Source organism: Gossypium raimondii, chromosome 6 (assembly GCF_025698545.1).
Source record: "Gossypium raimondii isolate GPD5lz chromosome 6, ASM2569854v1, whole genome shotgun sequence".
Lineage (NCBI taxonomy): Eukaryota > Viridiplantae > Streptophyta > Magnoliopsida > Malvales > Malvaceae > Gossypium > Gossypium raimondii.
In genome coordinates, this window is record NC_068570.1 from 4,665,941 (window position 1) to 4,738,029 (window position 72,089).

The 72,089-nt window shown below is 35.5% G+C and overlaps 4 protein-coding genes across 7 annotated transcripts; 3 read left to right on the forward strand and 1 right to left on the reverse strand.

Annotated features, from left to right (window-relative positions):
- The first annotated feature begins 69 nt into the window (after nucleotides 1–69).
- Nucleotides 70–3,908, forward strand: LOC128041902 (uncharacterized). The gene is made up of 5 exons (XM_052632655.1): nucleotides 70–291; nucleotides 695–981; nucleotides 1,141–2,182; nucleotides 2,273–3,378; nucleotides 3,635–3,908. The coding sequence occupies exons 1-5, from the start codon at nucleotides 70–72 to the stop codon at nucleotides 3,906–3,908; spliced, it is 2,931 nt and encodes a 976-aa protein (XP_052488615.1).
- Nucleotides 3,909–18,316: 14,408 nt separating this feature from the next.
- LOC105772806 (membrane-anchored ubiquitin-fold protein 6) lies at nucleotides 18,317–20,625 on the forward strand. The gene is made up of 3 exons (XM_012594263.2): nucleotides 18,317–18,844; nucleotides 19,583–19,753; nucleotides 20,189–20,625. The coding sequence occupies exons 1-3, from the start codon at nucleotides 18,715–18,717 to the stop codon at nucleotides 20,242–20,244; spliced, it is 357 nt and encodes a 118-aa protein (XP_012449717.2). The 5' UTR covers nucleotides 18,317–18,714; the 3' UTR covers nucleotides 20,245–20,625.
- Nucleotides 20,626–20,809: 184 nt separating this feature from the next.
- Nucleotides 20,810–31,626, reverse strand: LOC105772805 (uncharacterized). 3 transcript variants are annotated; one of them, XM_012594261.2, is made up of 12 exons: nucleotides 31,357–31,626; nucleotides 30,805–30,893; nucleotides 30,207–30,351; nucleotides 28,825–29,025; nucleotides 28,499–28,621; nucleotides 28,241–28,278; nucleotides 28,035–28,164; nucleotides 22,880–27,328; nucleotides 22,144–22,296; nucleotides 21,860–21,961; nucleotides 21,643–21,782; nucleotides 20,810–21,449 (listed from the first exon to the last, which is right to left on the reverse strand). In XM_012594261.2, the coding sequence occupies exons 3-12, from the start codon at nucleotides 30,282–30,284 to the stop codon at nucleotides 21,170–21,172; spliced, it is 5,694 nt and encodes a 1,897-aa protein (XP_012449715.2). In that variant the 5' UTR covers nucleotides 30,285–30,351; nucleotides 30,805–30,893; nucleotides 31,357–31,626; the 3' UTR covers nucleotides 20,810–21,169. The 3 variants fall into 3 exon arrangements, with proteins under 3 accessions (XP_012449715.2, XP_012449716.2, XP_012449714.2); XM_012594262.2 differs by lacking the exon at nucleotides 30,805–30,893; XM_012594260.2 differs by lacking the exon at nucleotides 31,357–31,626 and having other exon boundaries at nucleotides 30,805–31,191.
- Nucleotides 31,627–55,732: 24,106 nt separating this feature from the next.
- LOC105773784 (tRNA (carboxymethyluridine(34)-5-O)-methyltransferase) lies at nucleotides 55,733–58,329 on the forward strand. Of its 2 annotated transcripts, none has more exons than XM_012595902.2 (3): nucleotides 55,733–55,894; nucleotides 56,077–57,187; nucleotides 57,823–58,329. In XM_012595902.2, the coding sequence occupies exons 2-3, from the start codon at nucleotides 56,109–56,111 to the stop codon at nucleotides 57,914–57,916; spliced, it is 1,173 nt and encodes a 390-aa protein (XP_012451356.1). In that variant the 5' UTR covers nucleotides 55,733–55,894; nucleotides 56,077–56,108; the 3' UTR covers nucleotides 57,917–58,329. The 2 variants fall into 2 exon arrangements, with proteins under 2 accessions (XP_012451356.1, XP_052488950.1); XM_052632990.1 differs by having other exon boundaries at nucleotides 55,737–55,894; nucleotides 56,034–57,187.
- Nucleotides 58,330–72,089: the final 13,760 nt, after the last annotated feature.

The following is a 72,089-nucleotide window of genomic DNA, read 5'->3' on the forward strand; positions in this document are numbered from 1 at the left end:
ATTATGGACCAAAGGTTGGAGAAGCTAGAGCGACTTCAAAAATAAATACAAGACCAGTTGCAGGCGCAAATGAAAGAGCAAATAGAAAAGATTCAGCGTGACATGGTGCAAAAGATGGAGGAGTCCCAAAATGATCTGGTGGCTAAGATGACGCAATTATTGAAGGGAGTAGATAAGGGTAAAGGTCCTGTGATTGTTAGTGAAGAAGAAAACAATGGTGAACCACTTTATCCTCCAGGTTTCACGCCTCGCATGCATAATCTGATCGAGTGCATCGCGGAGACCCTCTGTGTCGGTTAGGCCCCAGCAGTTCCAAGGCGATGCTTCAATCCCAATAAATTTTCAACCCGGAGCGGGCTTTAATCCCGGTGATAGCCCGAATAATATTGCTGTCCCAGATCTTGATGAGATGGTTGAAAAGGACAAGGCGAAGGAGGAATTTCCAAAACAATTTGAGGAGAAATAGAAATGGATAGAAGAGAAGTTTAGGGCAATAGAAAGCATCGAAATCTATCATGGAATAGATGCAAAGGATCTGAGCTTGGTTCCGGACTTGGTGCTCCTTTACAAATTTAAGATGCCGGAATTCGAGAAATACAACGGGACTAGTTGCCCAGGATCCCATATTACTATGTTTTGTAGAAGAATGACGGGGTATATTAATAATGATCAATTATTAATACATTGCTTTCAGGAAAGTCTTACGGGAGCGGCGTCAAAATGGTACAATCAGCTGAGCCGAGCTAAAATTGCTACTTGGAGGGATTTAGCACAGGCTTTCCTGAGACAATACAATCATGTCTCAGAAATGATGCCTGACAGGATAACTCTGCAAAATTTAGGGAAGAAATCGAACGAAAGCTTCAGACAATATGCGCAGAGGTGGCGAGAGGTGGCGGTTCAGGTGCAACCACCGCTTTTGGAAAAAGAGATGACGACGCTTTTTATTAATACTTTGAAAGCCCCGTTCATCACTCACATGTTGGGAAGCGCTTCCAAAAATTTCTCGGATATAATCATGAATGGTGAAATGATTGAGCATGCCATTAAAAATGGAAAAATAGATGGAGGAGAAAATAATAGGAGGGCACCCCCGAGGAAAAGAGAAAATGAAGTGAATAATGTGAATGCTTATGGTAGGTCAATTACCGTGAATCAACCAAAGAAAGTGGTTGCTAATCAACAGGGATCATCAAGACAAGAGTTGGGAGCTAGGCAAACTACTGAAAAGCCCCAATTCACGCCAATCCCGATGTCATACAAGGAGTTGTATCAGACTTTATTCGATGCACATGTTGTTGCTCCTCGTTACTTGAGTCCTCTACAACCCCCGTATCCAAAATGGTATGATACGAACGCGCAATGTGATTATCATGCGGGAATTTCTGGGCACTTGATAGAAAATTGTACTGCCTTCAAGAAGGTAGTAGAAGGACTTATCAAATTAGGTGTTGTCAAACTTGACGACTCACCTAACGCAAAGAATCCGTTACCTAATCACGCAGATAAGGGGGTGAATATGGTTAGCGAAGGTACGGGAGAAGAAGTCAAGACTGACATTGCTGAAGTAAAAACTCCATTGAAACGGGTCTGGAAAGAAATAGCAAAAAGAGGGTTGGTTATTTCAGATTCTGAGGAAGGGCATGAGATGGGAAATTATTGTGAATTTCACCATAAAACAGGGCATGAAATCCAAGAATGTGAAGGATTCAAGGCTTTGGTTCAAAGCATGATGGATAACAAGGAGATGAGGTTTTATGAAGATGCGAAAGAAATGAGGAGCATATGCGCGACAGAGTTGGGAACAAAGGCTCCAAAAATAAATCATCCTATGGTCATTATCTCACGCCCTAAGGGTAATGAGGTTAGGGCTCAGGTAACACCGAAAATTGTAATCCAGAAACCATCAAATTTCTCTTATAGGGATAACAAAATGGTGCCGTGGAATTACGGGTGTAATGTGACCATTTTGGGAAAAGAAGCAGAAAGAAATCAGGAAATAGGTTCTTACACGCGCAATGGAAAAAGACATGACGCTCAAGCAGAGTCGTCCAGGGAAGAGAATTGGAAGAAAGAACAGAGGAAAGGGAAAGCAGTAGAAGTTGAGCCATTGGTAAATGAACCAATAAAAGAAGAGGAGGCAAAGGAGTTTTTGAAGTTTCTGAAACACAGTGAATACAGTGTTGTGGAGCAACTGCACAAATAGCCAGCCCGCATTTCTATATTAGCTTTACTCCTAAACTCAGAAGTACATCGGAATGCACTTTTAAAGGTGCTAAACGAAACATATGTGGCTGACGATATTTCGGTAAACAAGCTGGATCGGTTGATCAACAATATTGGTGCTGACAATTTTATCTTCTTCAATGATGATGAAATACCATCCGGAGGAAGATGTTCTACTAAAGCCCTGCATGTTACTGTCCGATGCAAAGGGTACACACTCCCGGAGGCCTTGGTTGATAATGGATCTGCACTGAATGTATTGCCTTTGTCCACTCTTAGTCGATTACCAATAGACAGTTCGCACATGAAAGCATGCCAGAGCATAGTAAGGGCATTTGATGGAACAAAAAAGGAGGTTATGGGGAGAATTGAGGTACCATTAAGGATTGGCCCAGTCACTTATGAGGTGGATTTCTTGGTAATGGATATTAAACTTTCCTACAACTGTCTATTGGGGAGACCGTGGATACACTCAGCAGGGGCAGTACCTTCATCATTACATCAGAAGGTGAAGTTGGTATCGGAGGATCGGTTGGTAACAATAGATGCAGAGGAGGATATTATCGCAATGATGACTAGCGATGCACCTTATGTGGACATCAACGATGAGGCACTAGAATGTTCTTTTCGGTCGTTAGAATTTGTGAACGCGATGTTTATTGCGGAGGGAAATAGAATTCCAGTACCGAAAATATCCAGGACCACTGAGATGGGATTGCGATTGATGGTAGGAAGAGGAGCCTTACCCGGGAAAGGATTGGGAAAATATCTTCAGGGAAGGATTGAGGCACCAATGCCGAAGGAAAAGTTTGATAGATTTGGTTTAGGGTACAAGCCAGACATGAAGCAGAAGAAGAAAGAAGTAGAGAAGAGACAAGAGAAAAGAAGGGCGCGTTTGAATGGACATGAAGCTAAGTGTGAGCCTTTAACCTTTCCCCACATATCTACATCTTTTGTGTCGGGAGGATTTATTCATTCTGAATGTGGAGTGTCCGGTAGCGGCATGGGAGGAATGTTGGAAAATGTTTATACCAACGCCATAGAAGCAACGGAAAGGAGGGCCTTGTTGGAGATCTGCCCTTATGAGCCTAGAAGCAAGCTAAACAATTGGACTGCTGAAGAAATCCCTGTAGTCTTTAGGGCTTATTCAGAGTAATGCTCAAAACATTCCTGTTGTTTGTTGGCCTAGAAATGATATGAAATCTTTTGTGAAATAGGCATTGGGCCTAAATATCATTATTTTAATGAAATACGTGTCTACGTTCATCTCGATCAGTCACTTTTTTTCCTTTTATATTTTCCATTTGATTGATTGTCTTACAAATAATTCTTTCATTTGTAACTCTTTTGCACAAACATATTCATAAATTTATATATTCTTGGTATATTCTTTGATATGCCCTCATAGGTCTTCAGATATCAATGACATGAGTGACGCTGCCTCAAACGCGGAGCCTATTTTTGAGCAAGAAGTGTGTTTAGAGGGATCCCACGACTTTGAAAATGACGAAGATTATGATGCATCTCCGGACTTGTTAAGAATGGTGGAACAAGAGGATAAGCATATCCTACCTCATAGGGAATCATTAGAAATAGTGAGCCTAGATGATGGAAAGGAGGTGAAAATTGGAACTGAAATCACCGCAAAGACAAGGCAAGACCTCATTAATTTGCTCCGATAGTTCAAAGATGTTTTCGCGTGATCGTACCAAGATATGCTTGGGCTAAGTACTAACATTGTGGTGCATCGTCTGCCCATAAAGGAGGATTGTAAACCCGTTCAACAGAAGCTCAGGAGAATGAGACCTGACATTGTGTTGAAAATAAGAGAAGAAGTCAAAAGACAATTCGACGCTGGATTCTTACAAGAGGTCAAGTATTCGGATTAGGTAGCCAACATCGTCCCTGTTCCCAAAAAAGATGGAAAAGTACGAATATGTGTGGATTATAGGGATTTGAACAAGGCTAGTCCAAAGGACAACTTTCCACTGCCTCACATTGATACTTTGGTAGATAACACGGCGGGCTATTCATTGTTTTCTTTCATGGATGGTTTTTCTGGATACAATCAAATAAAGATGCATCCTGGAGACATGAGGAAAACCACATTCATTACCTTATGGGGAACATTCTGTTACAAGGTAATGCCCTTCGGATTGAAGAATGCGGGAGCAACATATCAAAGAGCTATGGTGACTTTGTTTCACGACATGATGCACAAGGAGATCGAAGTCTATGTTGACGATATGATCGCGAAGTCTAGAACGGAAGAAGAGCATGTTCAGGTCTTGAAAAGGTTATTTTTGAGATTAAAGAAATTTCAGCTCAAGCTTAACCCGGCCAAATGCACGTTTGGAGCCAGATCAGGGAAGTTATTAGGCTTCATAGTTAGCAAAAAGGGGATCAAGGTTGACCCAGACAAAGTAAAGGCAATACGAGATTTACCTCCCCCGCGCACTCAGAAGGAGGTTCGAGGTTTCCTAGGGAGGCTGAATTACATTGCTCGGTTCATCTCACAACTGACGGAGAAATGTGATCCAGTATTCTGGCTCTTAAAGAAACATAATCCGGGTGAATGGGATGAAGAGTGTCAGAGGGCTTTCGATAAGGTAAAGCAGTACTTGGCTAATACTCCAGTCTTATCACCTCCAAGTCCAGATAGGCCATTGATATTGTATCTAACAGTGTTGGAGAATTCCATGGGATGCGTATTGGGCCAACATGATGAGACGGGAAAGAAAGAAAGGGCAATATACTATCTCAGTAAGAAATTTACCGATTGCGAAATGAGGTACTCATCAATTGAGAAGTTGTGTTGTGCTCTAATCTGGGCAACCCGAAGACTGAGGCAGTATATGTTGTATCACACGACTTGGCTGATTTCAAAGTTAGATCCTTTAAAGTATATGATGGAATCGACTGCTTTGAACGGGAGAATGGCTAGATGGCAGATCTTGCTCTCAGAATTTGATATAGTATATGTCAGTCAGAAGGCCATAAAGGGAAGTGCAATAGCCGATTTCCTAGCTAGTAGAGCCTTGGAGGACTATGAATCTTTGAATTTCGATTTTCCAAACGAGGACTTGATGTATGTGGCGAATACTGAAGAAAATCCTCAAATGGATCACGTATGGAAGTTAAATTTTGATGGAGCTTCAAATGCTACGGGTAATGGAGTTGGGGCAGTTTTGGTATCCCCAAGTGGAGATCATTATCCTGTTGCTAGCAAGTTGGACTTCGATTGTACAAATAATATGGCAGAATATGAAGCATGTATTATGGGCATTCGTGCAGCCATTGAACGGAACATCAAAGTCTTTGAGAGTATCTGGGATTCAGCGTTGGTAATATACCAACTCAAAGGGGAGTGGGAGACTAGAGATCCTAAGCTAATCGGTTATAGAAAACTAGTTCTCGAATTGGCTGAGGAGTTTGACGATATCACCTTCTATTACCTCCCACGGGAGGAAAACCAAATGGCTGATGCATTAGCTACTCTAGCTTCGATGATTCAGGTGAATAGACTTGAGGCAATGAGGCTGTTCGGATGAGTATCTCGAGACCCCGCTAATTGCTGCAATATTGAGGAGGAGGGAAAAGATGATTGTCCTTGGTATCAGAGTATCCTACAATATGTGAAGAATCGGGAATACCCTGATCAAGCGACAGAGAATGACAAGAGAACTCTGAGAAAGATAGCCATTGAATATATCTTAGATGGAGAAGTGTTATATAAAAGAAGGAAGGATCAAGTACTGTTAAGATGTGTGGATGCTGTGGAAGCCAAGAAAATTTTGGAAGAAGTCCATGAGGGTATTTGTGGGACGCACGCCAGTGGTTTCACGATGGCCAGACAGATCATGAGATTTGGGTACTATTGGCCCACCATGGAAGGAGATTGTATTGATCATGCCAGGAAGTGCCACAAATGCCAAATTTACGGAGACAAAATACACGCGCCTCCTTCACCTCTTCACGTCATGACCTCTCCTTGGCCGTTTTCCATGTGGGGTATGGATGTTATTGGGCCAATATCACCAAAGGCTTCTAATGGGCATCGCTTCATCTTCGTAGTAATTGATTACTTTACCAAGTAGGTGGAAGCTGCTTCATATGCAAATGTCATGAAAGCATTAGTCAGCAAATTCTTGAAGAAGGAGATCATTTGTCGATATGGAATGCCTGAGAGGATCATATCCGACAATGCGATGAACTTGAATAATAGCACAATAGCTGAGGTTTGTAGCCAATTTAAAATTAAGCATCATAACTCATCGCCGTATCGTCCAAAAATGAATGGTGCAATAGAGGCGGCCAATAAAAACATTAAAAGGATTGTGGGGAAAATGACTGAAACCTACAAGGATTGGCATGAGAAATTATCATTTGCTCTCCTTGCCTATCGAACATCTGTTAGAACTTCTACTGGGGCAACGCCTTTTTCTCTGGTTTATGGAATGGAGGCAGTATTACCCATTGAAGTTGAAATCCCTTCTCTACGGGTGTTATCTGAGCTACAGTTGGATAAAGCCGAATGGATCCAATCTCGGTACGATCAGTTGAACCTAATAGAGGAAAAGAGGCTAAGAGCTATTCACCATGGGCAAATGTACCAGAAACGAATGATGCGGCCTATAATAAAAAGGTTCGCCCCCGAGAATTTCGTGAAGGGGACTTGGTACTAAAAAAGATTCTTCCTATGCAAAAAGATTTTAGAGGAAAATGGATGCCAAATTGGGAAGGCCCTTATGTTGTAAAGAAGGCCTTTTCTGGTGGAGCTTTGATCCTATGCGAGATGGATGGCAAAAGTTTACCAAATCCTGTAAACGCAGACTCCGTCAAGAAATACTTCACTTGAAAGAAAGGGGAACCAAAGTGAAAACCCGTGAAGGGCGCTTTGCTTCCTAAAAAAAAAACTTTGGAGAGGCCAAGGTGAAAACCCGTAAAGGGCACTTTGAGACCAAAGGGGGCTTGAGTCGAAAACCCGGAAAAGGCGACTCAAGTATTGGGCAGGATTGGAACATCAGGTTATTTGAGCGGATCAAATTTTGATCGGGGGCATATGATGATCTTGCTTTACTTGAACCAATAAGAAAGGATATGCAACGTCTTGGAACATTGACAGAGTATTGCAGATCTCCTGAACACATGTCAAACTCAGAAGGGTCTTCGGAAAGTTTGTACAGAGAAACTCAAGCTGCGATAACTGGGGCACCTAGTTCTTATGTGTATTCTTGAAAATACATTCTTTTATTTTCTTTCTTTCTTCTGTCTTCCTTTCTTTTTGTGAAAACGCACATTCTCAATCCACTTCTTTGTTACCTTTCTTTCGCCATCTTTGATGTTTTATTTGAGTTATGATCAGAACTAGCTTTATTCTTATCCATTGTTGTGATCTTTTTGCAAACATGTTGCATTGGAATAATGATTAACGAACTAATAAAACTTTTAGGAAAGAAGTTTTGCACATTACTCTGGAAAATTTCTAAATAATATAGGAACCTGAAACAGGACAATTGTTTAGAACACCAAATTTCAAGAGTTGGAAATTTGAGAAAGAAGAGTCTAAATTTAGACTTTTTCTTTGGATTTTTTTTGCCCAAACATGGACTGTACAAAACGACAAAATGTCGTGTTGGTGACAAAGCTTCAATGAACAAAAGAGCAACGATCATCGAGTGTTAAGAAGGTTTTTGGAAGAGAATTCCACAATCATGCATAAACATTTGGTGCGATACCTTGAGAATGGTGTAGAAGACCAATGAGATTCAGATCCTGTATCCCTAAATTACAGCAGGAGAAGATTGAGGAAAAGCCACATATTTCTACCCTTGGGTTGCAGTGATGCGCCCTAATGGATTTAACTTTGAGGTTTACAGTGGGGGGCAACTTGGCTAAATGTTTCTTCAGAAAAGCCAGTCAAGTGAGGAGGCGTTGTAGCGCGTCAGTTACAAAGCCTTAATAAACTTCAAGTAATGACAACCTAAGTGGGATCACTCTCAAAAAATAATAATAAAATCCTGCATTCTTGCAAACACCATTTACACGTGTCTAGTTAGGAGCATTTGATTCATTTTGATCATGCCATCCTAATCATTAGGCATAATTAGGCATTACACAGGGCATGTTCCCAGAGAACAGATCAGTGAAGATCGAAAAACAAAACCTTACCTTCATCGATTACAGTGGAGCTGGTTGAAGCCAGAGATCTTATCTCCCTGAGATTACAGCGGAGTAGATCGAAGACACTATCCTATCTCACTGAGTTTACAGCGGAGCGGATTAAAATAAAGGATCTCATCTCTCTGAAGTTACAGTGGAGTAGATCGCATCAGGTCTTATCTCCCTGAGGTTACAGTGGAGTAGACCGAAGAATTTCAGATCTTGTCTCCCTGAGATTACAGCGGAGTAGATCGAAGACACTATCCTATCTCCCCGAGTTTACAGTGGGGCGGATTAAAATAAGGGATCTCATCTCTCTGAAGTTACAGTGGAGTAGATCGCATCAGGTCTTATCTCCCTGAAGTCACAGTGGAGTAGACCAAAGATACAAGTATTATCTCATTGATGTTACGGTGGAGCAGACTAAAACCATAAACTTCATCCCCCTGAAGTTGCTGCAAAGAAGATTGAAGCTACAAATCGTATCTTTCTGAAGTGTAGTGGAGTGGATCGACGCAATAAAACATAGTGGACTGAAACAAAGCTACTTGAAGAAAGGCGTTAAGAGAAATCAAGACTCAACGAGACCGGGTAAATTTGGTCTTTCTTAGTCTTTGCTCTGTTCTCGTTACGCGACAACGAGCAAAGAGGGCATTGATGCAGACCAATTTTACCCACCCATTTCAGCAGACCCAAAACCCAACTACCCACCTAAACACTAGCCCAATACCCAAATAACATTACAGGCCCGGCAAACCCAAAATAATTAAACTAATCTACCAACCCAACTAGCAAAACCGAATAGCCCAAACCCGAACAGCCCAATACCCTTCAAATTAAACCAATGCCCAAGCCCGAAAACCAAAGTCAACTTAGGGTTTCAGTGTCTGAAACCCTAAGCGCCGCCTACTGCAGACCTTTGGTCTTCTGCCGCCACCACCACTGCGTCATTACACGCCCACGTCGTCCGTCAATCATCTACAGGAAACGTACACGCAAGCAGCAAAGAAACACAGCAAAAATAGCATAAAAAATAGAAGGAAATCGGCTATAAAAGGCCGGATTTTCCCATTGTATTTTTTTTGAACGAGATCAATACAGAAGCAAATAATAAAAACAAAAACAAAAAAGGTTGACTCCAAATTTTTTCTGTTCTTGCATTTTTGTTTATTTATTTATTTATTTATTTTTGTGTTTGTTTTCTACCTTTTCTGTTCTTGTATTTTTGTTTATTTTATTTTATTTTGTTGTTTGTTTTCTACTTTTTTTAACAAAACGGAAAAAGAAGGGAAATGAAGCATTTACCGGTCTCGAAAGCCGTCGCCGGAGACTTTCGGTGTTGGAATCGGACCGAAAAGGAAGTGAAAGATCCCTCCTTTCTTGGCTTTTTCGATCAAGAGAATAGGGCCTCTGATCTAGATCTAAAGTGGGGTCTAAAAGGCTGATCTTTGCCTAGATCCGACCACCGCCTGCGGCGGCGCGGCCGTTCGCCGGTGGTGAACATGGCCGGAGGAGGGGAAAGGTTTTAAAAAAAAAAGGAAGGGTTCTGTTTTTTTTGTTTTTAAAACAGTGACAGAAATGATTTTTTTTAAAAAAAATTTGGGTTTTAATAACCATTGCAAAACGGCGCCGTTTAAGCCCCATGAAATGGGCTATTTATGCAATAGGTCCCTCCGCTTTCGCAATTTGCTTCAATGTGGTCTTTTGTTTTTTCTCATATTTCGGCCTGTGGATTTTGCTTCTATTCCGATTTGGTCCTTAGACCAATTGCTGCCCATGGTTGAACGCTTGCGTTCGGACGGGAAATATTTCCCACAAGTCCCTCACGCTTTAAGCGTGTTTCACTTTGGTCTGTATTATTCCTTTTGTTTATTTCATATTTAAGCCCAAGTTCGTTTAAAGTTTTAATTTAGTCCTTTTGTATTTTGTTTGTTTTCTTATTAAATAATAAATTTGATGTTATCTTGTTATCATTAATTATTATTGCTGTTATTTGTTTATTTATATCTTTAAAATTTCAAATTTTATCATATATATATGTATATATGTATATACTTATTTTTGTATTTGTTTTATATTTTATAATTTGTATCTATATATCTATATACATATTTTTCTAAATATATACACATACTTGTATGTTTTACATTTTCATATAGTTTTATATACATACATATTCCTACGTACGCATACATACATTTTATACTTTAAAATTTTAACTTACCTATATATATATATTATATGATAATTTTAAAATACGTACATGCATATATTTTTCATATTTTCAAAATTTTATGTATATACACTCATGTATATGTTTTATATTTTATTGTTTTATATTTTTCTTTGTTTGTTTTTATTATTTATTTATTTATTTCATTTCCATTATTATTTTGAATGAATGTTTAACTTTATTCGTTTATATACTTGGTTATTTTAGTATGTTATAGATTTGACTTTTTATTTATTTTATATTGTTGCTATTACTCGTATCATTTTTGGTATTTATCGTAGTTTTGCCATACATAACAACGTAATTTGCTTTCACATGTTACTACGACTTTGTGTTTTTATTTCACTCGATATAACTAAATTTGTTTTAAAAAATGGCATTTCGTATTTAGATTCGAGAAGATCGTACCCTAACTCACTGGGTTTCGATTTTCACAATAAATCTAAATACACGAATCTTTTCAAACTTAAGTTTTTAAATGATCTCGGGAATTAAGAAAAGATTGTGTCCTAACTTACTGGGCATGATCCATTTCCTAAACACGAGATAATAAAATATCTTTTAAATAAATAAATTTTGGCATTCATTCGCGTATCGGAAATTCGAGACATTGTGTCCTAACTTACTGGATATGATGCTTTCTTTCTCGATTAACGTAGAACGTGCCCGTTTTTCCAAAATTTTCAACTTTTTTAATACAAGGATCGTATTTTTAAATTTCTTTAAAGTTTTCAGATTTTCGACATTAAGACATTAAGTAATCAACTAGGTACCAATTTTGGGCGTATCGAGGGTGCTAATCCTTCCTCGAGCGTAACCGACTCCCGAACCCGTTTTCTAAATTTCGTGGACCAAAACCGTTGTTTTAATAAAATCAAATTATTTATTAAAAACAACATTTTTCAAGGTGACCCAATCACACCTCAAAAAAAGGATTGGTGGCGACTCCCGTTTCTTTTTTTCAAAACCCAAGTCGACCCCGTTTTCCATCAAAAAAATAGTGTCAACAGATGTCTATAGTTATTAGCAGGTTAATTAATTCTAATTCTAATTCTAATTATATAGATGGATTATAATTTCATGTATTTCATACTAAAGCATTTTTTATTTTAGCATACTATTTGTGACGGAAGATTAGCATTTTTTTTAATTTTATTTTTTTGATATAAAAGATGGATTTAATCAAAATTAAATTATACGAGTCCAAATCACTTTAGAATAATCATCATGGAGTAGTTAAAAATTTTCATATCATGGTTGCATGAATATAAATCTACTCAAAGGCCTTGAGAACGTTGGTGCTGCCAAACCATCAGCTATCCCTGTTGCCTTCTCTGAAGTTATGTGAAATTCGAACCATCCAAAAATATTGAAGTAGATCCTTACTTGTTCGTGTCACAACTGAATAATATTGCTCACTTCCATTTATTTGGATCCATTAATTTCAGTACTATCCATATCAAGTATCACTCACTTTAACTTGAAATTCTATGCTATTTAGAGCTTTTCTAGTGCACCCCAAAATTCAGCCATAATCACCTAACAACAATAAATATTTTTTAAGAAACCAGCAATCCAAAAGTCATGATGATCACGTATTAGTCCACCACTTGAAGCATGCCCAGACCTCTGACAAACTGCATCATCAGTGTCTACTTTCTACCAATCATCTTTAGGTGGTATCCATCTTATGAGTATGCAAGATTTATCAATTATGTGCCTCAAAAGGATACTCCATCTCATGATTGGACTGAAGATAACTATCTCTTAGAAGCTTTTCTCCAAAAAAACACTTTCGTTAAAATAACTTCATCTTTAGTATCAAAATGCTGTCTAATCAGTTCAAAGTGATCTCCCTTGATTCTTCTTAATCTACAAAATCATCACTCGGCACCATAGAAATCAGATGGCTGAAAGCAGATTGGATGGGTTCAAAGTGAGCCCATTATTCCTTTTACCATCAACTAAAGTTTTACCTTTGAATAATTACAGTACTAACAGTTCCATTCACAGGTAATCGAAGTAATTTAACCCAACAAATCGAATTTTATTGCTTCAGATGGTTTCGGTTTATTGATTTTTTAAAAATAGTTAGTGGTACTAGTTTGTGTATAAAAATATTTTTTATATTATAAAAAATTATAATTTAAATAAAAAGTAAAATTATGCTTGGTTCGGATAATCGTAATTTTTATTTTATTTTATAAATTAAAAACCAAATCAAACTGAATAAATTTAAATAATAATCACACAAATTTAATAATAAACCCAACATTACAATTCAAATAGATTTTCAATTTTCTTACTCAGCTCAGCTCTAGGAGTAATATCTCATAAATTAAGAATATTGACTTCAACTTGTATGATAAATGGTTTAATAATTAAGGGGAGGGGGAAGGGGAGGGGGGGGGGGAGGGCTTTGTGGCTAGGGACCATGATGGTGTTGCTTTGTGGGGTGGATGGCTGAGTCTCAATGGCATTCATTGGTTTAATATAAATTTTATAATTATCAATTATATGTACTGAACTCACCACAAATTTTTTTTAATAAAATCAGATACCCATAATTAAAATTTAGAGTAAATCACAAAAGAAAAATAAACAAAAATAGATAAGATCTAAAATTGATTCAAATTAATATGCGCGGCTAATTCAACTAATGTCTAGTTTAAGAATATTTTTAAAGGTGATTTAAAAATAACATTTTGGAGGAAAACTAAAAAAGAGTGTTTTTGGGCTAATTTTTACTTAGGAGAAACATTTATTCTTTCAAAAGCAGCTTGTTTAGATGTTTTTGTTTCAAAAGTGTTTTTGTCTTAAAAGTACTTTTGAGAAGTATTCCTAAATTAGGTCTAAAGCCGATTATGTGAAGACAATTTTTTTATATAATATTTTAGAGAAAAAAAACACCTAAAAAAGTTATGACGAGGCATTCTTTATTAGAAAAAAATGTACTAGTTTGATAAATAATACGATTTTCTTAATTTATTTTAAGGGTTTGATATTTGAAAAAAAATTATAAGGTTTGTTGGAGATCGACCCGTATAAACAACGAGTTAGTAAAAACACACAAATTTTACGTGAAAAACTCGTACGGAGAGTATAAAAACCACGGACAAAGTGGGTTTTGACTTTTAAATGAGTAAACAAACGAGAATATAACATGGAGAAAATAAACCTAAATGTACTAAACGTACAAACTCAAACCCTAAAAACAAAGCTCTAATTCTCTTAGATTTCTCTCAAAAGGGGTACAAAATTCTCTACATAGTTACCACGAAAACTCTTACTAAAACTCATCTACGACTACATCTTTAATTGCTTTTTAATTGGCCTCTCAAAATAGGGATACAAGGTCCTTTTAAATAGGCTAAGATTAGAGGTCTAATCATACTAAAATATCACTGGAAGAAGAAACACGGTGTTTGTGGGAAACACGTCGCCATGTTGCAACATCCTCATTCGTGTCGTCGTGATATCGTCTATCATCGCAACATTGGGAAACTTCTCATTGTGACATCACCATCTGTTCGGCCGAAAATACGATCCACACCGTACAAGATTAGTTATGTTTTTGAGTAATGGTGATGTTAAGATTCCGAAGGTCATGGCTATGGCAGATCTACACTTAACTTTTCCCCAATTTCAGCCAACAACATGGAACTCTTTTCATCGTTTCTACTAGTTCCTAATTTTTATTTTTATTTTTTGCTTTAGTGGTGTTGAATTTTTTGTCATATTCTCTATAGCTTATGGTGGTGATTTATTATTATTATTATTATTACTTTGTCAAATATATTCTCCTCATTTTCATAGTTCCACTGAACTAAATCTTCCTTAGTGGTGGACCTCCATCCTATATACCTACCAAATGTCAAATACTGTTTCATGTAATCTTGATAAATCTCACTCATTTCATTATCATTTTTTTTACTGGTCATCTGCAATTGCAAGCTTTTGGTGGTAATTATGAGTCTATTAGTGCAATACTAGTTTGGCTAAAAGCTTGAATTTCATGTAAAAATTTATAAAGTATTGAAAATTAATTGTGGGGACAAAATGATGGGACTTTTTTTTAAAACTTGGGTTAAATTTTTATTTGAAGTTTGAATTTGGAAATTATTTTAATATTGGGGTTTAAATATTTTTTAAGTTACACTTTAAATTTAGCAATTATTTTATATTTAGGTTTGAATTAGACAATTGTTTTCATATTTAAGCTTAAATCTTTTTTCCAAGTTCAATACTAAATTTGGCAATTCTTTTCACATTGGAGACTGAAATTTAAGGTTTTGAAGCCTCAATATAAAAATAATTGTCAAGTTCAAGTTTCAATGTGAAAATAGTCACCAAGTTCAAGTTCTAAAAAATGATTTAACCCTTAAAAATGGTAACAATTTGTTTGTAGAAAAATAAGCAGTTATATCACTGGAAAAAGAATTGGGGTGGTGAAAACAGATTCCATCTAATTTGCCTGGAAATTTCATTATCTGCTGCTTGTTGCTGGCAACTAGCTATTGGCATTATGATCCTTATGTTGTCCATTATGATGCTAACCTGAATAATTGGTTTGTTTAGATAAAATACCCCTGCAAATTGATTATTTTTAAAGCTGTTTTCAGCTCTCTCATTGACAGATTCAACCTGAAGTGGTCACGATTTGGATGGTATAATTTGGTCTAACTAGCTGGCATATGGAATTTTCATTGTAATTCAATCTTATGGTTGGTTTTATTTAGGTATCTTGAAACGTGTTGTACTACCATAAGATTCGAATTCAATTCTTCTTTTAAAAATACCCAACTCCTAATTACCCAATTTAATAAAACATGGGTTGAATTTTAAAAAGGCTTACAAAAAAGAATCTTTGTCTGCAAATGGAGTTTAGGTTCCCCATTAGGCAACTTATGCATATCTTAATGATAATGATTCTTTGTCCCTTATATTAATTATTATTAGTTTGAACTTTAAATCTTTCCGTTTTTGGAGTTTTCCTGGTAGTCTCAAAGTTGATGGGCATCAAATTGCTGTAATTGTTACATGAAAAAATTGGTAATGTTTCATGGCAGTGAATCAACATGAATATTTGTGCCAACCTAGTTAATTATTAGTCAACTATTGCTGGTGGTCCTCCTGCTAACACAATCAGATAAGGCTTGTTCAAAAATAATGCTAATGTTTTAATGTCCCCATCACAAAAAAAGCCAGTTCACCAATTACCTAGTTCTTTTAATATTTGCTTTAGTTGGAGTTTAATGTAATCCTCGAATATCTTAAATGAAAAATAAAATAGGGTTTAATAAAATAAAATAACCCAAACCAATAAGCTTACCCAATACACCCACATCAATAATGCATTTATAATTTATAATTTTTAGTTTTTTTAATATAGGTAGATGATTACTATCTTTCTTTGCATATAATAATAATATTAAATAATAGACTTCAATTACTTCTTATTTTATTAAAGGAAAAATCTACAAGGGAATATTTAAGTCTTGAGATGAGTGGTACTTTGTTGATATGTGAGTGCTCAACTTGCAATTTTAGAATTCACAAAAAACAGACTTTACTAAGAATGTGAGAAAACATGATTCCCACTCATCACTTCCATTTTCTTTTATAATATTATTAAAATTCTTTGTCAATAAATTACAGGATTAAAATTCAGAATTTGTAACCATTTCCTTTCATTTTCATAGAATTTCACTCTTCATTTTTTTGTTGTTTTCATGTTTTAAAATTCCCTTCAACAAATATCATCTTCTTTTCTTGTGTTCAACATGTTAGATGACATTGAGTAAGTTTGTATACCCACTAAGTTGCATGTCATGCAAAATCCAACTGTAATAATATCTTTCTTTTTTAAAAAAATTATTTACAATTTCCTCACTTTTTCATCTCTAATTTTTTTTTACGCCGATTGAGTCTTAGCTCGATTGACATAAGTATTATTGTCAATACAGGAAGACTTGGTTTGAGTGCGCTAAAGCGCATTATCCTCCTATTTATGGGTTGGGGAGGGACTAAGCATTGCGTCAAAAAGAGCAAATATAATCAAAAACCTATAATGAGATTATTCAAAAAAAATTATCTTACTTTTTTTAAAATTATAAGGCAGCTCACACAATTATACTTAAATTTTATTTTTGGTCATTAAACTATAAAAAGTACAAAATGATCACTCAATTAATTGTGTAATTTTTTCCAATTCCTTTAATTGACCTTAATTTTGTGACGGAGAGATAACGTGGCAGTTCTAAAGTTGGTATAGTAATAGATTTACCTCTCAACGATTATACATTTTACCAATTTGATCATGATTAAAAAGAAGTTAACTCTTAATATTTACAAATTATCTCAATTTTGTCCTGATCCAAATAAAATCATTAAATTTTTCCATTAATATTTTTTAAAGAAAACCTAACAGTAGTAAAAGAAGACTTATTTTCTTGACAAAATAGTTGAGATTTTGTTGTTGAAGGCACCTTTTAGCCCCTATCAATAAATTATGTATAATCAGTTTTAGAATTCTCTTGTTTTACCTTTTAGAATTGTTGGGAAAACAACAAATTCATGAAAATAGATAGGATTGGATGTGAGATTGTGGTAGGATAATTGATCAAAGAAAGACAAGACTCAAAAGAGACCTACATACAAATTGAAGATTGACAACTAAATAAGACCAATCCCAATCTTCGCCTCTCTCATCGGAGGACCATCTCCACCATCAACACACTCGCATTTCTTTTAGACTGTGTTTAGACATCACCTATTGAATTATTATACACAAATAAAAATTATCTTTGTTATTTCTAAAAGTTGTGGCTTTGGCAGTAATCTTTACTAGTTTCTAGCAAGCTTAGTTTAGTTTCTCTTAATTTTAATTTAATTTAGTGTTGTTTTCGATGCTTTTACTTTCAGTTTATGGTTGTGATATTGTGCATATATAACAATTACCATGGTAAGTGTATAGTTTGATTTATCGAGAATCGTTCTTAAAAATTTTTGTCAAAAATAAAATAATGTGATATTAACTGTAAATTTGAATTTTGAGATGATGAGGAAAAGGATTGGTCATTTAAGACCTAATTTTCCGTGAATCATGGATGCAATGGAATGTTCAGGAATCTTTGATAGTTCAATTAATTGATCGAATTTTGTTGTCAAAGCAACCTGACAATGGCGGTGGTAAGATGAAATTATTGATGTATCTGTAATTAATTTTAATAAATAACTCTCCTCTATTGGGTTGATAATGTTTTTATCATGATCAATACTCTATGACAAATTTAACTACAAAAATCTTCACCTCATAAAATTTATCCTTGTTGAATTCTCAAAAAGAATAATTGGAAGGCCCTATTTCACTGTGCATAAATACTAACCTTTTAATTATAATTATATGGTATAAAAATTTCTTTCTTAATATGAATCTTTTACTCAAACAACCAAAAATCTTCAAATAATATTATATTAGAATTCAAGTAATTGTAAATTAAAAATTGAATAATATGTAAGTGTAAAAAACATGTCAACCCATTCAAACAGATGATTTTGTTGTATCCATCAAATTGCATACATTATTTTAATGGAGCTTTTAACTAGATGGGTTATTCATGACTGACAATGTAAAATGCGTCACTTTCCATATCATTAGATTTTCGGTTAGATTCAGGCAATAATCTCAGTTGAAAAGTTCCTATTTGGGTGCTTTCATTCTCCTCTTTCTTCTTCAATTTGCAAACCCCTCTCTCTCTCTCTCTCTCATCAATCCAGCTCTTAGATTGATTTTAAATCACTAAAAATACTGCTTTTTTTTCTCTCTTGGAGTTTGAAATCTCCTCAAGCTCCAAGTAATTAACTTTTTGCAGTGAATTTTGCACAAACAAAATCTGGGTTATTCATAGCTTCTTCTGTAATGTTGGTTTTCCTTTACAAAAAGCAAATTTCAGTTGTCACAGAAAAAAGAAAAGAGCTTTTATATTGAACAGTTGAATTCAATCTATTTGACAAAAAAAAAATCTGGGATTTTGGTTTTAGAGATTAGTATGAGAGTTTGAGGAGAGATTATTTGGTGAGAGATTTCATCTATGGCTGGTGAAGATTTAGTGGAACTCAAATTCAGGCTTGCAGATGGAACAGATATTGGTCCAACCAAGTATACTCCAGATACAACTATTGCATCTCTCAAAGAGAAAATACTTGCTCAGTGGCCTAAAGGTTACCCTAACTTTTCCATTTTTTTTACCTGTTTAATTATATATTATTCCTTGTTTCAACATCAATATAATATATGCTTCCAAATTTGTTCATTTGATTCAACTCTTTTCCATGGTTGCACAATAGCTATTTTTCATCTTAGGTGACAAAAAATGGGTGAAGGTTTTTTTTTCTTTTTTTACCTTTTCTATTCTTGGATCCAGGCCAGTGGAACTCAAAGGCACCTGAATTTAGATCAATAACACTGTTGTTCTTATTTTGACTGTTCTAATTGAGGCTGACAAAAGTTAAAGCATGCCCCACTCTGCCATTCCATTACGCCTATGGTTTCACAGATTCCTTTTTGTAATCTAAATTTTCAAAATAGAATTAGATGATTGGACCAAACTTAGTTACTAGTAACAGTCTTTCACTCAGTTTTGCCTCCTATAATGAAGACAGTCACAGTTTTTAGTGTATATAGGTACTATATATGTTGCTTTTAACCCTCCTGCACTTTGCTTTATATCTGAATTCTAGTGTTCTTTTTGTTATTATATGGTGTGTCATATGTATCGAATACTAATTTGTTCAGTTTTCGTAGTTTTTCATATGTTTGAAGGATTATTATACACTCGTACAAACGTTCTAATGTGTACAAACTCATATAGAAGTCCGGGTAACATAGGTTATAACACTGTGATATGGTATATACTCGACCTCTGTTTTCATATGAAATCACTCTTTTTTGTTTCACAGACAAAGAAAATTGCCCAAAGACAATACAGGATGTGAAGCTAATTAATGCTGGAAAGATACTTGAAAACAACAAGACACTTGCTGAGTCCACACTTCCAGTTGGTGAACTTCCAGGAGGTGTAATTACAATGCATGTCGTTCTGCGCCTTCCTTTGTCAGACAAAATCAATGGTAAATCCCCAGCATATCTATTTGATTCATTGCACATGAAAGTAGCTTGAGGGATATGACACAATATGCCTTCTTTTAACCATTATTACAATCGACCAACTAAATCACCAATATAGTATGCTGCCCCCTGGTGAACGTTTTCTTCAATATACTTTCAGCAGCTATCATTCCATAAGTAACCTTAACATTTTGATCCTATTCCTCCTCTTCTGCATGCCAAAAGTTCCACAAAGTTTTTGCTTATAGGTGAAAAATTAGGGTTCTTTTAGTTCATTTCCACATGATCCATCTTTGTTTTCCTATTCTTGTCTCTGAGCACCCATAGCTGTTGGAAATTGGAAAACCGGGGTTCAAATATATGTTGTTTAGCACCATATTTGCATTATGAACTTTGCTTGATGTGCCTTAATTACTAATTCCCCACATTTTATCCAGAGAAACAACAGGATGATTCTCCAAAGAAAAGTAGCTGTTCATGCACAATATTGTAGCTGCTTAATCAGATCCGATACTGGTTTCTTCAATGCATTCCTGTTAGATTTGTTCTGATTGCAATCCTTCATCTTTACATGTTTGAGGCTTATTCTGATGGCTGCAGAAACATAAACAGAAAAAGTAGTATGATTTGGTTTTACTGGAATATCTTGCATTTCCTTTGTTGCTTCTGAAAAAAAAAGGGTAAAAGACAAGAAGTGTTCAATTTGAAGTTTAGTTGATTATGGATCAGAAAAAGATTAAAAAGTGAAATTTATAGGAGAAATTATTTTTTTTTTTGTTTTTTTGTTGATACTGCTTTGAAAATGTAAATCCTTGTCTCCTGCACAGTGGATAACCATGTTTGATTGTTTACAATGATCTTTTTTTTTCCATTATACATGGAGTAGAGTAGACCTTAGATTTAGCATCATTACAATGAACTTTCCCATGTTAAAACAAGGTTGATTGAAACCAGAAAGGCTTGAGAAAAGCCTAGTGAAGAACGCAAGGTCAAGCAGAAATTCAACAAAGAAAAGGGCAGGTATGCAGTAAAAGGAAGCAGAAGGTGTGACACAAATATTGAATAACTGCTGCTAGTAATGAAGTGAAAATAGTTGTCAATAAAGAATTTCACTATACAATAGAAGAATTAAATCACTATGACCAGGGGAAAAAGGTCGAAGTGTTGCATCTATCTATACCTTATGATACTGTTAAACCCGTTACAGAGGCTGGGAAATTTATATTTATTTACATAAAATACAGCTGCTGTGCTTTTGAACATTGTGTACCAAGCTTGGCAAACTTGAACCCTGCAATAGCTATAGCCAGTGAAGTCTTAGGAAATTTAATAATTTAATGATAAGGAGCAGCAGGCATTAACTTAATCCTGTAAGGGGTCATTTTGAGGACATCCAGTGCCATGCTTGTTCTTGTGGCTCAGGAATGGTCCCCAGGAGAAGCTGATGAGGAGCGAATTAAGTTTTGACCTTTCCTCAATGCCCGAACATTCTTGAGAGTCATCATTAGTTTTTGTCTCTCTCCTTCAACCTCTGCAAATTGAAGGCTTAGCTGAGAGTATCGTTCATGCATCTCTTTTAGTTCAGTCTCTACAGCTCCATATCTGCCCTTTATCTCCAACATGTCTTTGATCAGTTCATTGATGTCCCTGAAACTTTTGAACACTGCTTCCTCATCATTGTGTTGTTTCAGGAAAGAGCTGCAGCACAAGAAAATATTATGTCAAATATTCTTTGATGTTTCCTTTCCTCAGCTAGGGTTAGTACTTTAAACATGCAAGCCACAGAAATTTTCTTGAAGTGACCTTCAAGGTCAAAGCAAGTTGTTTCCCTTAATCAAAAAGGTTGTCTCAGAAAAGCAGGCTAGTGTTATTTTCTAAAACACAAGTATACCTCTGAAAAAGGATGCTTGACTTCTTTGTTTGCAATGCCTCCGCAAGCTCAAGTTCCAATGCAAGTACTCGTTCTAATGCATTTCCAGTTTCTGAATATTCATTAAACATAGGAAATATGCTTCCCAGTTCTTCATTCACCTGTGCATGGGCAAAAAGTGAGAACCTGATTGAATTACTTTATCAAAGTTTTATGGAAGAGGTCCATATTGATCCACCTTATCTAACTGCATTAATTCTTGCTGTAAACCTGGAAACTTGGTGTCGAAATGATGAGCATCTTTTGAAAGAACCAGATTCTCATTTTTCATCCTTTCCAGCTAAAAGCATAAAAAGAAAAAGAAAGAAGAGTAAATTAATCACCATTACTAGGTATTATCCTAAAGAAATTTTATGCCACAAATGTAATGATTCCCTAGCTCAACAATGTAAGAAGAAATTGCAATTGAATTCAAGTGAGATCATCACTAACTGGCACCTTATGCTTTGACAATAAACATACCTCACTAGTTAGGTGGTCCATGCTAGATCTTAAGCTTTGAGCTTTAAAACGATCATTGATTAAAGCTAGATGCATTGCATCACTGTTTGGCAAGTTGCATTGGTTGACAAGTGCCAGACTGTGAACTTCATGTGTATCATTAGATATAAGATCCTGATAAACAATTAAGTAAATCATCACTATAAAGAAATTTCATTATGTAAATAGAAGAGTCACACAGTAGAGGAAGGATAAATGAATAGATAACATTTTCTTCAAAGAAACCTTCATCCAAGACTCTTGATAAAGGAATAGGATAAATTTGAAAATCGAAAAAAACTTTTTAACCAGTTAACATACAGTCTAAAGCAAAAAATGCAAGAGAGCTTATCAGAAGAACTGAAAGGGAGACCTTAAAGATTAACAACTTTGACGAAGCTACTAAACCTAAGGCCTAGCCTGTGGACAGGTCTAGATAACATCAAAGTAAAAATAATGCAATTGTATCCTTAGGACCAAATGCATTTTCATTTGTTTCTTAGAAAGGCATACTTAGCATTCACATTAAGTTGATAATCAACATACCAAATGCTTAAATTACATCATTAAATCTAAGATAGTGAAAAACAAATATATGCAACACAATAGAATCATATGCCACATAAATATTATAGTAATATAGTTCATTCAAAAACTGAGAATTGCCAATTGAATCAAGAATAGTGAAAGATATCCCAAGCAAAGTTATAACAGTTACCTGCTCAAGTTGCGAATTTGTGGGTGCACTTGTACAGTCACTTCCATCATCTGCATCTTTGGAGTTTTTGGGAGTATCTTGGTCCAAATATTTAAGATCAATGTCCCTAGTTAGAGCATTATTGACAACCAGCTCATCAGAGAAGCAACCATCTTTCAGTTTGCCATCTTTTTCCTTCTGAACATTCATGGTTGATGTGGATGCCTCAAGCAATTCTTTCACTATGCTAAGTTCAACTGAGATTCTAGATTTTTCCTCCTTGCATTCTTGCAAAGAAGCTTCAAGTTTCTCTTTTTCTTCCTTGCAGCATTCAAGGCTTATCATTGAGCAATCCAATTCAGCTTTCATCAGATCATAAGCCCTCATTTTTTCACGCTTGTCTAAAACCAACGACTGTAACTCAGCCTCCAATTCCAAGATCTTAACACCCAGTTCTTCAATTTTCTTTAAATGGGAAGCTTCTGATTTCTTTCTATTCTCAATCTCATCAATGGCATCTTGTAATTTCCATAGCATTTCCTCACTATGCTTTTTGGAGATAGCCAACTGGTGCTTTAGTTCTTGCAGCCGTGTTTCATACTGTTCTTTGATAAATGCAATTCGTAAGGACTCTTGCATAGCAGTTGGTGGTGCTTCAGATTCCCTCTTCTCCCGAGCCTGGATGGACTCCGCATCAGCCTTATCTTTGAGCTCCTTCAAATGAATGGACAAGTTCTTGAACTCTTCAGTCTTCAAAATCTGTTCAGAAAGCCTTTGAGAAAGCTCATTACACTGATTCTGCAGCAGCAGCACCTCATCCTTACGCCCTACCAGTAAGCTTATCTGAGTGCTTTGTTCATCCAATTTAGCTTTGAGTACTAAGACATTGAGTTCCAGTCCTTCCTTCAATATCATCAGATCATCAATCTCTTCTTGGGAACCACCTAGTAAGTGCTTCAGCCTTTCAACTTCAAGAGCATGCTGATGTTTATCCTCAAAGAATGCAAACTCAATTTTTTCAATCCTACTTCTGTAATCCTGAAGCTCAGATATTGCAGAGCTATTTTTATTGAGAAGCACCTTGTTTTCAGCCATGGAAGCTTCTAACTCTGATTTTAGGGAGTCCAGACTCACCGATAATCTTCTATTTTCTTCAATGCAATGTGCTTCACGAGCAAGACAATCATTAAGTATACTCTCAAAATTAAGATGCTTCTCTTGAAGCTCCCCAAGGTGTCTTTCAGAGCTGGAAAGTTGACAAACAAGGTCAGTGGTCCAGGTTTCATATTGAGTTCTTAAGAAAATGAGGCTAACACCTGCAGCTACTGAAAGTTCATGCATTTCAGACAACTCAGATTCCAGAGAAGTAATAGTGGAAGACTCTTTGCTAGCATTATTGAGGCACTCGTCATACTGCTGTAAAAGACTGCAAACTCTAGATTTCTCTGATTCTAGGTCCAATAACATTTGCTTAAGATGGGCCAGTTCAGAATTCTGCTGATCAAATTGCAACAACTGATGGTGCTTCTCATTCATTTGGGAAGTAAGGTCTGTAACCATACTCTCTAAATTATTTTTGGTGCTTCTTTCTGCTTGCAGCTCATCATGCACAGAATGCAAACTTTCTTTCAAACCATTAAGCTCAAAAGCAAGCTCGGCTGCCTCCTCAGATTTATCCTGTAAAGATTGCACCAACGTTTTGTTTTCTTCAACAAGTTCAGCCACAATCAACTTACTGCTTCCCAGATCTTCATTAACAGACTCTAAAACCAACAGTTCTTCAGCAATCTCCTTATTCTTAGAAGTAAGTTCTTGCAGCTCTGCTTCAAAATGCTGAAGATCAGATAAAAGATCTCTCTGCCGCTGTGCATAGGTTTCAACTTCAGAGCTATCCTTGAGCTTTTCAGTAACAGCTTCAATTTCTAACTGAAGCTTTTCTACAACCACATTGGACAAATCCATTTTATCAACCATGGATTGTATATCACGTTCAAACTTCTGTTTCATTAGCACCATCTCTGATTCTACCGCACTTAAAGACACCTGAGCCTTGTCTCTTTCATCCATCAGATCTTTCTTTTCCTCCAAGAGATGAAGAAATTTTTCATATGCATTATTCTGGGCCTCTTCTACCTCGACAATGACAGATGTCAAGTCCATGGATTCTCTATCCTGACAAACCAAGTCACTTGAGAGGGATGGTTCATCAAAAAACTTACCATAGGATGACAATAAGTTAAGAAACTTGTTTCGCAGAAAGTCAACAGTATTTTGCAGCTTTTCCTTCACAAGGTTCAATTCATCAAACTCAGTTTTGATCATTCTCAACTCATCCTGCAAAGAAGAGTTATTGTTTCTAAGATTATCATTTTCCAGAGTTCCTTCCTTCAATAAATTAGCCAACTCAGTTTTCTCCATGACACAGGCATCAAATTTGCTCTTGTAACTTTGGTACTCCATCAAGTGGCACTCCAGTTCAGTTACCTTCTCAGAGAGAAGATGATTTTCATGGGTAACATTTTCCACATTTGCTTCCAAAGCTTGTTTCTCCAAAGCCAAGTCATTATACTTGGCAATGCAAGTAGCCTTGTACTCATTAAGGGAATGAACATCATCGGTAGCTGTCTGCAGCCTTTGCATCAATAACTCCTTGGACTCAACAGAAAGTTCCAATTTCCATGTAAGCCCATCCATTTTCTCTTTCATTGTTTTCATTTCATCACTTGCTTCAAGCAAAGTATCTTGTAGAGTGTTTGAAAACACATCCAAGTATACATTCTGATAATGCATTTCACAAACTTCTTCTTCAACCTTCTGATAAAGGGTTTCCTGCAAATGGAGGGATCTTTTCAAGTCTTCTAAAAGAATATCTCCACCCAAATGTTGTTTCTTCACCCCTACATACTGATTTTGAGAATGCAAGGGCTTGGTGGGTTGGAATTCTTCTGAATCCAGCCCATGGTTCCGCACCATCTCTGAGTATCCTCGAGAGTTTGTCTGTGAAGAATCTACAAAAGCTTGCCTGATAAGATTCTCATTTGTCTCAAACACAGACATAACCTGAGAAGAAAGCAGCTCAAGATCCTTTTGCAACTGGCCCACCGCAATTGAATAATTAAGGCGTGCCCTTTTCAGTGCTGCTTCTGCAATAATAGCCCTTCTTTCCAGTTCCTTGCTTAGAGATTCCAAATCTTGTTTTTCTTCAGCAAACCTCAAGACTTGTTCATTCATATCTTGGCGCATAGCCTCCATCTCAGCGTTAGCAGATTGCACCCTATACAAGCAAGTAGAATGCTCATTTCTGAGACTCTGCAATTCTGCCATCATCTGTCTTTGGTTTTCCTCAAGCTCCTGAACAAGAGCTTCATAGTAGCACTCCATCTGGTCCATTTTCTTTGCAAGGCTTTCCCACTCAGCTTTTGATTCATCCAACTCTCTCAGAAGTTCAAAGATTTTGCTTTTCATTGCATTAGAAGTACTAATAGAATCAGGTTCATGTGACACAAGGCCAGGCACAGTAATACAAGGTACCATGCCTGGTTCTGGTTGATAAAGTTCTGCATCAAAACTAGTTGCCGGTATAAAAGAATTAGTTAAACTCATTTCTCTGGTACTCTTCATGTTGCATCTGTCGGATGGTACTGACCTAAGAATAAAAATTTCTTTTTGAGTTCCCTGTTTGAGATCTTGCAGGATGCCAAACAATGCCTCCAAGTCTGCTTGAAGGAACCTTTGGTCTCTTTCATGGTAATTCAGACATGCCTTGTTTTGAAGCTCCCTTATCTTTTCTTCCATAACTAAAAGCCCCTTTGAGAATATGACCTCTAAGTCTTGAAGTAAGTGATCCTGGTCTTTCTTAATGGCTTCTTTGCTGGTTAGAGAAGGGTACAGTGTAGAACTCGACATCCGCTCAAGGTCATCTTTCAACCTCGAGCACTCTAATTTTAAAGCAGAAACCTCTTTTTCCAACCTTTCTCCTGAAGAAATCTCCGTTACAAGTTGCTGAGCAAACTTCTCAGTTTCAGCACCTATTTGACTAGCATGATTTTGTAACAAGCTTACTTCCCTCTTAAGTTCCTGAATAGATGACTCTGCCACTTCCAAGCATCCTCTAAGTCTGCTATTTTCTTCGTAGACAACGGTTAAGTCATTATCCCCAGAATGGTCTGAACTCCAGCCATGAACCCAATTGTTAGTCCCCTGTGCCAAAAACCGATGATCTGAAGGATCTCCTTTCTCTTGCTGAGGGCTATGACCTAGGCCTGTCAAATCACCAGAGACTGTACTCTTTATGCTGTCAATTTCATGAGTACTGGAAGTATCATGCTTCTCTGCATATAAACTTTCTGATGTATTAGAAGAACCATCAAACCCAACAGCTGAGTCTCCATAGTCTTCATTCAAGCCAACATCTTCTTCAAGCGATGAGTGTTCTTTAGATTTTTCTTTAAATCTAACCCTCGGATTGACCTATGTACAGAACAAAAGGTAAAAGATTAGATTATCTCCTAAGAACAGAAGACAACAGGAAATCACGTATTGCTCATTCATAAGAAGCTTGCAACAACTGAAGAGCCTACAATATAGATTTTCACATAACTTGAACACCCAAAATTTCACCCCAAAAGAAAAAGAAGAAAAAGTATATTTAAAGATACATCGAGTACTTGTTGCATATTGGTATTGTAGCATGGGACTGCTGAGGATCTTTATAATATGAATATTACTCATCTTCAGACTCATTTAATCATCTTGACTTCTCAATAACATTTTCACACTGACTCACAACACAGCCTCTTTGGTGGTTTCTACAGCAAAGCCATAAAAACCTATGGAAATATTAATGAATTTCTTGGTAACAACAAACTCAATTTGGCATGATCTCCATGATTAATATTCTTCTGAATTCAACCAGGAAATAGATGCCAACACTTTTCATTAATAAGTGATCTCTTAGACCTTAAAATAACCATTTTTTTTCAAGAGTAGAGATGCCTTAATTATAGTAAGTGAAGAACAACTATGACCAATCATACATCTCCAACAAAGAATGTGCTTTTGTAAGTATATGTGCAAAAAGCTCAAAAAGGAAGTATGAAACAAAAGCAAAGAACCTTAACTACAATATAGAACACATGATAATATCTAGGAATCCAAAAGAAATCAAAGACTTAACCTTAACCGTATTACTGTTGACGATATCCTCAGAAACTGATACTTTTCCAGAAGAAGACTGATCAGGACCATTCTGGTCTGACCCAACCTGCAATCCCCTCTCCCTAAGTTCCCGTTGCTGTTCAAATTCTCTGAGACCAAGCATAGTTACAGATAAGCAGTTTGAAATTAGCTGAAGCAATAAGTTTAAATGTTTGCAATAAATACCTGAAACCAGTTTTAGAGGTTAGCAGTTGTACTGTGACCTGTCATTGGATACAAATATTATTTAGGCACAAGAACAAAATCAAGTCTCTAGTAACAGAGAAGAAACTTCAACAACAATTAGGAAAGAGTTCCACACACATTATAGAGGAAGCTACACAAAAATATTTTAGCATCTACCCGTATGCATGACCCAAGAAATCCAACAAGCAATTAAAAAATATACACCATGAATGTTTTGAAAATTGCAAAAGTCCTTACATGTAATATAGCTCCAGAATCACAGCCAATAAGTGGCAGTGGAACAACAGAAGGCTTTGAGGCATCAGCATAATCAGCAAGGTTGATCGTAGCCTCGCCAAGAAGGCCAGACCGAGAGGAACCCTGATGCCAAATAGATTAAGGAGAAAGACAGTTAAACTCAGTTGAAATGAGACGGAAAACAAAGATCTGTTCTGCTGCAATTAGAGGTCCGGAATAAACTGTCTATAGATCTGGGAAATTCGCAATTCACGTTTAGGTCATACTAAGAGTGTCTGTCTTTGTGGTTAAGTTGTGCAATTGGAGTGTAAGGATTATAATCTTACCATTGCCACAACAAGCTTATAGAGTTTCTCATCAAATTGTTTAGTTTTGATGTCTTGGAGAAGCCTCGTGGTCTCATAGATTGGATCAGCCCATTTGCAAGTTCCATTTCTCACATTTGCTTTGGTTGTCTTTGCAGTTGCTTTACCAGAATCAGCAGGAATGAAGGATATATACAGTTTATCCCATCCATTTTGTGGAATCTGAATTTTTCAGAAAAGTATACATAGCATGTGGTCATTGCAGCAATCAAGATGAAGGATGCATCAATTTATGCTTTCCAGTGATGAAAGATGGACAATCACAAATAGACTACTGAAATAAAGAGTATGAACTCATGATTAGAAACAGAAGTCTAGTTGATCATCTCTTCACTACTATGGCAAAGAGAAAATGGCTCGACATTGATCCTTGTTGCACCCCTATCATGATTAGAAATTCATCTGTCAATCCACCACAAGTTCTTACATCCATGACTACACCCTCATACATATTTTGTACATTTGAGGAACTCCCTTCTTGTTCAAAACCTACCAAAGAATGGCCCTCAGCACTTTACCATAGATTTCTTTAAATCAATAAAAATCATACATAAATCTTGCTTTGACCCTCTAAACCTCTCCATAAGTTGTCACAATGGGTGAATTGCTTCCATGGTAAAATCTTGTGACCGTCAACATAAAATCTTGTCACATCTTTTGACATGGATCATTATGTGACAATTGCGGGAGCAAAACAATTGACAACCTCATAGATATGATGATACTGAACCCATAGGTGGGTACTTTATAGGTTACAGTATGCAATCTGCATTCAAGCAACAGGTTCTGGAAAAGACTAAACACACTACTGCATAAAAAATTAATCTCTTGAGCAGTTGACCTTCTAAAACTCTTGGGCTTCAAACAATCTACACCCATTTTTGTAAACTTCCTGATCTAGTTTTTCCTCGGGAAACGGAATAAATTGTTTTAAGTGCGGAAAAGGTTGGCCTAAAACTCTCTAACTACATACATGAGCCAAAGACTCAAAAGTAATACTTTTGCATTGAAAATACATACTTCCAACAAATGCAAGCAATTTACATGAAATCATAATCGCATGGTAGAGGTAAGATAAAAGATAAAATCACAATCTATGTGAGCATCTTAGAAAATTCATACATTATAACTGAAATTATACAATCAATGCATGTCATTGATGTTTTGATTCACCTTAACAAGCTACATTGTACAATTTGGTTCACATTCATTGTTAAATAATTTCTACTATGCCAATTCATCGACTTATAATATGATCTTGTGTCTAACGAGTTCAATAAGACATTAACTTCAAATGGAAAAGACAGTGCCAGAAATTTCCACAAATGCAAAGTGCAACTTACATGTGTAGCATGGAATTGTAACCGAAATACAACTTTTATTTTCGTCTTCTCGATCTTCCACTTAGGGATCCTCGACATTACCAGCAAATCAATTAATCACCAGCTCTATTGACATACCAATCCCCCCCCTTTGATTAAACTGCCCCTGCAACCAAAAAGGACCATCATTTCCATATAGATAGCTGAGACCAGTTAAAACTAGTTCAAGTGCAAGGATATCGTGTTTCGAATCCAGAGCCTACTGCAAGGATTAAAATCCCTTGAGGAAGTGTACCTCACCAAGACAGTAACATAATTAGGAGAAAAACAATGTAAGAGCAAACAAAAGGATTTTTTTTTTTAACCCCCCAACTACATAAAAGGTCCATTCAGATCAAGGTTTATGTTTAGTAAACAGAAACCCAAATTAAACTAAACCCCAAGCTAAAATCTAGAGGGGTTGGGGGAGGGAGACTTAAACTCTGCTTATTTCAATGATCTGATCTACCGAGATTGACTTCACCATTTCGTCAGAAACCAACACAAGATCCAAAAATGTGTAAAGAGGATATTTGAACTAAAAGCCAAATTAGAGAAAATCGCTAATTCCCGACCATACCTTGTTGAAAGGAAGGCAAAATTTTTCAAAAATGCAAAACCCCAGAAGCAAACTTCAAAATGCTGGCTTCAAATTCTCGGATCCAAACCCTTTTTTATTGAGAAATAGAAGACGGTGAATTTCAAATTTTTTAAGCTAAAAAGAAAGACAAAAGAAGCAAAGAAGAGAAAATGGCACTTCACACACTTCAATAGAAACAAAGATGCAAATGTCCAGCTTCAGAAAGACTGACACAAAAGGAAAAAGGAATAGAGTAAAAGAGAATCCAAAACCAAATGCCACACCCAAAATAAGAAAAAAGAATAGCACCTATAACAAAATCTCAAAATACCACTATTTTTCTTTCCTTTTAAGAAAACATCAAAGAAAAACAAAAGAACCCAGATTTGTCACAGTAAAAGAAAGAAACTGACCCGACCCAAGTGAGAAGACGTCAATAAATGCACATGGAAACAATAATCCAGTAAAAAAAATTAACATTTAAAATCCATTTAAACACTAAAGAAAAACAAAATCAATAAAATAATGGCGTGTAGCAATGAAGTTAGGTACCCAGTAGCGGATCGGTAGGTGCTTAAGCTGGAAGAAATAGCAGATAAATCTTTACAGGGAAGGTTCCATTTTTCATACTGATTACAATGAATAAGAGGAAACTAAAAACCCACAAAAAATGAAATCAAAATTTGAAAGAGACAGGGAAAGGGTTGTGTTTTTTTATTAAAAAAAAAACAATTCTTTTGAATTGATGAGTTGTTTTTGGTGATGTGTGGGTGTTTTGTAAGTTGAAAACTTTTTGTTGGGTGGGATTTTTGGGAGAGAGTGTGTGTGTGTCGTAGTTGGCGTAAATAAGGGGAAAATGTTGGGTTTTTTTTGCGAAGGAAATAATAAAAATGTTTTAAGGTTAAGAAGAGAATTCATTAGGTGAAATGGAGGCTTTATTTACAGGTAAAATAGGAGTTTTCAGATTTCGAAATGAAGGGCTTTGATTTGCATTAGTGTAAGAAAAGTGACATCCCGCCAAAGCTTGTTTGCTAATTATTTATTATGATTTAATAATCAAATTAATTAGTGTTTAGTTACGATATGTTTATTATGATTAGAGGGATTAGCAATTGAATAACCAATGAGTGATTGCCATTTAAGATACAGCTGGACCATTAATAATTCAATTCAATTTGATGCCTTGAATTGAAGTCCCCCATTGGACCACCTTGAATAATTCAATATGGTTGGGAATTTATTTATTTATTTATTTCCTAAACTTTCCCAATTTATAACTTGACTTTATATTAATTTTTGCATTTAAGAATAACAAAAAAAATATTTAGGTTTAATTTAGATGGGTGGTGCGTTTAGCTTCGGTGATATTAAAAACAGTAATGGCGGTGAGATTGAATATTATAGCGGTGAAATTAGAAACAACGATAAGATATGTGTTTGGATTCAAATACAGCTACAATTGAACCAAAAATGGAGGTAAAAGTGCATCTAATAGCAGTCTTAATCTTTTAATTTTACAAATGTAGCTTCACATGTTCTGCCTTGTAGCTCAACACTAATTTAGTTTTCTCCCTTTTTCTATGAACATTAAATTTATATATGAACTTCGGTTTAATATGTAATTTGATACATGAAGTTTGATTTAGTGTAATTATACACATGAAATTTGAATTGTGGTCCATGTGTATACATGAAACTTTAATTTTGATTCAATTATACATATTTAAAAAATGAATACACACATTTATTTTCATCTTGGATTAATATAATTGTTTGTGTATGTAATATATCATTATAAAATGGTGCTAATTTAATAATGTTATTAGTGGTTTGTAAAAATGAATCTAATTAAAATTGCATGTATAATATTGCACAAAATAAAATTCACATATAACATAACATTGCACATTGAATTAAAATCTATCTATAACTTTAGCATTTAATTATCCCTTTATTTCATAAAACAAAGTTAAAAGGTAAAAGTTATTAAGGATGGAATCATGTAACTTTTAACTGTGATTTAATCCACAATATTAAATTTTCAAGTTCTATTTTTCGCTCAAAATTCACGATGTTTGAATCAAATTAAATCGACCGGTTAAATCAATTTGAAATAGAAATCGTTAAAGTATTCATCTAAAAAATAATATTAAATCGATTGAATCAATTGAATCGGAATTTTTTTATTTTACTTTTATAAAATTTAAATATTTTTTAATTAAATTTATCTAATTCACAACCCTATTTCTACTAAAAGTTGCTTCATTTATGAAAATGGATGCTAGCTTGTCCCCTTTAGTGCTATAAGGAAAGCCTAGATTTAAGGTAGTCTAGAGGAGAATTTGGAGATAGACTATAATGTCTTATATGCCTAAGAGCATGAATTTATCTACAAAATGGGTCTACTATTTAGAAGTAAACTGAAGCGTGGATTTGGATTTCAATAAAGTCACTTATGTCATTTTAAATTTTGTATTCAACAGTTAAATAAAACTTTGAAAGAACAAGCCCTATTCAATGGTTGCAATTGCATACAAGTCGCAGCCAAAGACTATTGAGTGCATGATTAAGTTGGTTCATGGAGCAAGGAGTGCATGAATTGTGGCATGGAAATTTGTCGTTGTGGGGTCATATTCAGTGGCCTTATGCACATGACTTTGTTCTCCTTTAAGGCCCTCAAGATATATTTACATACATATACACAAATATTCCAATATAAAATGTCAATTAGAGTTTTCATGACATTATGTGGCACACACGTGATAGACCCTTACAAGCACGTGATAGGCCCCAAGAAGCACGTGCACCCCAAAGTTAAAATCTTCCCCACAAGGAAAAAAGTTGGATTAGCTTGTGATATGATAGTATGTATTACTTTTTAGTCTTGTGGAGTTGCCCACATCACATGAACAGATATTTTTGATTGCCAACATGCTATGCTTTGTATGATCTCATCTTCACAATCATATTTATAATTTTCTTTCACCTTAATTACTTTGACATTAGGTTTTCATCCTCTTTTTAAGTCATTACAAATTAAAAGGTAGCTGCCTTTCACTAATCTATAAAGTTAGTAGTTTAGAAATGAATTAATATGTGCTAAATCTATGGTACAAAAGAATAAATAAGCAAAATTTGCAAGTATCTTTCTTTTATTGATACAAGCAAGAATCCCAGCAAAGCAATCCCAAGCTTTGTCTAAAATTCCTTAGTTTAACAAGCTAAAAGGCATTTCCTTTGGCCAAAGCTTATATAATAAAAATACAAACAAGGCCCTCAAGACACTGTTTGTCATCCTACGTTTGGTTTTCCGGAAGCATCAGAAACCCTAGCAAAATGGGTTTTCTTAGAAACCCAGGAGAAACAAGAAGCAGGCATTTTCATTTCATCATCAAAAACCATTTTGTTATTATTCTCCTCCTCCTCCTCCTCACTCTTTGACGCCTGTTGCTTGTCCATCTTCTTCATTTTCTCCTTATGTAAAGATCGCATAACGTAAGCTTCTGCTAAACCAACTCCATACGTTGCCATCGCCAAAAAGAAAGGATTAATACTTGTTGTTCATGGAAGTAGTTAAGGGTTGAGTAGAGGAGAAGCAAGACTTGTTACGATTAGGATCTGAGGAGCTAATTGCTTGGGAATTTATAGGCTGCTGTGTCGGTGGTCCATGCAAAATATGGGTTGAATTTGGCTTTGCTTGCTGCCCAAGTCTTTCTTTCTTTTTTGCATTTTTTCTGGTGTGAGAACCCGGCATTTTTACTTTATAACCAGACAACAGAAAATTAAAAAATTGTTACTTCTACAAAGTATGCGAATACTCTGGATTTAAACCAAATTTGTTCATTTGTATGGCGTCAGCGAACATGTAAGAAACAGTTGAAGTGTGAAGGTGAGAAGACAGTAGAGAGGTTGGGGAGCGTCAGCAACCATGTGGCAGACTTTTAAACATTTTATTGGAGACTTGGAGCGTCGAGAGGGGACTTCTCTGCATGGAGTGGACCCACACCCACATCCCATGCTCTGATTTTCAATGCATTTCGATTCCATAGCTTTTGATGTCGTATGGTGATATGATGAATATAATAGAATACTACAAATACTATTATTACGCATGCATGTATAAAACTTGCATTAATATATTACTTAAAATTAATACATGAAATATTTACGATATTAAAATTACAAAAAAATAGGCAGTTCGAGTTAATTTGTGACATTAGCTTAATTAAATATATTATTAATATAAACAAGTGATGGAAGTAATAAAATGTGCATAATAAAATTAGACTGTACAAAAATAATAACATAATACTTTAGTTGAGTGGTAAATTAATATTTTACTAATGTAATTAATTTGGGGTTCAAACCCGATTGAGAGTGATACCAACTTAATCAAGAGCTTAAATAATAAGTATAGATATGTAACACCCTCATACCCGACCCAATCGTCAGGTCAAAATATCAGAATGTTACATTTGTTGCTAAAGCAACGACAGTTTAATTTCAATTCATTTTATCATTCATTCGAGTTATTAGGATCACTACACATTTCTAGCACAATTCAAACTAATGCCTAAATTTTGTACGAGCTTTAGACATCCCTTTTAATAGTCTAAGATTGATCAGGGACTAAATTATAAAATTTCTAAAGTTTCAGGCTAACGTCACAATATTGGGGTTCCACATTGCGACGTCACTTACTATCTTATGTCGTCGCGACGTGCACTTTGTTTTCATGAATTTTTCATTATTTCAATTTTCATCACCTAAAACCCTGTTCAAACATCATATACGGCCAATTCAATAAACAAATCATTCATATTAGTTCAATTCCAAACTCAAGATTCACATAATTCATCATAAACTCATTTAATTAAGGCTAAGTTTATAAAATAAGCAAAGAGTTTCAAGTTCTACCAATAGGTCCACCAAAAGACTTATATTCACAACTAGACTTTACCTATACATGTCATAACTAGTACCAAAATATTCGAACCATACTTTCTTCCAAGCTTGGGATATGATGAGATGAGTTGGCATCGATTCTCCACTCTAGCACTTCAAGTCTAACCTTTACCTACGCGTTAGAAATTAATGTGTTAAGCTTGTGACAACTTAGTAAGTACTACAAGAAATAAACTTTCTATTTAAAGTATAATTAATGTTAGAATATGTATAATTTCATAAAGCCAATACTAATAAATAAAGATCAATTCACAAGGCTTAAATCACTTACCGGATCCATTGAAAATTTTCTCTTGCCATGTTTCATTGGTATAGCCTAGTGTAAACTAAATAGAACATATAGGATATACAGATAGTCGTAGTATTGCACCGAAGTGCCACTTTCATTTGCATACATAAGATTTCCTAATGGTATGCCATTCATATCCTACTAGTTCTTATCTCGTCTATGTGGACTTTTAATACATTTACTCCATCCCATCTACTCATTCAAATGAAACAATTTAAAATTTTCACTTTTTACAATTTAGTCCTTATTATTATAATTTTCATTATACTTTGTAATTCAACCCCACTTTCACTACTCATACATTCATTAATTATTTATACTTCATTCACATTCCAATTTATCAGAAATTCAATTTTCATAACCATTTTACAAACTTCACATTTTAATCCTTTTTACTATTATTTCAATATATTAAATCAATTCATCACATAATTAAAATTCAAACTATATTTCACTACTTTTTTTTGCAAATAATACTAACATATTTTAATTAATTTAACTATTTTAACATAATTTATTCTTAGATTAGAATTAAATAAGTAAAATTCTTGAAATACTTACAACCAATGCTTGGATGAAACATTTTCTTCTTTCTTCGCTCCTTAGCTACTTCCTTGCCTTTATCACCAACTAATCCTTCACTTTTCTTCTCTTTTTTTTCATTTTCATATCAAAACATATAACATTTACTTATTAAAATCATAATCAAATAACATATCTATTCAATTCAAATGAAACTAACATGGCTTTCATGAAGAAACTTATCATACTTACCTTGATCACTTATAATCAAACCCTAGTTCTTATTTTTCTCTCTCCTCCAAGACAACTATTACTACTATTTTCATGAAATTATGGTAAATATTAGGCTTCTCTATTGATTTCGCTAAGTATTCATGAAAGAAGCTGGAGAAATTAAGCTTAAAAGGCTTAAAAATAGTGGAAAAGACCTATTTGTAACAAAAATAAAATTTGAAAAGATGGAGAAATGGAGTTGGCATGAGATGTAGGAGAAAGACGAATGATTTCTTCATCTTTTTCAACTTTTCTAATAAAAATATTTAATTAATTTAATAATTAAAATGATAATTATCAAAATGACCCACCAATCATATTTTTACACATTTTAGTCCTTAATTATTACATTTTCCATAATTATCTTATTTGATTAATTACCATTTAATCCTCCAACTTTCCTATAATACCATCCATGAATCATACTTTATTTTGATAAATTTTCAATTCTAGTCATTCCTCCTTTTTCCTTCAATTCAATGCAATCATTTCAAATTTTTAATTTTCTTACTTTTGCCCCTATACTTTAATTTCTATTTTATCTAGTTCTAAAATTCTCAAGTATGCCTAACCCTACTTGGTATTATTCCTGACTCAGTAGTAAGTTAGGGATATCACAAGATGTTAGAATTTGGGTAAATTATACAAATGGCCACCCAACTATGCTCGTGTTCCTGTTTTGGTAACCCAACTTTAAAAATTTTCAATTTATGTACTAATGTTTAAATTTGTTCCTGTTTTGGTCACCCATCGTTAAATTGATAATAAAAAAACCTTTTTCTAAATGGTATAATAACACATTTAGTCATCAATACTTACATAATCTATCAATTTGATCCTCAAACTTCCTAACCAAAGCTTTCAGCTTTTTAATTAGACGCATTCCATGCCATGAACAAGTTGGCAAAATCACTACAAATTTGCTAAATATAAGTATATTATTAATTTGTAGTTGAGAGAAGTGTTTTTTGGGTTTACAAATTTGTAGATATGGAATGTCTCTGTTTTAAAAGTTGAAAGCTTTGGTTAGAAAGTTTGATAATCAAATTGATAGAATTTGTAAATATGAAGGGTTAAATTTATTGAATTATTTAGAATTAGAATCAAATTGATAGAACATGCAAGTATTGAGGACTAAATGTGTTATTATATTAGTTAGAAAAAGAAAAGAATTTCCATCATCAATTTAAAAGTGGGTGACCAAAACAAGAACGAAGGCATAGTTGGGTGACCATGTCTTCCAATTTTTTGAATTTTTTTACATTTATAGATTTTGAACTTTTATATGTAATTTTTTAAAATTTTTAAAAAATTGTTTTTATAATTTTATATAGAATCAAGATAAAATTAACAAAAATTTTAAAATAACATAATTTAATGAATTTAATTACTATTATTTGATTAGGGTTAAAATTTTCAAATTTTAAAATACAAATCTTGAAATTGACCAAATTAAAATACATGTACTAAATTCACAACTTATACAAGGTACAAAATCTAGTAACAATTATATTTGTACTATATTATATCTAAAATAATCAACTCAATCTATTCAAGCTCATGCAACGTCAAAGTTATGCAATTTTATTTACTCATTTTCCACTCAATCACTCTATCCAATAAAAAATTATCACTCAAAAATAAGTGAAAAATAACATAGTAAATAAACTTTAAATATGTTTCAAGTTAACAAGATAAATTCACAAATTCAATTCAATCTTCAAGGAGGATGTCATCTTATTTATATTAGTCAAGTAGTAGAAGTTGATGTATTTAAACTTTTCAAGATAATCTCTCAGCAAATATTATCTTCACTTTAATTACAATAATTGTATATTATCTTTAATTTCATTTCAAAATAATCCCCTAAGTAGATGTTATCTTCAATTTAATTACTCTTAAAAATAATTGGATATTGATGACTAACTTGGAATGTTGCAAGCGTCGTATGTCCGATAATAGTTCTTGCGCCATTTGTGGTCACAATATGGAGACGACAACTCACAGTATAAGGGACTGTCCATCTAAAAGAGTGATATGGCAATCGGTAGTCCTAGTGTACTTGGAGGATGTTTTCTATTTGGTTCCTATTGATTCTTGGTTAGTGGGGAACCTTTGGAATGTGAAGGATGTGATGTTTAGAGGGGTTTGCTGGGAGATTATGTTTAGTGTTCTGGTATGGAAGATTTGGACATCTCGTAATCAATTTATTTTTTGTAATGCAAGTCACAGCGTTGCTGATATTGTGTCTAGTAGTTTGGCTTAGGCTAAAATAATTTTAAAAATTTCGATTGCTAACCAGACCACTGTGCATGTGAGGTGGTGTTGGCCATTGGAGGGGTGGTACAAACTAAACACAGATGGAGGGGTCAACCAAATAACTGGTGCTGCGATTAGAGGCAGGTGGATTCGAGATTCTATGGGATGATGGATTACTGGCTTTAGCCGTAACATCGGATGTTGTTTAGTTTTAATGGTTGAGTTGTGGGCTGTATATGACGGGTTAGGAGTATCTTGGGAAGCCGACATTTGTAGGTTAGTGGTGGAGAGCAATAATCAAGCTGTTGTTGACCTTCTTAAGTTTGCTACTAGGCGAGATTCAATCACTCTTGTTGATGATTCAAAGCTTGCTATCTCGAAAATGGCAAGTGGATGCGCAGTATGTGGTGCGAGGTGCCAATTCTACGGCTGCTGCCATGGCCAAATTCGCCAGGGATCTACCTCTGGGCATTCATTTATTTCAACAGCCTCCTGCTTGGGTTGATCTACTGGTGGAGCATGCTAAGATTCAATAAACTCTGAAGAATTGATTGTGATACTGCATTAATTCTTTCCAAACATTACATGCATTTAATACAAAGATGATGATAGTTAGTTAACTACCTTTACTAACAGTTTTGTAAATAATCATACTAACAGTAACTAACTGAATATTTATTTACTCCTGATATACCTCATACTTATTCACTTTCTTCTTCACCTAAACCTACAAATTCATGTCAACAACTCGAAGCTGATCTTGAAATCTAGTGAACACTGCTGCAGACAACGGTTTGGTTAATATATCCGCAATCTGATTGGAAGCAGGAACATGTCCTACTTGGAGCATCCCAGCTACCACATTCTCTCTGACAAAGAACACATCCAATTCAACGTGCTTGAATTTGGAGTGCATAACAGGATTCTCTGCTACTGCAAATGCAGCGGAGCTGTCACACCATATCATTCCCTTGTTTGAAACTGAAGCACACAACTCAGTTAATAAGGATTGAATCCACACCATTTCTGCAGCTACATGAGCAATACTCCTGTATTCAGCCTCTACTATAGATCTAGAGACCACTTGTTGTTTTCTTGAGCTCCAAGAAATCAGATTCCCTCCAAGAACATCCAAACCCCAGCTAGCATCTGAATATCCTTCAAGCAAAAACTTGGAAGCTCAAGTGAATTTCAAGCCATAGTTCAGTGTCCCTTATAAATACCTCAATATCCTTTTGACAGCTTTGTAGTGCAAGTCCAATGGCTTATACATGAACTGACACACCTTGTTTACTAAGTAAGCTATGTTAGGTCTGGTGATCACTACGTATTGTAAGGCACCAACAATGCTTCCGTATTGATGCTCATCCTCAACAGGACTCCCTGCAGCAGCTGACAGATGGCATGTAGTGATCATTGGTGTTGGCAAACCATTCGATTTATCCATGGATACTATTCGAAGTAAGTCTCGAATGTACTTTGTCTGAGACAGGAACATCCCTTCAGAAGTGTAGCGAACCTCTATGCCAAGAAAATAACTCAACTTTCCTAGATCTTTTAAAGAGAACTTAGTATTGAGCAGAGTAACAAATTGATCAATAGCCTTAGAGTCATTCCCAATGACTATAATATCATTGGCATAAACTAAAACATAAAGTAACTAAGCACTTGACCGAAGAATAAAGAGTGAGCTATCAGCTTTGGAGACCTCAAACTTTGTGGCTACCAAAAAATCTTTCAACTTTTGAACCCAAGCCCGAGGGGCTTGTTTAAGACCATATAAAGCCTTTTTGAGTTTACAAACAAGCGTCTCACCATTTACTCCATGTTGTTCAAATCCTGGTGGTTGTAGCATATAGATGTCCTCACTCAAATCCCCATTCAAAAATGCATTGTTGATGTCAACTTGTCGAAGTGGCCAGTTCAGAGATATTGCCAATGCAAGGACTACTCTGATTGTGGTTGGCTTAACCACAGGACTGAAAGTTTCCTAAAAATTGACTCCGGTTTCTTGCAGATAACCTTTAACAACCAGCCTGCCCTTGTATCGAGCAATCGAACCATCTGCATGCCTCTTGATTCTGAAGATCCATTTACAGCCAACAGCACGTCGACCTTCAGGTAGAGATACAAGGTCCCAATTATGATTAGCAAGCAATGCATTATATTCAGCCTGTACTGCTGTTGTCCAAGCAGTGCTTTAAAACATTTCAGTGGTCGTAGTAGGCTCACTCTTATTCATGGCAAAAGTAAAAACCTTGGGCCTAAAAATACCACTCTTAGAGCGAGTCTGCATGGGATAGTTATTTACATGCACAGGAGCTGATGGAACTGCTACATTACCTTCAGTCTGATCAACAGCTATAGTGTCATCGGCTACTGCAGGGGATTCAGTAGAAACACTAGAAGGCAAATAAAAAATATGCGACTGTCTAGGAAAAGATACATCATGCGAGACTTTACCTGACCTGGGAGTTGCGTGTGCCAAAGTATGTCCAGAAGAATCCCGAGCTACAACTAGAGGAAGTATAGACTGTTGATGAAGGTCCCTCATAGAATCAACTAGAATTGTGGGCAGAAACCATCATTAAAGGGAAACTTTGTTTCATCAAAGCGAACATATCTAGACAGAAAAACCCGACCATCCTTAGCAAGGTATCTGTAACCCTTGGTGTTAGGAATACCACCGAGAAATACACATCTTTGAGACCAAAAGTTTAATTTATGTTGGTGAAATGGTCTTAGATCAGGAAAGCAAGTACAACCAAATAACCGTAGCAGACCAAAGTCAGGTCTGAGATTGTAAAGAACTTCATAGGGACTAGAATGACTCAAAACAGGAGTAGGTAGCCTGTTAGTCAAGTAGACCGTATGCACAAAAGTATAGAACCAGAATTTTAAAGGCATACTGGATTGTGCTAAGAGAGATAAGTCCATATCAACTAGTTGCCTATGTTTTCTTTCAGCAACTCCATTCTGCTCTGAGGTGTAGGGATAGGTGACTCTATGTTGCACACCCAATCAAGATAGTTCTTTTGACAAAACATGATATTCGCCCCCATCTATTTGTAGCATTTTAATAGATCGTCCAAATTGAATTTTAACCATCTGATGAAAATTCAAAAAACAGTGAGCCACTTCAGACTTGGTTTTGAGAAAATAAATCCAAGTGTATCTGCTGTACATATCAACAAATGAAATGTAATAAGAAAAGCCATTTGAAGGCAGATGAGCTGACCCTCATATATCAGATACCACAAGCTCAAAAGGGGAAGAATACACTGTGTATGAAGTGAGAAAAGGTAGCTTGTGAGCTTTGCCTAACTGACAAGCTGTACAAACTTGTTGCAAACTACTTTGTTGGAAAGAAATTCTACAAGTCTTTAATACATGAGCAAGAATGTGATTACAAGGATGGCCAAGCCTGTTGTACCACAAGGTGGACGATCAAAGTTGAGCACTGTTCAGTAAGCTTGGGCTAGACTTCGAGGAATAATCGGCAGCAATGGACGCAGAATTAGGAGCAGACTTAAACAACTGAAACCTGTATAGCCCTTCATGCATGTGGCACTCTAGCAGGGTCATCCATGTCTGAATATCCTTCACAAAACACAAAATCAGGTGAAATTCAAAGTACACACCATTATCTTTAGCAAACTGACCCACAGACATCAAATTCTTGCATACTACTAGAACATGCAAAACATTCTGAAGACGCAATAGTCTGGAGCCAGCTAAGAGAGTAGCTGAGCCTATGTTAGCGATAAAAACAGACTCACCATTGCCCATAGTGTCATGATTTGTACTTGAGTAAGGAGAAACAGTCGTGAGATTGAATACTTCTGGGGTGACATGATTTGTTGCACCAGAGTCAGGATACCAGATTGAATCGGGCTGGAAAGATGTAGAGGCTCGAAGAGGCACTTGACTGGAAGAGTTCCAAGGAAATGAGACACAACAGTGAGACATGGACGAACAAGCAGGAGTCGAGGAAGAACAACCTGAGCCATGTAACTGATGACAATTGACTTGCATCGAGTTAGAACCAGCAACACCAGAAAATTTTTTATCAAACCTGTGAGAACAGGTCTGAACCATGTGGCCCACCTTACCACATAATTGATATTGTGGCCCAGTACGAGACCAACCCCTTCCATTACCACATGACCTACCACGAGACCAACCACGACATTGTCCTCTATAACCTTGCTTAGTATCCTGAGAATAATGAGTAGACTGATCAGACTATTTCAGGCCAACTTCATTGTCTTGTTGTCGAGAAGCTAAATTTGCTTGGCAAAGAACTTCTGTTAACAGCTCCAGTTGTCGTGCTTCACAATCAAGTAACATCCCAGTTAACAAATCAAGAGATAAAGGAGTCGCAGAGGCAAAGACCTGGATAGACTCGAACTCGAGTGAATGGCCAGCCAAAATGACACTCACTTGTTCTTGCTCAGAGACAAAACTACCTGCAGTAATCAGATTATCACTAAGTTACTTTACCTCAGACACATATTCTTTTATAGAAAGATTCGATTTCTTGAGTGAGTACAAAGCATGACGCATGCTCGAGACTTTAATGGTAGATTTTGCACTAAATCGTCTTTCAATGGTATTCTATATGTCAAAACTTGTCTTGGTAGTTGTAAGATGAACTAAAATATCATTTATCACAGTGGACAATAACCAAGAAGCTAGAAACTTATATTGCTTCCTATGAACAAGAAAGGCTGGATTTTCAAGTTACTGACCTTTAGAACCAATAATAAAAGGAGGAGGAGAGGGAACAGTACCTAATATAAACCCTTCAAGAATCAACAAAAGCTGATGCTTCATAAAAGAAAATTATGAGAAACAAGTTTGATGGTATCATTCTTTGAGAAGTAATGAACTGCTGATGCACAAAGATTGCTATTTCTTCGTGAATGTTCAGCCTCCCTAGTGTTGGAGGAGTGACGCGGTGTGTCAACTGCTGGTACACCATCTGGAATCGCGTATGTAGCCATGAAAAAAAATTCTACACCAAGAAAACATGAGCTCTCGATACCATCTAAGATTCAACAAACTCTGAAGAATTGATTGTGATACTGCATTAATTCTTTCCAAGCTATTACTTGCATTTAATACAAAGATGAGGATAGTTAGTTAACTACCTTTACTAACAATTTTGTAACTAATCATACTAACAGTAACTAACTAACTGAATATTTATTTACTCCTGATAGAGCATGATTTAGAGCAGCTCATGGCCCCTAGTTGTTTATTTGGCTAGGCCTTAGTCTAGCTTACTTTGTAATAAAAAAAATGTATATATTAATATTGGAAAGATATTATCTTACAATGATGTAAATTTAAAATAGTTATATACACTTATATATATATATATATATATATTTTGTACATTTAACCAACGCCATATTTAATGTTCCATTTATGTAAATTAAGTAAACTACATTCAAGGTCATTAAATTATTAGTGAGTTTATGTTTTAGTCACTTAACTCTAAAAAGTTACTAAATAATCACTAAGCTCAAAAGTTTTTATTTAAGTCAATAGGATGTTAAGTTTTTCTTTTTAAAAAGTTCAGCTAGTGAGCTCTAAGCAATGCTTTGACGATCAATATAATGTATTAGTACCTATCGACAAGTAAAAGAACATACTTTAGATCCAAGTCAATCTGACGATCAATGTTGGAGATGGGAAAAGAAAGTAGTTTGGATTTTGATTTGTAGATTTGTGACGTTCAAAGTTGTTTAATGAAAAATATTGAACTGTAGAAGAGAAAAGGAATGAGAGCTTTCAATTGGTGTGTGCAAATAAAAAAGGCCATACAATAACGATTTTAACAGCCTTGTGACTTGAATGAAAGTTTTTGAATATTTCAGTGACCATTTCGTAAGTTTTTGAAGTTGAATGATCAAAACGTAAACTTACTACTAGTTTAGTGACTTTGGGTGTAGTTTACCCTAAAATAGCTTCATTCCTATTTTGGTCACTCTAAATTGTTTTTGTCAATTTAGTCATCAATGTTAGAAAAATTGACCAAAATGGTCACCCAATCATTAAACCCTTAACGAATTGTTGGCTAGACCTGCAAAAAAAAAAAAAAAAGGAAAAATTGTTATTTTAGTCCATTTAAAAATTACAAAATATTTAAGTTAATCCCTTAAATTGCCATAAAAAACCCATATTAAATAACATAAAAATGCTAGATCCAACCTCTTATATGCTTCCCTTGTCATCTTCCCTCACTATTTGCCTCGTTTCCTCATTCAATCTCGACACTGAGGTACATTTCTTAATTATCCATGTTTTCTAATTTATTTATTTTCCAACTAAATAGTTTAGTTGCACCCTTTTTTCAAATGCACCATAATTTATGAAAAATGATAACTCTTCACACAGAAACTATATGTATTAAAAGATTTTTTAATAAAAATAAAAAGCCTTTTGTTAATCCAAACATTGAAACCACACAATAATTGCATTCCACTTATATCAAACCAAAATAATAATATTAATAATAATCTGAATAACTTTCAGAGGTTAGTGTACCATTTTAACCGTATATAAAACTAACATTACTTCAATTCTAGTAATCTAAATGATATAAATATCAGGCTATAGTAGCTATGGAACTTTTATAATACGACTCGGATTGGATATATATTGATCCACCTAAATATTCTACACTTTACTAGTTGATATATAGGTTGCAGCAACTCCAGCAATCGCAACTGTGAGCAATGATGACTTCGTGATTCACAATTTTTTTTATAAATGTAGGAAGTTATGGGAGAGATGAGTAATGGTTGGAAAAAATGGTGCATCTGAATAGTTATATAAAATTAAATAAACGTTTAGTTTTAGTTTTATTAGCAGTGGCAACTCCTTTTTTCTGCTTGTTGACTTGGAGAGAAAAGGTTGCACTCCAAACAACCATCAAATTTGCACGACACTTATTCATAACTTCTCTCGGTTGTAATACCATAGAAATAGAAGAAGAACCTTCGGCAACAACCAATTGCACTCCAAACAACCATCAAATTTGCACACGTGACACTTATTCATAACTTCTCTCGGTTGTAATACCATAGAAATAGAAGAAGAACCTTCGGCAACAACCAAGGTATTGAAATCCAAACCAAAGTCAATGGTGACATCAACAGAAGATGAAGGTATTGAATAAGTGATGACGTTTTTTAGGGTGGAAACCATGAAGGAGTTTTCTTGTTCAAGTGAAAGACGATGAAGTGGACGGTGGCAACGTCATAGAGGATGGAGCTACAGTAAATTGTTGTCTTTTCTTTGCCTAAGCATAAAAAATAAAACTTCGTGGGTATAGCAATGGTATTAATTGAAATTTTGTAAGTTTTAAAGGGAGTAAAGGAATAATTTTCCTTTTTTTTTACAGGCCCAATCAGCAATATGTTAAGGATTTAACGGATGAGTGACCATTTTGGTCAATTTTTCTAACGGTAGTGACTAAATGAGTGATCAAAATAGGAACGATGTTATTTTAGGATAACTTTCGGTGTAACTAATTACGCTGTTATATGAAAATTTTTAATTAAATATTTGTTTTTATTTTTAAAAAATATGGGTTGATTTGTATCAATTAAAGATTCACAATTAACCAATAAAATATTTAACAAATGTTTTTAAAATTAATTAATTAAATTTAATTTAATTTTAATTGATGTATTTAAATCCTTAACCACATGCAAATTTGTTATAAAAATATCTATAACATATATTAAAAGTAAAACATATTAGCATTGTGGATATGCAATACATGTTTTGATTTTGTTATTACTTGTCTCACAAATCTCAATGTGCACGAAAACAAACCTTATTGTCCCAAAATCTGGGACAAGCCTATATCGATTCAAGTGCCATTGTTGGTGATGCCTATAATCTTGATTTATTAGAATATATATGCAGTGAACTCTTTAAGTATTCCAACTATGATAGAATATATTTATGGATTCGGGGGAGAAAAATGTAGCTAGAAAACAAAATCTCATCTCATCTCTTTGGCTAATTCTCAAGTCCTTATCAGGGAATGCTAAGCTTGCAAAATTCCAAATAGATCATGATCATCAACTAAAGAATATTTAAAAAAGAACCTTGATCATCAAGCAAAAACGTCAACCTTCCAACTAAAAATCAACACCACTCTTACTTTTACTTTTACATATATGGTCCCCTCTTCCTTTACTTGTCCAAGAGCCACCATGAAATATTCAGCAAAATCATGCTAGTAGTCACTTCCTGGTTGTTTCTGCTTTTTTTACTTGCTCCCCAAGCTGGTACAAGCAGCCATATAAATTAACTCACTTTCTCTACTCTCAATCTTCATCATATACATATCAGAAAAACCCTAAAAGAAAAATATCTATATTCTAGCCCCAGCTGCCATGGCGACTCCTGGATACCAAATTGCTGAAATTTATGTCATGCGGAAGCTTCATAAAGAGAAAATGAAGAGAGAAGAAGAAGAAAGAGCAAAGAGTGAGGATGTTGGATTTGCAGGGAAGAAATCCAGTGGTTGTTGTTTCCCATCGATGTTCAAAAAGGTTCATCCGGGTCATGCATCAACGTTGGATCATGTAAGAAATGAAGTAAAGGATGATGACAAGAACAAAGCTTGTTAAGTGGATTTGTCAGCTGCTTGTAAATATTGCTATCTAATTTCCCCCCCTTTTTTTGGACATTTAAAGACGTGTTTTCTTTTTCTTGGTTTCTGTTATGTTTCATTTGGGTTTTCACCTTTAGATGTTTGCAACTCCCTACATTATGTGGTGGGTAATTTAGATTAATGTAAGTTAAGTTATCTATCTGTCTAAAATGTGAATTCAGCCATATTGTAGCATTGATGGACGAATTCCTTTGAAATTAAGATTCTTGTAATTATCTTTTGTGTTAGCCTTATGTTTAATCTCTGCTGTCAGGTTGGGGCGTTTGATCATATTGGATCATACTGGAATATTTGGCCTTTGTTTTATCGGGTGATCTAATTTTATGATTCGGAAGTTGAATTTATTAATGTAATTTTACTTTTTATATATGTACTTAAATTTTCAAATCAATTTCACATATCTATACCGTCGATATTAACAGACAAAACAAATAGTTAGAATATGATGAGAGTATTAGAAAATTTATGTTTCGATTACTTAATTTTAAAAAGTTATAAAATAGTTATTAAATTATTTAAAAGTTTTCATTTAAGTCACAAGATCGTTAAAATCCTTGTTGTATGACCTTCTTTGTTCACATTGCCTGCACTAACCGAAAGCTCTTCTCCCTCTTCTCTTTTACAGTTCAATTTTTTATTATTAAACAACTTTGAATGTCACGAATTTGTAAATCAAAATCTAAACTGCTTTTTTTCCAATCTCCAACATTGATCGTTAGATCGGCTTGAATCTAAAGTATGTTCTTCTACTCTTCAATGGTACTAATCCATTGTATCGATTGCCAAATCATTACTTGAAGCTCACTAGCCGAACTTTTTTAAAAGAAAAACTTAACATCCCAATGACTTGAATAAAAACTTTCAAACAACTTAGTGACCGAAATGAAAACTTTTGAATAGTTCAATGATCATTTTGTAACTTTTTGGAGTTGAGTGACCAAAACGTAAACTTACTAATAGTTTATTGACCTTAGGTGTATTATTTATATATAGTTATATTATAAATATATATTGGGTAAACTACACCATTAGTCGCTAAACTACGGGTAAGTTTTCTCTTTGGTCATTTAACTAAAAAAAGTTACATTTTGGCCATTGAATTATTTGAAAGTTTTCTTTTAAGTCACTGGACTATTTAAAAGTTTTTATTTAAGCATTGGGCTATTAAGTTTTTTTTAAAGTCCTGCCAACGAGCTTCAAGCAATGATTTGATGATACAATGGATCAGTACACATTGACGAGTAGAAGAACATACCTTAAATCCAAATTAATCTAACATTCAGTGTTGGAGATAGGAGAAAAAAGATGTTTGAAATTTGGTTCACATATTCGTGACGTCCAAAGCTATTTCATGAAAAAAAACTGAATTGTAAAAGAGAAGGGGAAAGAGAGCTTTCGATTAGTGGAGGAAGTGTGAATAGAGAAAGCTATATAATATTGATTTTAACAACTCGGTGACTTAAATGAAAATTTTTGAACAATTTAGTGATCGAATTATAACTTATTTTAGTCAAGAGACCAAACAAAATTTAACCCATAAATTAGTTACTAAAGGTGTAGTTTACCTATATATATTATCATATAACCATAGGACTTTTTTAAACGGACTCAAATACATTTATAATATAACCATTATCTTTTGAAAGAATAATATAACTATATATATTTAAAAACTTTTAAAACTAAAATAAGAGAAAATACAAGATAATTAATATGATAAATTTGATTTGATAATTACTTGTCTAAGGCTTCAAGTTTATTATTTTGATTTTTTAAAATATATAATTTAGTATGTTTTCTAAAGATTTTTAAATAAATTTTAATGATTTTTTGAATTTATATATATTATAATTTTTTGAGAGGGACCAATTTACACATTTTCAAAATTGTTAGGGATCCAAGAGGTATTTACATCAATTTTTATTCAAGTTGTAAAATTCAACTCAACTTGAACTCAAAAATTGAATTATTTAATCGAGTTGGTTAAAAACCGAATAACTCAATTCAATTAACTCTAATTTTTAAAAAAATTAATTTTTTAATAAAATCGAGTTTTGCTCAACCTTATGGCATGGTGATCAAACTATTAATATTTAGATTTTGGTTTAATAAAACATTTGATATTTGAACTTGACATTTTTTTCTAATTTGAGACCTAATCTTTTGGTGTGTCCAATTTGGTACTTAAACTTATAAAATGTTATACACATTACTCTAAAGCACTAATGTTGTTAATTATTCTTATGAGAGGACAAAAATAGCTAATGTATAATCAACATGTAGCAGATAACATGGAATTTAATGACAGGAATGACTACATTTATTTGAAGTTTCCTCTCTTTCGCTAAACAATATTCTTAAATTTTATTTTTTATTAGGACTAACATTACTTTAACTATTAATGACAATAATAATTTAAGAGGGACTACATGCTTATAAATTGCTTGTGCCTAAAATTCTACTTTGATGCTGGCCAACCACCTAGTTTTCCAGCGGCAACGATTTGACATATAGCTAAACCGTTGATAAAGATATCTCAACCAAATTAGTACCATGCCACCTCATAACTCATATCCATGGCCCGGCCTCCATCAACCAGTCCTTTCTGCAACTAATAACTGTCCCTTCCAATTTTGTAAGCACCCAGAAGAATATCTTAAATCTTAAAAAGGTGCACCAAATCATATCCACAAAAACACTAGCTAATGGTGATCCATATGAAATGATGAGTCCATTGAAGAGTCTGATGAAAAGAATATCATAAGTCATATATGCATGACTATAATTAATTAAGCTGCAATTTGATTAAAGACTTGTAGTCCTTAAAAGTTTTAAGCAACAAAAGTTTCATGCAAAAAGATATTGCTTGAGATTAACTAGAACAGCAATTAAGAAGATGAAATATAGGATCATTTCATTAATGCAGTAATAACACTGCATAAGGTGTGCAAATGTGTATGATAAAAGATGATAAAAATTGTTATGAATAGCCATCTCGCTTAAGGAGCCTCCTTGTGATGATAATAATTGTTATGAAAAGCCACCTCGCTTGAGGAACCTCCTCGTCAGCATAGACAGCATGATGGTCCTCGCCTAATTTAAGATGGTAGGACTGTTCTTAAAGGTTACCTTATTTAGAAGGTTATAAGGAAAGAGTCACTTCACCAAAATCGATTTCATTTGGGAGTCTCTCACCCCTAATGAATCAGCTTTCTTTCTGGACAGACACCTGTCACAGGCAGCACCAAGGGGCCGGCAGGAGCCAAGGGCCCCCTAAAATGGAAAAATATCACATTGACCCTTTTATGTTTTATAAAATTATAAGACGTAAATGGTTAAATTGCACTTTGACCTCAAAAAATAATAAAATTAAAAATTGTAAAGACATAAGTTAATACAATGATGAAATTACATTTTCGCTTTAAAAAATACATAACATAGAATGCCAAATTTCCCTGAGAACCTTCTAGTCTCTATCAAATCCTCAGACATCTTCTGCGGCTCTTAATGCCATTGTGTGAACCACCCCAACATTGTATCAACATTAATACATTTTCCTGTTTCAGATTTCGGTTCAATATAGCTAATATGAATGCAATATTTGCTTCACAATCAATCGCATGAAATACTATTTTCCACTGCAAAATCTTAAAGCTAGGATGATTTCTTGAACTTGCATCGAATTTCCTATCCCATTTTGAACCCTAATATTGAGTTATTGACAATATAGGTCTCACTTTTCTGTAAAAAAAAGAAAAAGGGTATTCAGCATTTGCCAATAACTTTGATGAGACTAAAGGCATGGCTGATCAGTTTCAATTTAGCAAGAAAGTTATGATTCAGCCCAAAAGGTAGCAGCATTTGCCAATAACACTTTTTTACCGGCATTCAATAGCTCAATTAAGGAGACCACAACACACCCTTTTCCATGCCACCACCTGGAGTCTTAACAGTATAACTGTCATGTCATCCATAGACTTAGAGGATTGAATGGAGAATGATAGAAGAAAAGAGGCTTCATCACTAACCACATTTAAGAACTCTTTCATGAAAGGCTTACAACAGAGTTAATGAAGCTCTAGAAGTGATTGATGAGATGAACGCCACTTTGGAAGAAGCAATCACGGATGAAGAGATCCACAATGCGGTCTTTGAGGACTAGATGAGTACTCTAGAATTTTTTACCATAAATTTTGGGATGTATTTAAAGAGAAGAACCTAGAGTTCATATCGCAATTTTGTCCAATTAGCTACTGCACCTTCTCCTGAATAAGTTAGTCTGTTACCTATTAGTCAGTCTGTTGAAGTCTTTGTATATATAACAACTAAGAATAGGCTGTACAGCTTTTATCCTTCTAATATGATTCAGTTTTCTTCCTCTCTCATTTTCTCATGTTTCATATATCGTTAAACATGATTCATTGCTGAGTTTATTGTCGTTTCACAGTTGTCCATTAAGCTTTCCATGATAGAGAATATGGCTGAGTTGCATAGCAAAATTTTAAAACATCTTCAAAATATTAGGACCTTCTCCAAATATCTAAAGCAATAAATTTGATCAAATTAAATATGTATATGCGAAAGAGTCTAATGCCTCAAAATTGAGGTTTTTAGGGGTTTTTTTTATCGCTTTAAAAAAATGGACTCCAATATAAAATTCAAACAGAGAACAAATTTAGAAAAACAAAATCTACGTCACTATAAACATTGAATCTCAAATTATAATTGCTATATGTATGCAATTATAACCACTCTCAAATCTAGAACAAGAATTGAAGAAAATTAAAATAAATATTCCAATAAAATTTTCCTAAACCCAGGAGTTTAACTTTAGTTTTGAGTCACAAAACAATCGAACCAAATGAGTTGTAGTTCCATTAGGACACCCTATAACTAACACCTTATTTTGGGGATTAAAAAATACTTTGGTAAATAGATTGAGTTTTAACTTGATTGGCATGGATATTGTTGCCAATGTAGTGCGCATTATCCTTCTATTTATGGGTTGTGAAGGGTTATAGATAGTTCTAGACATTGAACCAAAATAGTAAATATGATCAAATTTTATAATAAAATTATTAAAAATAAAAAACACCTTATCTTCAATTACATCAACAAACAATCTTAACATTTAATTAAGTAATTAATTAAGTTAAAATTAATTTGTATAACTAAATAATTTACCTAATTCAATTCTAGTTTTGATAAAATCATATCAACTTTAGTGTATTAAAATTTATTGAAAAACGTATTTAATTATACAATAACTATAATTTAAATTTCACTTTGATTTAATTATTTAATTTATTCATCTAATTAAATAATAAGTCAAAAACTAAATTAATTCCATATTATCTCTTGTCATTCTAAGAAAATGCAATTAGAAATTCATGTCGTGGATATCATTAATTAAATTTTCAAGAATGAGTGTTGTATTACTCTACATTGTATTAATTTTTTTTGTTAAAAGAAATAGAAGTAAACTTTTAATTACACAACTCTACTAAAAGTCTGCCATTATTCCAGACTATTGAATATCATTCTCTAGTAAGGTTTGAATACCCTCAAGTGGCTCAACAAAATAACATTTCTTATTCAAATCTCCATTTGACATCTTTGCTATGCAATCCACAACCTTGTTTTGCTCCCTAGGAACATACCGAAATCTAACTTATCATTCCTTTAAAATCATAGTATGTACAAGTCGAACTTCCGAAAGATTACTGCCAACCACATATCTATTACTAACCACATCAATCAAGATAGCATTATCACTTTCCACTTCAATTTGTCGGAACCCTTCATGCCAAGCAACCACAAGTCCCTCATAAAGTGCCCTTGCTTCCGTTTGGAAAATGCCATATCTGCCAATTCTCATGCCAAAGCCAAATAACCAATTCCCCTCATGATCCCGAAGCATACCACCCACGGCAGCAGATGATGTATGTTTTGGTATACTGCCATCAATGTTACCTTTAACCCACCCGACAGGCGGTGGCTGCCAATACTCTTTGGTGTATTCACTGCAGCAGCTATTATTCAACCTTGCTAAATTAGATATGCTGCGAGCCCAAGCTATACTAGTTGCTATCAAATCCATGTTACTATAGCTAGCTCCTTTAAAAATAAAGTCATTCCCATGCTTCCAAATCAACCAAGAAACAACTGAAAATAAAGTTGGCCATTCACCATCGATTGAGGAACTATAAAACTTGAGCAAATTCATACCAGTCTTCCAAGGAATAAGAAAAAAAAGAAAGACCAGTCATGTTGTGGTACCAACGATTTCCAAATTGCAAACGGGCAGTCACGGACTACATGGAGCCCTGTTTCAACTAAAGCATCACACCGTGGACAACACTACCCTTCATCTGTCATTCTTCTCTTTACCCTTACCTCATTGGTCATTCTCCCATATCCTGGAACTATGTTCCCACTGCACAAGTTCCCTTTGATTTAAAAAATAGCTATAAGTTGAAGCTGAAGAAAATTTACCTTTTGACATCCATTTCCAAATCAATCGATCAGGACCACTATCGTGTGATGGAGGCATGACCGCAGAGATCGAGCAAGAACGGTTTGTGGTAGCTGCGATTCCAGCCATCTCCAGTTCCATGATCCATTGCCCGTTACCACATTGCAGACTATCAAGGTCTCATCGATATGGTCCCCTCCGATGTGCAAAAATTTTAAAGGCCTGACGTCCTCCACCCAATTATCGTTCCAGAAGTTTACTAAGCAGGCATCCCCAACAGACCAAATGATACCATCTATAATCTCATTCCAGTGATTAGAAAGAGAGCGCCAAAGATTCGAACAATTATTTCGTTCAATAGAATCAGGTAGGAATCCATGAACATTATATTTGTTTCTCAACAAGCGATCCCATAGTGCCTAAGTATTGGCTAAAATGTTGTAGCCCATCTTCAATAAGAAGATTTTATTTTGATCTTGGAGCCCTCGGATGCCTAATCCTCCTTTATCAAATGGTAGACAAACTTCCTTCCAATTAACTAAGGCAGGTTTCCTCTCCAAACTAGTTGAACCCCAGATAAAATTCCTCGCAGTTTTCTCAATTTCTTTACAAACCGTGACTAGGAGTCTAGCAGTATTCATGAAGTAACTTGAAATTGCTAACAGTACCGATTTAGTCAAGGTAGTTCAGCCTGCCAAGGAAAGACGCCGGGTATCCCAACCATTTAATTTTCTTTTGACTTTATCCACCACAAACTAAAAAGTAGAAGGCGAGGCACGAGTGTGAAACAACGGCATACCCAAATATTTCCCCAAATCATTGACTCTAAAAAATCCAAGCTTATTACTAACCATCATTGCTACATCTTCAGGAGTGTCAGACTTGAGTCTTATTTTTATTACCTCTATGTTCTGATTGAATATTGTGGACCTCGAAATGCGAATTTTTAATTCTAGCTATGGCTTAAATGTTGGAAAATTTTTGTTTGCACAATGAAATATTAAAAATTTTCTAATAATTGAATTATTGCGTTATCTATGACAATAAATTTTATAAATTTGTTACCTGTGTTATTCTTAGTAGAACTCATCGATTCTTGGGCTTTCAATCAACATAGTCTTCTCCGCTATTCTCTACCCCTTAGTTTGCTTAGAGAAACACTTTTAAAAGGTATTGGAGATACTTAAATTTTTTTGTGAATTGTCTAAGTCATTTAAAAATATTAATTTTGAGTTTGTAACACTTGAAAATAAATATTACATATTTGATGAAGGAATTTTGAAATTTATTTTGTTATATAATTTATTCTTTTATTACACAAATTGAAATTTATTTGGGCTAATTTCTCATTATCCAATTAAAATCCAAATATCAGGATAAACAGCCCAAACCAAAGCCCATAAATCCGCAGCCCATACAACTGTGCCCTAGTTTCTTTTCTTCTCCTTGTCTCTTTTCTTTCAGGCGCACAGCTTCAATTTTTCTTCTTTTCCGGTGCTTTTCTTCTGATCGGCCACCACGACTTCTTCAAAATCCAATAGCAGTTCCCGTGTGGCCGAATTTCAGGCGAGTCCGAGCAACATATCCTAATTTTCTTCTAAGATATGTAAGTATAAAACTGTGTCGACAGTTCATGCTGTTTCTTACATTCTTATAGGGTCTGTATTCTAGTGTATTTTTACTATTATTTCAGAACCATCACATTTCTATTGCCTTTAATAATGTGTCATAATTCCATTCTGTAGATAACAGATCAGCGATGTGAAATGTTCTATGGTTTCTGTGTAGGTCAAATTTCTTAGGCACAATGCTCAAGACTGATGATTTTTAAATCTCTTAGAGCTGGTAGATACGTTCATCAATTTTGGAGTAAAAGCACTCTATTCCTTGATTGTATCTGTGGACTTGGTTATTCAGTAATTTCTAGCAGTATGAAAGAAATCAAAGTAAAAGATGCTTCTCCTATGTGTACTCTTGCACCTGATACTGAACCCAGAATCCAACCATCTTCCTCTGTAAGTGAGGACCGTAAGTGTTCATCTATAAGTGTGAAATCTACCCCTGAAATAGAAAAGAAATATGTTCATCATGTTTATGATGCTATTGCCCCCCATTTTAGTTCCACCCGCTTTGCCAAGTGGCCCAAGGTCGCTGCTTTCTTGGAATCTTTGCCTACTGGTTCACTTATCTTAGATGCAGGATGTGGAAATGGGAAATATCTAGGTTTAAATTCTAGCTGCTATTTTATAGGATGTGATATAAGTCCTTCCCTTATCAAAATATGTGCTGATAGAGGGCATGAAGTTTTGGTTGCAGATGCTGTTAATCTTCCTTACAGAACTAATTTTGGTGATGCAGCAATCTCTATTGCTGTTTTACATCACTTAAGTACAGAGAATAGGAGAAAGAAAGCGATTGAAGAATTAGTGCGAGTTGTTAAAAAGGGTGGCCTAGTTCTAATAACCGTTTGGGCCGTTGAACAAGAGGATAAGTCATTACTTACCAAATGGACTCCACTTACAGAAAGGTATTTAGAAGAGTGGATAGGACCAGGTAGTCCTCGTGTTCGTGGCCCTTCATCCTTCACTCTAGAAAGCATTCCTGAAACTGAGGAAAATGGTTTGGGTGGGCATCCAAAAGATTCTAGAGTGAGTTTAACTGAGAATATGCAACAATCATCATGCTCAACCCCCCAAAATGAAGATGATTCAATGGTTTCTAGAGATGGAAAGAGTCAGCAGGAATATTTTGTCCCTTGGCACTTACCTTATCACCGTGCCGAAGTTAGTGGTGCCTCTGCTGGTGCTCTAGCAAATGGTTTGGCAAAGAAAGATGATAAGAAGGGTGCTGTAGTGTACAACAGATATTACCATGTGTTCGGTGAAGGCGAGCTTGAGAGGTATGCATATTGTCGTTGTAAATGTTTGCAGTTCTATATATCCATTTATTTATCAACATATTATCCAATGTTTGGGCTGCACATGGAATGAGCCTCGTTCAATTGGCTACCCAAAAATGGTATGACTGTGGTTTGTGATTGTAGATATATGATATGTGCTGAAAACTTTTACCTAGCTAACTGTCATTTTGAATGCATTTTATTTTTAGTAAACTAACTGGACATGATATCATGGTGGAAAGTTAGCAATCATCTATTTTATTACACATTTACACTATTTAAAGATATAAATGAGAAGAACAAGTTGTTTACCATGAACTTAAGATACATGTCTGAAATTATGTTTTTTCCGTTTGTTACTTGGTGTAAATGTTATTTTGCATCGAGGGGATGTAAATGGTTTACAACGGTCGATATAATTGCCTTTGGACTTGATTTCAAAGGAATTTATATGATCTAGGTTAAGAGAGAACATGTGCAAGCCTCTACTTTTATCTTCATAAAATCTGTTTTTCGTTTTTGGTTGCTTTTAGAGTATGATGTTGAGGTTTGATGATTGGAATGGAAATTACCTCCTGTCATTTACATCTTTAGATGAAGATTTTTTGTTAATTTATTTTACATAATTTATGCAGGTTGGTATCGGGAATGGATAATGCTGTGATTGTTGATAAGTTTTATGACAAATCAAACTGGTGCATCATTCTTGAGAAAACATTAGAAGGATAAACAATTGCATTACTTCATCGTTACACTGGAATTAGCATCAAAGAAAATTGATTATTGCTTTTCATTGGCGGCTGTTGCACGCACTTCATGATTAAGAAGTTGCTGGCAAAGGATTCTTCACCGTCTCTCAGACAGTAATAGAGGTGCTTGATCGATGTGGCTGAAGACGGACCTGAGATATGGATAGCTCAACCTTTTTCCCCATATACAATGTGTTGGTATTACTAGGGTTTGTATGTCGCTCTCCTAAATGTGGAAAGATCAGTGAATAATTGTGTTTTCGGTTTTGGATTTTTCGCGTTTATTTTTCAAGATTGGACGAATATTGTCCACTGCTATTTTGTTGGTTCGTCTGTTTTTCATACGAACTGAAACATGAAAATGCATAAAAAGTAAGGATGGTATTCGAGGAAGGGATGGATGTTGGCAAATCCACTATTGCTTTAAAGTTGTTGTTATGGATGTGTATCAATTTTATTCTTTTCAAAGAGAAGATTACACAATTTTATCACACAAGTAGGTAAATTGGTAATTTTGCCCTTTTAATTCACATAAAAGTTAGGGCTTATCTTATGGTGTAAATTTACAATTTCACTAATGACAATTTTATAAATTGGGTAAACAATTTTATAAACAATTTCACTAATCACTAATCTGTAAATTGAAACTCATTCTCATTCATCTTCATTCTCTATCGTCAATTCATGGAGATTTGCGCCTTTAAGCAAAAGAGAGAGGAAGGTATTTCATTATATCAGCAAAATTAGGTTGGTGTATCTGATATAAACAACAACCCCATCATCATTCATACACGTTACCCCTCTCACTCTCCCTTTTATTTTTTATTTTATTTCATCTTGCTTGCTTGCTTTCTTCTACAAACAAAACACTCTTTTCTCTCTCCGATGATACCCTTTTGCTTTGCTTCTTTTCAGACTTTGGTCCCTTTTTCCATTTATTTTTTCGGGTTTTGTTTATTTTTCCGGAGTGATATTTTGTTTGGTGATTAAATATTAAGTGATTTAACAAAATTACCAATTTATTTTTTTGATATGTTTTATGCTTGATTTAACCAGAAAAAAACATAAAAACTTTGGTTATTTTGGTTAACCGACCAAATTAACTTGAAATAATTCGGTTTGGTTAAATTTTTTTGAAAAAACTTCAATTCGGTTAACTATTAAGGGTTTAAAAATTTTGATTAATTCGGTTAATGCTAGTTCAGTTTGGTTAACCGATTGAACACCCCTACCGTCTCTTTCTTGACAATTATTATATCTTCTTCAATGTTAGTGTTCAAGCATGCAGAAACCTCAAAGCTCGTCTTCTCAAGTTTGTTCCCTCTCAGGCTTCCAAATAAAATTTAAGAAGTTAGAGCTATTCCTCAATTCCTCTATGATGATTCAAGCAAGAAGATGGTTTAGTGGTATTTTTAATGCAAAAAGAGTCGACAATCTTGGAAAATATCTTGAGCTGGGGAAATTCGAAAAAAGATGGAATTCTTTAACAATTTGCTAGACAAGATAAACTCGAATTTGGCTTCTTAGAAATCTAAGTGTCTTTCATCGGGATGTCACAAAATGGAATTAAGGGCAACAGTCAACACAACAATTGTAATACCCTATTTTGGCCCGGGTCTAAAGGGCCCAAATTACAACAGGCCTATGTAGCCCAAAACCTGAAATAAGCAGAGGCCCAAAACAATGGCCCAACACAATATCAGAAACCCTAGGGTTTCTGGGATGAGTCTCGCGCCGCAGCCACCTAGCCTCGTCCTCCGAATCTCAGCCGAATCTTCACCTGCATAGCAAATAAACACAAAAAGGGAAACAAGATCAAAGATTGCAAATCAAGAAGAAATCAGACAGATTATTATTATTATTTTATTATTAGGGTTATAAAAGGCGATTCGAAATACTGTATTAGGGGCCGGATTCAAAATCAATAAAAAAGAAAACAATTATTCTTACACAAACAGAGAGTTCAACATATTGAAAGCTGAAAATCAATTCAAAGGTCTATATTATTTTTTACTTTGATTTATTTTTTTTCTGTGTTTATATTTTTATTTTACTAAAACATATAAGAAAAGGAAAAAAACAACCTGCGTTTGGAGCCCAAACCGCCGAGAGCATCCGAGGTAGCCGTCTCTGAGGAAAGACGGTCGGAAACCGAAAGGTTCTTGGGTTTTTGAGGCGTCTCCGCTTTTATTTTGATGGATTTGAGCCCAGATTTGGGCATAAGGGGGCTGAAAGGCTAAGTGGGGAATTTTTCCCCTTTTTCGGCCACCACAGATGGTGACGCTGGCGCCGGAGATCGGCAGTCGACGCGGTGGCCGGTGACCGGCCGATGACCTGACGACCAGAAGAGGGGGAGAGCTTTTTTGAAGTTTTCGGAGGTTTTTTTTTAAAAAAAAGATGGAAACTGAAATTTTTGAATAGATTTTTGGCTTAAATAGACTAGTGAAACGACGTCGTTTCACCAAGCCTCCCCAGATTTCAAAACGACGTCATTTTGGGAGGCCGACCCGACTCCGACCCGACCCGGCCTAGGATTCGCATATTTTTTGAGCGGAGGGGTAAATTACAATTTCAGCCCCTTCGCCTTTTAATGTTTTTGCAATTGAGTTTTTGGTTATTTTTAAATTTGCCCTTTAATTTAGTTACAATTTCATGTTAGCCCTAACATGAACGACGCCGTTTTAGAGGAGAGGGGAAAATTTCCCTTCCAACCCCTCTATGTAATTCACGTGTTCAAATTAGTCCTTTGGGTTTCATTTATTTGCGGATTTGCCCCAAAATTTTCCAATTCCTGTTCAATTTAGTTTTTTATTATTTTCCTAATTAATTTTAATAATGTAATTGTTATTTTTTTATTTTTTGTAATTATGTTTCAAAACATATATATATTTTTATTTTTTATGCGCATTTATATTTTTAAACTAATGTTTTTCTCATATTTATATGTATACATATATTTTTTTAATTTTGATAATGTTGACATTATTTAATAATTTTAATATATTTTATGTTTTCATAAATACATTATAAATTTTATAAATCAAAGTTTTACATGAAAATTCATATGTATGCCTCTAATTCTTCATAATTTCATTTATTTTATTTATTTTGATATTTTATATGTCATTCGTTATTTTAGCTTTCAGTATTAATTTAGTTTGTCTAAACTTCATGTTATTACATCTTTGTTATAATTATTATTGTATTTGTTATTGTGACATTTATACATGCATTCAACCTAATATCACATCATTTTTTTACTCGATTTCAAACTTTACAAAATTGAGTGAATGCTTGTATTTAGGATTTTAAGGAAATTGAGCCCTAACGTATTGGGTTCTGATTTTCTTCGTTAAAGCTAATAATCGAACATTCCTCTTTAATCAAAAAAATGAAAACTCATCATTGGGAATTCAACACGTTATGTCCTAACGCATTGGATGTGACGCATTGATTTCTCGAAATGAAGATTTTTGCTAAAAAATAATAAAGGAAATATTCCAAGTTTGGGATTTTGGAGGAATTGTGCCCTAACGTATTGGGTCGCGATTTCTTAAATCTTGAATAAATGGATATTGTTTTAAATTTTTATTGCATGTATTCTGGCCTAATTCTTTTTGGGGAAATTAGAATGTCGTGCCCTAACGCATTGGGTGTGACATTTTCCTTCTCTGAAATGATAAAGGTCTTAATACGTAACGTTTTTAAGTTTTTTGCTAAGGATTATATATTTTCAAACTCTCGACTTCAAGACATTAATTAATCAATTTGGTACCAATTTTGGGCGTTACGAGGGTGCTAATCCTTCCTTGTAGGTAACTGACTCCCGAACCCGTTTTTTTAAACTCGTAGACCAAAGTCGTTTTTTAGGTGATCCAATCACACCTTAATAAAAGATTGGTGGCGATTCCCAATTTTCAGTTTTTTTAAAGTCGACAACCTAAAATTTTTGTTTTCAAAAAAACGATTTCGACAGCTTGGCGACTCCACTAGGGACAAACATTTTTAAAAAAAATAAGAAAGTCGAGCCGCAAAGTTGACTAATTTTTGTCTTATAGTCGAAAAAATGAAATTCATTTTTAAAAAAAATCCTTTTGCATTCATGCTTAATTGATTTAAGTACTTTAAATTATTTTGCATTATACATTACATGTACTGGATAATTTTACCCTCTAAGTGGGAGTGAGAAGCTATTCCTTCGTGAGGTTTTCACCTTCGTATGGGATAGTGGATCGCTTTCGGGATACATCGGTACCTATGCCTTCGTGAGATTTTCATCTCCGTATAGTCATAGGGAAAATGTGTCCCCCTGAACTGAACTTGATCTATATGAGCCTATAATGGGTGAAGATCAAGGAATCTGCTGGTTCGGGTACCTTTACTTTAGAGCTAAACCGCATATAATGAGCCTTAGGAGCTTGCCTTAGGTAGAACTACACTAAACCCTAGTAGATGTCCTAATAGACGTTTTACTCTTTCTTGATTATATGCTTATATTTGATACTGACTTCTGTGTTTAATTTTGTTTGTATGACATGGCATTTCATTTCATCATAAAAGGCGTCAGTTCAGATTCGGTTGCTAGATAGAAAGCTTGTCATGGAAAAAGGGTTTCTTGATAAAGTGGAGGACAATGCGGTTGTCCGAACTTGGTGTGAAACAACGCATGACAAGAAAAGGCGATACTTTGTTGATGGGTATGTATCAGAATTATGGGATTTTACTCGCATCAGTGTAACTCAAAACAATTTGCAGGAGTTGAAGGAAATCTGGTATCAGTTGAATAATGAGGTTAGACAGTTATTTTATGACAAGTATGGGGATTTGCCTTATTTGCTTGATGTGAAGGTAGACAAACATTTGTTTCGAGCCCTCGCCCAGTTTTGGAATCCTGCTTACAGTTGCTTCACGTTTGTGAATGTCGATTTGGTGCCTACGATAGAAGAATATGTGGCTTTACTCCGATGTTCAAAGTTTCTAGTAGACAGGGTCTACTCGAGAGCGGTAAATGTGCCAGCCTTTTCAAAGAAGCTGATAAGTATAATAGGGATGAGTGAGCAGTGGGTCGCTGCACGGATTAAGCAAAAGGGGGATAGCAAGTGCGTTCCTTGGAGAAGCTTGAAGGATGCAATTCTCACACACCCAGACATAAGAAAGAGGTTAGATGTCTTTGATTTAAGTATATACGGTTTGGTTGTCTTCCCTAAAGCCTTGGGGCATGTGGATGAAGCAGTCGCTGATTTATTCGACCGGCTCGATAAGAAGGTTACACCGATTCCAGCAATTTTGGCAGAAACTTTCAGGTCATTGAGTGCGTGCCGAAAGACGGGTGAAGGTAGATTTATTGGATGTGCACAGCTTCTACTCGCATGGTTTCGTAGTCACTTTTGGAAAGTGGATAAAGTTTCGTATCGAGTTTTCTCTGAAAATTATTCACCACTAAAGGAGATAGTTGCTACGCCGATGAGAGACGATATTTTGGAGGAGAAGTGGATGACAATTCTTCAAAATTTTCAAGAGGAGGACGTTGAGTGGAGAGCTCCTTGGTTACTTCCAGATGAGATCCGGTATAGGTGTGGTAATTTCGATTGGGTTCCACTACTTGGGATTTGGGGAGCTAGTGGATGCCCCGTTGTTGGTGCTGAGACAGTATAGGTCAAGACAATTTATACCTGCAACCCAATGGATAGCTGATTGTGAATTTTCGTACAAAGATAATGGCTACAGAAAGAAGATCCAAGAGATGTCTAGCGCGTGGAAACAGACTCGCCAAATGAAGGGGTTAGCTGTGGGTCCAATGACAACTCCTGAGTATAAGGAATGGTGGGGTAGGAGAATCAACGACAATATACCCAAGGTAAATCAAGAGGGTCGCCAGCCAATAGAGGAGCATTTGCGAGTTATTCCTTCTGAGTTGGAAATCATAAGACGAGATTTTGAGAGAAGAAATGCGGATTTAGGAAAGAAGATAGAGCAAATGGAGGAAGAAAAGATGAACTTGAGATTGGACATAGACGTTCAGAAGCTTGAAACTGAGAATTTAAGGAAAGAGAAAAACAAGGCTGAGGAGGAGCTGGGTAGGATTATAAAAAGTTGCGTCTGTCAATAAGAACTGTTGGGCTGGAAAAAACGTCAGAACAGTGGCGAGCAGAAATTTAAGAAGAAAAGGACAAAGCCGATAGATGGGAATAGAAATTCCAAGAAATGCAGAGACGAAACGAGGCTTTAGAAAAGAGCTTGTCAGAAAGCCAAAATGAAAAGGGCGAGTTAAAGGATAAGGTGATCATGTTGGAAGAATCTCTTCGTCAGTATCGAAGTCGAAATTCTGCAATAGAGTTGAAAGCAAGCTTGAGCAAGATCGAGAAAATGAAGCAAAGAATCGAAGAGCTAGAAACGACTTTGCAAAATTGTGAAAACTGGATCAAGCATTTGGAAGCAAATGAAAATCGTAATAAGGAATAGCTACACTACTTTCAGAACCAAGTTAGGAGCAGAGATCATATTATGGAGGAAGCTGTAGTCCAGATCCGAGAAGTAGCTGATCATGTACAAGCTTTGGCAGTACAAGCAGACATGTTGAGTGTGAAGTATGAATTAGAATCAGATCGGGGGCAAGAGTTAGCTGTGTTACTTAGAAAGATTAGAATACTGAGCAATAGGGCGAAACTTTATTTGTAATTCACTTTATGTAAAGAAATTTGCTTTCTAGTAAAGTTTTCTTATATGGAATTGAATCAAAATTGACATATTTTTTGCATTCATGCATTGCATTACTTCATATGCATTTAAAAATATTAAAAGATTCTAGTTAATTTACATCACTCCTCGGTTAATCTGGAAACCAACCAGCCTACTAAACACCGCTACGGTACTCGATCAAAAACTAAGGATATGGATCAAAGGATGGAAAGGCTAGAACAGTCCCAAAAGGAAATACAGGAGCAACTTCAAAAGAAAATGAATGAGCAACAAAAAATGATAGACAAAGTGATGGAATCTCAATGGAGTAGATGGCCCAGTTAACTCAATGGTTCAACAAGGGAATTGACAAAGGAAAATGCTCTATGCTCAATGTTGAAGAAGGAGACAATGATGGACCTGTCTATCCTCCAGACTTTACTTCCCAACAAGTTGAGATATACCCGCGTAGGTCTTTTGTTACCATTAATCCTCAACAATTTCAGGGTGACGCTGTAGCGCTAATGAATCTCCAGGCAGAATCAGGCTCTAACCCTGGAGCCAACCTTGTTAATCCTGTTATCCCTGATTTTGATGAGACGGCTGGAAAGGAGAAAATGAATGACGAGTTGCCAAAATAGTTAGAGGAGAAGTACAAATGGCTGGAAGAGAAATTTAGAGCGATAGAATGTACGGAGAGCTACTATGGGATGGATGCTAAAGAATTGAGTCTGGTCCCGGATTTAGTACTCCCTTACAAGTTCAAAATGCCAGAGTTTGAGAAGTACAATAGAACTAGTAGCCCCGAAGCTCATATTACCATGTTCTGCAGACGAATGACCGGTTATGTCAATAATGACCAACTCTTGATACATTGCTTCCAGGATAGCCTCACAGGGGCAGTATCCAAGTGGTATAATCGATTGAACCGTACTCAAATTAATTCATGGAGAGATCTGGCACAGACGTTCATAAAGCAGTACAGCCATGTGACTGACATGGTACCTGATAGGATCGCTCTGGAGAATATGGAAAAGAAACCAGGTGAAAGTTTTAGGCAATACGCACAGAGATAGAGGGAAGTTACTATACAAGTTCAGCCATCTCTTCTAGAAAGAGAGATGACGATGCTTTTCGTGAACACCTTGAAGGCCCCATTTATTACACACATGTTAGGAAGTGCTACTAAAAGCTTTTCTGACATAGTTATGAATGAAGATATGATAGAAAATACTATTAGAAGAGGGAAGATAGATGCGGGAGAAAGTAGTAGAATGACGGCCTCGAAGAAGAAGAAAATGAGGTCAACAATACAAGTTCATATTCGAAGACAGTTACAGTGAATCAACCGGGAAAAGTGGCTGTTAACTAGCAATGATCATCAAAGCAGAGATCTGATACAAGACAAATTACAGAGAAGATTCAATTTACGCCAATTCCAATGACGTATAGAGAGCTATATCAGAATCTATTCAATGCACACGTGGTTTCCCCTTACCACTTGAAACCTCTGCAGCCTCCATACCCCAAGTGGTACGATGCAAACGCACAGTGCGACTATCATGCGGGAATTGAGGGGCATTTTATAGAACATTATACGACGTTCAAGAAGTTGGTAGAAAGACTTATAAGCATGGGTGTGGTTAAATTGGATGATTCGCCCAGTACAGAAAATCCGTTACCTAATCATAACGGAGTGAACATGATAGGTGGGAGCATGGGTAGAAAAATCAAGGAAGACATAACAGAAGTGAAAATTCCTTTGAGGTGGGTCTGGAAAAATATGGTAAAAAGGGGATTGATTGTTCTGAATTCAGAGAGAAGCTTCGAAAGAGTGGAAAACTACTGTGAGTTCCATCATGAGGAGGGACATGAAATCCAGGAATGCACAGAATTCAGAGCCCTGGTTCAAGGCCTGATGGATAATAAGGAAATGGAATTTTATGAAGAAGTTAAGGAGGAAGGGAGTATTTGCACATCCGAATCCTCGAAGGTTCCAAAAGTAGCGCAGCCTGTAGTCATCATCTCGTGACCAAAGAAGGATGAAGTGAGAACGCCAGTAATACCAAGAATCATAATAAAAAAACCTGCAACCTTTTCTTACCAGGGCAGTAGGAAGGTTCTATGGAGCTACGAGTGTAATACAACTGTCTCTAGAAAAGAGACTACAAAAGACCAGTGTGTGAGTGCCAATCCAGAACCTATGAAAGGGGCCATAATAGGGGAGCAAAAAGGGAAAATAGTTGAGCCAGTGAAGGAGGAAGAAGCTGTGGAATTCCTCAAATTTTTGAAGCATGGTGAGTATAATGTCGTCGAGCAGTTGCATAAACAACCGGCTCACATATATGTACTAGCCTTACTCCTGAATTCAGAAGTACATCGAAATGCACTGATGAAGATGCTAAATGAGACCTATGTGTCCAAGGATATTTCTATCAGCAAACTAGATCGGTTGGTCAATAATATCAGTGCTAATAATTTCATATTTTTCAATTATGATGAAATACCTCCTGGGGGCATGGGATCTACCAAAGCTTTGCATATCACTGCACGATGCAATGGGCATATTTTGCCAGGAGTATTGATTGACAATGGATCGGCTTTGAATGTATTGCCATTATTCACACTTAACAGGCTGCCCATAGACAGTTCGCACATGAAAACATGTCAAAATGTAGTGAGGGCGTTTGACGGTACAGAAAGGAAGGTCATGGGAAGAGTTGAGATACCCCTACTGATTGGCACAACAATTTATGAGGTAGATTTTATTATGATGGACATCAAAACTTCCTATAATTTTTTATTAGGAAGACCATAGATACATTCGGCGGGGGCAGTACCGTTATCATTACATCAGATGTTGAAGTTAGTGTCAGATGGTCGGCTAGTGACAATAAATGCCGAAAAAGATATAATAGCAGCTGCATCCAATGAGACGCCATACGTGGAGACCAATGACGAGTTAGTAGAATGCTCATTTCGATCTTTGGAGTTTGTGAATGCGGCATTTGTTCCTGAAGGGAGCAAAATTTTGGTGCCAAAATTATCCAAAACTACAGAGATGGGTTTATAGTTGTTGGTAGGAAAATGAGCTTTACTCGGAAGAGGGCTAGGGAGATATCTTCAAGGGAGGACTGAGGTTCCAGTACTGAAAGAAAAACAGGATCACTTTGGCTTAGGATACAAGCCAGATAGAGGATAGAGAAAGAAGGAGATAGGAAAAAGACAGGAACGGAGAAGGGCGCGCCTAAATGGGGAGGAAGCTAAGTGGGAGCCAATGATAATTCCCCACGTATCCAAAACTTTCGTATCTAGAGGAGTTATTCATCATGAGAGAAAGAAATCGGTTGAGGAAAGCATCGAAGAGACGTTAGGAAATATGCACATCAATGCCATTCATGAACATGAGAATGAAGAGAGGAGCTGGTTAGATATTCATCTTTATGAGCCTGGGAGTGTTCTAGACAATTGGACTGCGGAAGAAATACCTAAAGTCTTTAGAACTGTCTCAGAGTAATATTCAGAACAAACTTGTTGTTTTAGCCTAAAAATAACAAGAACTCTTTTGTGAAATAGGCTTATGTTTGAATATCATTATTTTAATAAAACATCTTTGCAATTGTTTCGAGCAAATATTCTTTCATTCTTTCCATACAAGTAAATATATTCTTTCATTTATAATCATTGCAGAAGTAATTGTACATAAATTCATACATTCTTTTGTAACCATATTAGGTCTCTGTATATCAACGACGTGAATGACGCCGCTACAAACTTAGAGTGTCCTTTTTAACAAAACATGTGTTTAGAGGGATCGCATGACTTTGAAGGTGATGAAGATTGTGGTTTATCTCTGGACTTGTTCAGGATGGTAGAACGAGAGGAAAAACAAATCCTACCTCACAAAGAATCAGTAGAAGTTGTGAGCTTGGAAGAAGGAAAAGAGGTGAAAATTGGAATTGAGATTTCTGCAAAGACAAGACGAGACCTCATTGAATTACTCCGAGAGTTCAAAGACGTCTTCTCATGGTCATACCAGGATATGCCTAGATTGAGCACTGACATCGTGGTAAATCGCCTACCTATAAGAGAGGATTGCAGGCTAGTTCAACAGAAGCTCAGAAGAATGAGGCCTGATACTGTGCTTAAAATAAAAGATGAGGTCAAGAAGTAGTTTGATGCTGGATTTTTACAGGAGGTCAAATATTCTGAATGGGTAGCTAACATCGTTCCAGTTCCAAAAAAAGATGGAAAAGTACGAATGTACGTGGATTACAGAGATTTGAACAAAGCAAGCCCAAAGGACAATTTCCCATTGCCACATATTGCTACTCTGGTCGATAATACGACGGGATATTCACTGTTTTCTTTCATGGATGAGTTCTCAGGATATAATCAGATAAAGATGCATCCAGAGGATATGGGAAAAACTACATTCATTACTTTGTGAGGAACATTTTGCTATAAGGTAATGCCATTCGGATTAAAGAATGCAGGAGCGACATATCAGAGAGCCATGGTAGCCTTATTTCATGATATGATGCACAAATAAATTGAGGTATATGTTGATGATATGATCGCCAAATCCAGAACAGAGGCGAAGCATGTACAGGTCCTAAGAAAATTGTTTTTAAGACTAAGGAAGTTTCAACTCAAGCTCAATCCGACAAAATGCACTTTTGGGACCAGGTCAGGAAAGTTATCGGGCTTCGTAGTCAGCAAAAAAGGAATCGAGATAGACCTAGACAAAGTCAAGGCAATACGAGATTTACCACCACCACGTACTTAGAAAGAAGTTCGAGGTTTCTTAGGAAGACTAAATTATATTGCTCGGTTCATTTCACAGTTGACCGAGAAATGTGATCTCATATTTCGCCTTTTGAATAAACATAATCCAGGGGTTTGGAATGAAGAATGCCAGGGAGCTTTTGAAAAGATAAAACAGTACCTATCCAATACTCCAGTTTTGTCACCACCCAGCCCAGATAGACCATTGATTTTGTATTTAACGGTGTTCGATAACTCCATGGGATGCGTGTTGGGTCAACATGATGTGACTAGAAAGAAGGAAAAGGCGATTTACTATCTCAGCAAGAAATTCACTGATTGTGAAATGAGATATTCGCCTATCGAAAAATTGTGTTGCGCCCTGATTTGGACGACCAAGAGGTTGAGGCAATACTTACTCTATCATACGACTTGGCTAATTTCAAAATTAGACCATTTGAAGTATATGATGGAGTCAACAGCATTGAATGGAAGAATGACTAGATGTCAAATCTTGCTCTCTGAGTTCGATATCGTATATGAAAGTCAGAAGGTCATTAAAGGGAGTGCGATAGCAGACTTCTTGGCTAGCAAAGCTCTGGAAGATTATGAGCCTCTGGACTTTGATTTTCCAAATGAAAATTTGAGGTATGTGGCAAATTTTGAAGAGGATCCCCAAGAAAATTATTCTTGGAGATTAAACTTTGACGGAGCATCAAATGCACTAGGCAATGGGATTGGGGCAGTCCTGGTGTCTCCAAATGGAGATTATCATCCTTTCACCAGTAAATTAGACTTTGATTGCACTAATAACATGGCTGAGTATGAAGCTTGCATCATGGGTATACGGGCAGCCATAGAGCGGAAAGTCAAGACATTAGGAGTGTACGGAGACTCAACATTGGTAATATACCAACTAAGAGGGGAATGGGAGACAAGAGACCCTAAGTTGATCTGTTATCGGAGATTGGTTCTGGAATTGATCGAAGAGTTTGACAACATTACCTTCTGTTATCTCCCACGGGAAGAAAATCAGATAGCTGACGCTCTTGCTACTTTAGCTTCCATGATTAAAGTGAATCAGTTGGAGGACATGAAGCCCAATTAAATTAGTATTTATGAGATCCCTGCCCATTGTTACAACATTGAAGAAATAGAAAGTGATAATCGTCCCTGGTACCGAGATATATTACTATATGTGAAAAATCGCGAATATCCTGATTAGGCAACGGAGAATGATTTGAGGACATTAGGGAGACTAGCTATTGACTATGTTTTAGATGGAGAGATCCTATACAAAAGGGGAAATGATCGAGTACTGTTGAGGTACGTGGATGCTGTAGAGGCTAAGGAAATTTTAGAAAAAGTCCATGAGGGTGTTTGTGGTACGCACGCTAATGGATTTACAATGGCTAGATAGATCATGAGATTTGGATATTACTGGGCCACCATGGAAAGAGATTGCATCAATCATGCCAAGAAATGCCATAAATGCCAAATTTACGGGGATAAAATGCACGCGCCTCCTTCACCTCTTCATGTCATGACTTCTCCATGTGGGGTATGGACGTCATTGGACCAATATCACCAAAGGCTTCTAATGGACATTGTTTTATTTTTGTGGTTATTGACTATTTCACTAAGTGGGTAGAAGCAGCCTCATATGCTAATGTCACGAAGTCAGCAGTCAGTAATTTTTTGAAGAAAGAGATAATATGTCGATATGGAATGCCTGAAAGGATTATATCTGGCAATGCATTGAATTTAAACAACAGCACAATAGCAGAAGCCTATAATCAGTTCAATATCAGACACCATAATTCGTCACCGTATCGTCCAAAAATGAATGGTGTAGTAGAGGCAGCTAACAAAAACATTAAGAATATTGTGGCAAAAATGGTTAAAACTTACAAAGATTGGCATGAGAAGTTACCATTCGCTCTTTTGGCTTACAAGGACTTCTACTGGGGCAACACCTTTTTCCTTGGTTTATGGAATAGAGGCAGTTCTACCTATTGAGGTGGAAATTCCTTCTCTCTGGGTATTGGCTGAGTTAAAATTAGATGAGGCCGAATGGATTCAATCTCGGTATGATCAGTTGAACCTGATTGAAGAGAAAAGATTAAAAGCTATTCGTCATGGTCAAAGTATCAGAAGCGAATGATACGAGCTTATAATAAGAATGTTCGTCCCAGAGAATTTCATGAAGGGGGTTTGGTTTTGAAAAAGATCCTCCCTTTACAAAAGGATTTCAGAGGAAAATGGATGTCAAACTGGGAAGGAACTTATGTTGTGAAAAAGGCTTTTTCTGGAGGCGCTTTGATTTTGAGTGAAATGGATGGCAAAAATCTTCTGAATTCTGTAAATTCAGATTCGGTCAAGAAATATTTCACTTGAAGGAAGGGAGAAATCAAAGTGAAAACCCGCGAAGGGCGCTCTGATTCCCTGACATAAAAAAAAAGAGAAAAAAGGAGAGGCCAAGGCGAAAATCTGAAAAGGGCGCCTTGAGACCTAAGGGGGTTTGAGTTGAAAACCTAAAAGGGCGACTCAAACGCTGTCAGATTGGGGCAAATGGTGATCCTGCTACAACAGGAAAAGGATATATGACGTCTTGGGGAATTGACAAATTACTATAGATCCCCTAAACACATGTTAAATTCAGAATGGTTCTTGGTTTGCACGGAGAAGTTCAAGCGGCGATATCCAAG

Excerpts from the sequence above, each read along its gene's own strand:
- LOC128041902 (XM_052632655.1), top strand. The coding sequence starts at position 70 with ATGAAAGAGCAAATAGAAAAGATTCAGCGTGACATGGTGCAAAAGATG. Across the intron at positions 292-694 it reads GCATCGCGGAGACCCTCTGT|GAAAGTCTTACGGGAGCGGC; the intron begins GTCGGTTAGGCC and ends CATTGCTTTCAG. Across the intron at positions 2,183-2,272 it reads TGAAACACAGTGAATACAGT|GTGCTAAACGAAACATATGT; the intron begins GTTGTGGAGCAA and ends GCACTTTTAAAG.
- LOC105772806 (XM_012594263.2), top strand. The coding sequence starts at position 18,715 with ATGGCTGGTGAAGATTTAGTGGAACTCAAATTCAGGCTTGCAGATGGA. Across the intron at positions 18,845-19,582 it reads ACTTGCTCAGTGGCCTAAAG|ACAAAGAAAATTGCCCAAAG; the intron begins GTTACCCTAACT and ends TTTGTTTCACAG. Across the intron at positions 19,754-20,188 it reads TTTGTCAGACAAAATCAATG|AGAAACAACAGGATGATTCT; the intron begins GTAAATCCCCAG and ends CATTTTATCCAG.
- LOC105772805 (XM_012594262.2), bottom strand. The coding sequence starts at position 30,284 with ATGTCGAGGATCCCTAAGTGGAAGATCGAGAAGACGAAAATAAAAGTT. Across the intron at positions 28,279-28,498 it reads ATTCTGGAGCTATATTACAT|GTCACAGTACAACTGCTAAC; the intron begins GTAAGGACTTTT and ends ATCCAATGACAG. Across the intron at positions 22,297-22,879 it reads CAAATTCGCAACTTGAGCAG|GATCTTATATCTAATGATAC; the intron begins GTAACTGTTATA and ends ATTGTTTATCAG.
- LOC105773784 (XM_012595902.2), top strand. The coding sequence starts at position 56,109 with ATGATTTTTAAATCTCTTAGAGCTGGTAGATACGTTCATCAATTTTGG. Across the intron at positions 57,188-57,822 it reads GGTGAAGGCGAGCTTGAGAG|GTTGGTATCGGGAATGGATA; the intron begins GTATGCATATTG and ends TAATTTATGCAG.